General features: G+C 40.9%; 4 protein-coding genes across 6 annotated transcripts in view; 3 read left to right on the forward strand and 1 right to left on the reverse strand.

Moving 5' to 3' along the window:
• The first annotated feature begins 1919 nt into the window (after positions 1-1919).
• On the forward strand, positions 1920-13070 carry LOC140340917 (phospholipase A2 inhibitor gamma subunit B-like). Of its 2 annotated transcripts, none has more exons than XM_072426367.1 (5): positions 1920-2077; positions 8832-8951; positions 10094-10240; positions 11184-11318; positions 11883-13070. In XM_072426367.1, the coding sequence occupies exons 1-5, from the start codon at positions 2026-2028 to the stop codon at positions 12071-12073; spliced, it is 645 nt and encodes a 214-aa protein (XP_072282468.1). In that variant the 5' UTR covers positions 1920-2025; the 3' UTR covers positions 12074-13070. The 2 variants fall into 2 exon arrangements, with proteins under 2 accessions (XP_072282468.1, XP_072282466.1); XM_072426365.1 differs by having other exon boundaries at positions 1921-2077; positions 11880-13070.
• Positions 13071-17744: 4674 nt separating this feature from the next.
• XRCC1 (X-ray repair cross complementing 1) lies at positions 17745-34648 on the forward strand. 2 transcript variants are annotated; one of them, XM_072425892.1, is made up of 18 exons: positions 17745-17808; positions 19524-19688; positions 20056-20148; positions 21668-21775; positions 22488-22646; positions 23411-23485; positions 25391-25508; positions 25819-25955; positions 26729-26852; positions 26984-27212; positions 28143-28259; positions 28771-28858; positions 29273-29441; positions 30575-30632; positions 30856-30989; positions 31781-31871; positions 31982-32057; positions 32137-34648. In XM_072425892.1, the coding sequence occupies exons 2-18, from the start codon at positions 19638-19640 to the stop codon at positions 32248-32250; spliced, it is 1941 nt and encodes a 646-aa protein (XP_072281993.1). In that variant the 5' UTR covers positions 17745-17808; positions 19524-19637; the 3' UTR covers positions 32251-34648. The 2 variants fall into 2 exon arrangements, with proteins under 2 accessions (XP_072281993.1, XP_072281994.1); XM_072425893.1 differs by lacking the exon at positions 17745-17808 and adding an exon at positions 17884-17903.
• Positions 34649-36092: 1444 nt separating this feature from the next.
• On the reverse strand, positions 36093-58989 carry LOC140341442 (uncharacterized). The gene is made up of 3 exons (XM_072427220.1): positions 58921-58989; positions 51105-51203; positions 36093-50441 (listed from the first exon to the last, which is right to left on the reverse strand). Exons 2-3 carry the CDS (start codon positions 51193-51195, stop codon positions 46987-46989), a joined length of 3546 nt encoding a protein of 1181 aa, XP_072283321.1. The 5' UTR covers positions 51196-51203; positions 58921-58989; the 3' UTR covers positions 36093-46986.
• A 5420-nt stretch (positions 58990-64409) lies between these two features.
• Positions 64410-71831, forward strand: part of LOC140341232 (transmembrane protease serine 3-like) — a 21260-nt gene continuing 13838 nt past the window's right edge. Inside the window, exons 1-9 of the mRNA XM_072426794.1 lie at positions 64410-64418; positions 65783-65836; positions 66755-66869; positions 68418-68681; positions 68987-69130; positions 69243-69387; positions 70616-70738; positions 71244-71287; positions 71574-71739. Coding sequence (XP_072282895.1) covers positions 64410-64418; positions 65783-65836; positions 66755-66869; positions 68418-68681; positions 68987-69130; positions 69243-69387; positions 70616-70738; positions 71244-71287; positions 71574-71739 — 1064 coding nt within the window. The remainder of the gene's footprint in view (positions 64419-65782; positions 65837-66754; positions 66870-68417; positions 68682-68986; positions 69131-69242; positions 69388-70615; positions 70739-71243; positions 71288-71573; positions 71740-71831) is intronic.

The following is a 71831-nucleotide window of genomic DNA, read 5'->3' on the forward strand; positions in this document are numbered from 1 at the left end:
CCACAGTACCTGAAGCTACAGTAAGTGAGGGTTTGTTTTAAAAAAGGTAAAACCCCTAGATGAATGTTTTAGCTAAATCATTGGGTATTGTAATTGCCATATTTTTATTCTTAGTGTAAAAGAATTCTAGGTTGCAGCAAATTCTTTACACACACTTCCAGTCTACATCATCGATATCAGAGATTTCTCAGAAGGATGCAGCACTTAAATATAGGTCCATCTGCACTAACACTTTTATATTAAATCACATGCAAAGTTCTACAAACATCTGTTGATCCTGCCAGGGTAGTCCTCCTAAAATCTTCCTGTGGTGGGGTGGCAACAATGCTACAGTGCACCTGAATTCAGAGCAGAGTTGTCACCGCCCTGCTTGCACTACAATGGGAGACGAAAGTGTTGCATGGGATATGGATATCAGAATTTTCAGTGACAATTCTTGACAATCAGGGTTGTCAATCAACAGATAAAATTAACTTAATTAGGAGCAGAAAAACTAACTTCCTATTCAACCTTTCCCAGAAACCCCCCACCCAAACCTATCCCTAATCTATCACCTAAAGCCCATCTCTAGCCAAAAATTAACCCCCCATTCAACCCTTCCCTCTGCAACACTCCACCCCAAACTATCTCCAAATCTGCCCACATTGACCAGTTTCTTGCTTTCCTCCAGCACCAATGTCATTTCTGCAGTTTCTTCTCCTGGATCATAAAAGGACCCCTGCCACTGGACAGCCAATAGGAAATGTCATGCAGTGATGCCCAGAACAGGACCCAATCAATTGTAAAGAAAGAAAGTGAGAAGGCTCAGGACTAGAGCACCACATGACCACAACTTTTGGAAAATATAAAGGGCATTTTAATTTGTGCCAGTGATTTGTTATTCACATAATTGTTTGCAATTGATCATGCACCATTGCAGCACCATGAGATCTATAGCCAACTAAAATGCAAAAAAGCATTCATAAAGTAGTGAAATATGCACATGCCAGTGAAAGACAGGGGTGGAGCACTAAAGATCAACCAATAAAATTTAATGTGGTTGACAAGTTCCTCCCCTGACGATACTGGCCAAGGTGATACTTGGAGGTACTACAGACATAAAATAGCCAATCTGAAGTGGGTGGTAAAGGGATTCACGATCAATCACAGCCAACTTTTCCATGCAAATTGTGTAAAAAGCCTCCCAAGTCTTTACGCAATAAAAGGAACTTTTTATGGGTAGCTGTATTTTGTCACACCCAAAGCTTCCATACAACACAGGCTGTCATTGCCCAAATAAAGGACCATAATAAAGTATATGTAACCCATTACTGCCAATGGTGCCATACAATGTTGGAGGATACCATTGCCTGTTCCAAAATAGGGTACCCCTCTGTAGAGTGATGTGCAGGCCCTAGAGTCAACCCCAAACTAGACAGCCGTGCAATGGCAGCTTCCAATGGGAGACTATGCTTGTAACTGTCATCTAGACAGGTCCCTTTAAAACCACCTTGCGGCATCCTGACGCCCCCATTTCTAATTTTTTTGCAAAGAGTTAACCTGCCATTTCATCTCATTGCTCAGCAGAATCATGAGACTGCTTTTCTGTGCTAACTCCGGCACTGAAACCGTTAACTTTTTTATTGGTCATAAAATAAAGTCCTACTGACAGCCAGAAAAAGATTTATAATCTGAATGCGCATAAAAATTAGGGGCTCTATGGTGCTAAAAATGGAGGAAGCCCCCCTTTTCCTTTTTTTAATTGTCCCCAGACAAAATCCTGGGGGTCCCGGGGGGTCCTAAAGGGATCCAGGCCCAATGACTCTGCTACTAAGGCGGTTCTGCATTTTGTAAAAATGACGCACAAATCTTCCCCTGACCGAAATCTTATTGGTCTGCTCTCTGCCCCCCCTTCCCTATTCTGCCTGTACAAAATCGGTTCCATCTCCCCCCTTGCATTCTGCGTATAAAATGCCACACCCTTTAGGATGGGATGATCAAGAGCTTTGAAGCAGCATCACAGTAACCCAAAGCTCTGCAAGAACCATGGCTGCGTCTGTGACCATCCTCTGGCTCGTTGCTGCCTTTCTGGGAGGAGGTGAGGACTTACTTGCTAGCTGAGCATCTATTCATCCATAAATGCATGTTCTTCTTTATGCACCTGCATGCCACTTATATTACCTGCAGCTTGCACCTGACCAGGACATCTGCAGCTGTACCAAATCTGTACTTGTATTCATCACAGCACCCACAATTGGTTTATTCCTCCAAAAAAAAAATCAGATTATTGTACTGTATATTACATACATTGTATACATTGTTCATTATTTTAGATCAAAAGATACTAAAAGGAAAAAAAAATCTCCATAGCACTGAGCATAAATTTTCCAAATATTTCACTTTTATAACAGAACAAAAGACTATATAGAAAAAGGTTACCCTCAATATTTTAGGGATGATTTGCTGAATTTTAAATAAAAAAATGAAAGATTTTTGTATACAAACCTGTTGGTCACAGATATTTTTTGTCAGATCCTGCAACCAGGTTCTATTTCCTAAGGAAATATAAGTGTAAAGATTAAAAGAATTTATAGAAATTATAAGTAGCACCTAACACCAAAAATGAGGACAGCAAGAGGAGGTAAAGTTATTACAGAGATGGTAAAAAAAATGGTGCCATTTTTATATTATTTTTCTTGAGGCTGATTGATACCCATCAAGTATTTAAAGATCTGCACCACCCAGTGTGTTCTGCTGGGTGATGATGCATGCTGTGACTTGTAGTTCCTAAGCAGCAGGGAGCCTGCAAACTGCCCAACAACACTCAGTCAATAGGAGGAAAAGGATAACTTGGTGTTATCAACCAATCAGATTGTTCCTTACATTGTGATGTTTGTACATGAAAAATGACAGCTGGAATCTTATTGCTTATGGCATTTCATTTTTTTTTTTACAGCGACATAACAAAGCAGTTGATGGGGTGTATTATAGGATCAAGTAACCGTCTTAATGGCGCTTTCAATTAGCCTAGTTCATTAGGGTTATCATTCAGGTAGCTGTGTCCAATCCTGCTTACAAGTTTGTAAGTGCGCAGTTTTCAGTGTCTGGGTTATGTCTGGTTGTGACGCACATAGGCTTGTTGGATGTCCTTACTGCAGGGATAGGAAAAATGAGACAGATTATCACAGGGAGAGAGAAGGAGAGAGATGAGGAGAGCAAAAGAGAAAGAAAGCAAGAAAGAAAACTACAGAAATAGAGAAGGAAGAAAGATACAGAGTGGGTGATAAGAAGGGAGAGAGAAAGACAAGGTGAAAGATAAAGAGATGGAAGAGAGATATGAAGTGGGTGATAGACAAAGAGACAATAAAAAAAAAAGAGAGACAAAGACAAGGTGAAAAAGAGAGAATGAAAAGGAAAAGAGATACGGAGAGGATGATAGAGACAATAATAAAGAAAAAGAGAAAGGGGTATAAATATATTTATTAATATATATATAGAGAGAGAGAGAAGGAAGAGTGATATTGACAGGGTAAAGGAAAGGGGATACAGGGTGGATAAGATATATAGAAAAAAATAGAAATAAAGTGTCAGATAATCAGTTATATACACAGGGTGATCGAGACAGGAGAGAGATACAGACATGGAGATAGAGAGATATAAATAGGATGAGAGAGATACGCACAGGGTTATGGAAAAGGAGAAGTATATGGACAGAGTAATGCAGAAGGGAAAGAGATATGATAGAGTGATATGGACAGGGTGATGGAGAGAGGAGAACATATGGACAGAGTGATGGGGAAAATATGGACAGGGTGAAAGAGAAGGGAAAAAGATATAGAGAGGGTGACAGGTAAAGTGACAGAGACAGAGAGTGATATAGACAGGGTGATAGAGAAAGATACAGACAGGGTGATGGAGAAGGGAGAGAGATATGGACAGGGTGATGGATAGAGGAGAGAAATATGGGCAGGGTGACGGAGAAGGGAGAGCGATATGGACAGGGTGATGAAGAAGGGAGAGAGATATGGACAGGGTGATGAAGAAGGGAGAGAGATATGGACAGGGTGATGAAGAAGGGAGAGAGATATGGACAGGGTGACGGAGAAGGGAGAGACATATGGACAGGGTGATAAGGAAAAGAGAGAGAGATATGGACAGGGTGATGGAGAGAGGAGAGAATTATGGGCAGGGTAATGGAGAAGGGAGAGACATATGGACAGGGTGATGGAGAAGTGGGAGAGATATGGACAGGGTGATGGAGAAGTGGGAGAGATATGGACAGGGTGATGGAGAAGTGGGAGAGATATGGACAGGGTGATGAAGAAGGAAGAGATATGGACAGGGTGATGGAGAAGGGAGAGAGATATGGACGGGGTGAAAGAGAAGGGAAAAAGATTTAGAGAGGGTGACATAGAAAGTGACAGAGACAGGGAGTGATATAGACAGGGTGATGGATAGAGGAGAGAAATATGGAAAGGATGATGGAGAAAGGAGAGCAATATGGACAGGGTGACAGAGAAGGGAGAGCAATATGGACAGGGTGATGGGGAAGTGGGAGAGATATGGACAGGGAGATGAAGAAGGGAGAGATATGGACAGGGAGATGAAGAAGGGAGAGATATGGACAGGGAGATGAAGAAGGGAGAGATATGGACAGGGTGACAGAGAAGGGAGAGATATGGACAGGGTGACAGAGAAGGGAGAGAGATATGGACAGGGTGACGGAGAAGGGAGAGAGATATGGACAGGATGTTAGAAAAGGGAGAAGGACAAGAACACATCGTCTTTCTCATAGTGAAGGAAAAGAGATACAGACAGGGTCATAAAAAGAAAGAAAGAGACAGAGAGAATTTAATGGACAGAGCCAGATAATTAGATAAACAGAACAGTGCATTATATAATACACAGGCATTATATAATACAAAAATATGTCTCCACCATATAATACAGCAAAGGTTCTAGTCCTTGTTCAGGATGAGTACATAACGTCCAGCGACCCTCCCCAGGATCTGCAGGTAGACGATAACATCTAATTGAGATCTAATCCCCCAAAAGACATCTCGCTGACCTCACAGCCATTAGCGAGATAGCAAATGGAAAGTTATTTGGCAACAAACTGGCTGTCAGACTGATGAAATAATTGACTTTCTGAATCTATTCCAGCTGCAGACGGAGCTCCTCTTATTATTTATTGTTCTCTATTTGCTACTTAACTATTTTAGAAACCGTAATAATTATATGGGAAAAGTTTGGACATGTATAAGTGTGCTTTGCACAAAAGATAAATGCAGATTGCATGGGGCTTGTGCAATTTTATATTTTATATATATATTTTATGCGCAGCAAGTAGGTGGGTCTAACTGACTGTGCCAGTTAGTTGGAAGTATAAATAAAACTTGAAAAAAAGTGCTCATTTTTAGGAGGAACCCCAAAACTGCCACCTAATCCAGACCTGACCAAGGGGTAGGTAAAAGAAGTGGTTACCTCGGGTGTTTCAGCAGAAGGGGGGCATAAAATGGGTAGGACCTGCAAACTATGTTCCTAAAGGAGTTCAAAGACAGCCCCTGATTATCTGCTTCTGCCTGAATGTCAGCCCCCTGGGCCCGCTTCAGCATAGGTAATGTGACCACTGCATAGGCATTTGGTCATGTGATCAGCTGTTCTGCAAGATCATTAATCATTTTAGGGCATGTTTTAAAGGGCACAGGACAAAGAGGGGCAAGGGCAAAGTGTCACTATGGGTACTTGAAAATACATGTCCATGCAATATCAAAATGTATCACCCAGACCTCCTCTACAGCATGTCCCAGAAATATTTGTTTTTTCTTTCACGGTGTTCCTGTAAAAAGAAACAGCTTTTGTGTGTCATCACTGTCTTGTGAAATTCCTGCAGGGCAGCTCCTATTGATGTAGGCACACCCAGAACTACATATCCCTAGACCCCCTTCCCTACACAGTGTATGAGTGGGATCTTGCAATGCAAAGCAGGTGAACTGTTTTGCTTGGAAAGAAGTCAATGCATGCATGTGAAGAGGGGTGTAGTGTAGATAGAGTTTTGTGGTCCGGCAGGCAAGGCTGACAAAGCTACTTAGGCTCTTAGAGCAGAAATGTAAGCCTGTTGTCAGCCAAAACAGGAAATACTGAAATACAAAAATCTTCTAATTTCCTGTATAAACTGACAATTCTGCCTCGGCCGCAAGAATTGTCTTACCTTAATTCTGCCATGCTGGACTACAGAAGTGTTATGGGGATAAGAGTGAGATGTGTACTGTGGTCCAGCAGGAAGGAAATAGGAGCTGACAACATTGATTTGGGCCTTAGCAATGCAGAAGAAGAGTTGTCAGCTTAAATAGAAGATTTGGAGCTCCTAAATACAAGATTTGAATTTGAAATACAATGTTTGGAAAAAATATATTTTTAATGGAATATAGTCAGCAGCAAGAAGTGATGCCTGCTTGTAGGTGTTTCATATTACAAGCTAGTATTACACATAGTGCATGCTGCAAAGTATGCTCCTACAGCAATAATCAGAGAGCTAATGATGTATTTCTATCCACCCATAATGCATTGCTCTGATCTACATATGCCAGATGGCCAGCATTGCTATAATGTGAGATCAATACATTGCTAAAAGGAATGTTATGTCAGTTCTCCCTGTTCTTTTCCCAAATTCCCAATGGACCTGAAAGCTGCTTCATTTTACATGTTTTCTGCATTAGAGGACAGCTGCTGTTTGAAGGACGGTTTGTGCCGCACTCACCAACATTATTGCCGCATTTTATCTCCTACACATAAGTTCTAAGTTACAACCTGAAGATTACAAATGGTTTCCTTTATGTGCTAAGCATTGGGGGGTCAGGGGCTGTCATAGGGAGGTGCAACGTGTGCCACTGCGTGAGGGCCACAACACCTTCTAAGCCAACAAGGACCCCAAGTCAGTAACACAGAGGGGCTTTAAGCCATAAGCACCAACATTTGTATCATTATCCTAGAGCCCCAGACATATCTCCAACATTTTCCTGCATACTATATATGCAGCTCAATGATCATTCTCAGTATCCTGGGATGAATTATCTGCTATGTGCAAATGATTTATGTCATCCTGGACTGGCCAAATGTCTGAAATCAAGGAACGGTAAGGAAACCAGAAGATGCTGGTGTGGGAGCTTGCAGATGTTGCATCACTTAAAGTGGAATTGTACTTGTTGGTGGGTGATGAGCTTCTGTGATAACCATGATTGGCACAGGATTACCTGTATGTAGGTGACATGCAGTGATGACAGGTCCAGGATCTGGTCCATTATCAGAAGTAGCCTTCTTCTCTGTGCCTCCTTTGGCTTCACAGAGATTCTCTTCGGCTACTGGATGGCCATTGATGTGAATCCCCAACCCATCCATGGGAATTAAATTGTCCCCGGCAGCTAGCTCCGTATGTGGCACCGTGGCACGCTGAGCTGAGCTTCACACTACACTCTACAAAGCACACCCCTAAAACAAAATCAGATAGATAGATCAATAGTTAATGATATTTGAACATATAATCAAGAGCAAAATACAGTTTCCTGCCCTAATTTAACAGTAATTTGGCTAAATGAAGATAAAACCAAGATATGGATTTCCCATTGGTGCTGACTCAGTTCAGCCTGTTTTCTGTAGTAGGATCACAAGAGCGGTGTACGTCATTAGCTGTTCCTAATTCATCTTCTAAAAATAGTCACAAAATCTACTAGATAAAAAAAAATAGGACAATAAAGGTGACGTCTTCTCCCGTTACCTGGAGGATGCTATAGTGCGTGACCGAAAACAAGACTTATCAGCAAAAGTGGAAACAAGAAAGAAAGCAAACCCATCATATGTAGATTGGGAAAAGGGATTTATTGCTGTCCACTTCTTCCTGTCCCAGTGACAAATGCTTTCCTGTTTTTTGTTAAAGCGGCTCTCTGGAAAAATGAAATATGTAAATACAAGATGGGCCGGATTTATTAACTCTTTCCAGAACTGGAGAAGATAGACTATCATAGGGAACCTTGGTGATCCAGCACACCTAGAATGGATTTCTTAAAAATTATTTGGTATTAGTTAGCAAATGTGTTCAGCCCTGGTTCAGATCCATTCCAGTTTTGCTAGACCACCCACGTTCTGCCGTGATAGTCTATCTCCTTTAGTCTTTGGCAGTTTTAATAAGTCAGGCCCAATGTGTATACTTACCTACAACTTGTGATGAGTTATGTATATCTTCCAAATCTGTGCAGAAATCCAGTGATTCATTTTCCTCTGTGCAGCAATGTATTGTAGTAAATCCAATCACTGCCGTTCTTTCTCCTGGTGCACAATGGTCCTGATTTATTTAAGCTCTCCAAAGCTAGAGAGAATACACTTTCATCAGTGAAGCTGAGTGATCCAGCAAATCTGGAATAGATTTCTTAAAAGTCATTTGCTATTTGTTAGCAAATGTTTTCAATCTTGCACCTATCCTAATCCAGGTTTGCTGGATCACTCAGCTTCACTAATAAAAGTGTATCCTCTCCAGCCTTGCAGGGCTTTATTAAATTAGGCCCAAGGTATCTTGTATCCAACCCTGCAGTCCTCTTAAGGCAGCCCATAGTTGGAGGCTCCACTTAGATTAACCCACAGCTCCAGTCTTTTGTCTGGCCATGTGCAGGACATGGATGCCATCACCACTTTTACTAGTTGAATATAAAGGCACTTGGTGCACACAAAGTGAAAATTTATATACTTTGTGTCAATTATGGAATATATTTAAATATATGTTTTTATACCCAGAGTTCAACATTACCAGCCATAGAAATGTAATCCACATTGTACTAACATTTCTGTGTTTGTCTTACCAGCTTTCTCCTTGACTTGCTTTCAATGTAACACCACCACTGGGTTTAACTGTGAAGACGGTGAAAAGCCTTGTGATGAAAAGTATGATGCATGTCATACTACACTCACCGAGATTCGCCAAGGTTCGTTGTCCTGAATCCATGCATGTTATAATTTGTAACTTTCTGTGAGGGCAAAGCCAATTATAATGACTTGATTTTGCTATAATCACCAATCATGCACAATATACCCGAATATATATATATATACACACATGTATATATATACACACACATCATATGGCACACACATACCTTTAATGAAGTGCTCTTCAGGATCAGGTCACTGCCACATCCCTCAAAGCCACCGTCTTAGCCACCAAGTCTTCTAGGTCCTCTATGATTCTCACAGATAGAGTTACATTGTCTATAAAAGAAAAGTAGTTCAATCAACCAAGCAAACACAAAATTCTGGATCTCCAAAAGTCTAAAAATTGAAAGAGAGGGAGTAGGGTGATATAAATGCAGGAAAACATATATTGGTCTTCTGGAGCTGACAGACTTTGAAGCCCCAAAAATCAGGAATCCTAAACTGGTGGTTGCCCAACTTTAAGGTTATGTATTAGTTTTTAGTTTTAGTTGGTTATGTATAGACTGTGACCTTAAAATAGCAAAACAAAAAAAACAACCTACAATTATCAGTAGGTGCTGATTTACAGACCATAGAATTATTGCTTCCAGTGGTTGCATGTCAGAAGTCAAGGGTATTGGACCCATGGGGTCTGATTTATTAAATCTCCCCAAGCCTGGAGAAGATAGACTATCATAGGGATCCCTCAAACCTGGAATAGATTTCTTAAAAATCATTTGCTTCTAGTTGGTAAATAATTTCAATCCTTGATCAAATCCATTCCATTTACTGAATTACCTGGGTTCTCCCATGATAATCAATCTCAGTCTTGAAGAGACTAAATAAACCAAGCCTATAATGTCACCCCCACACTCAAAGAAAAGGGGGGACCAAGTGGGACACATGGAGGAACTCAGGAGCAACCATTCCTAGCATTGAAGTGATCAGGCTGTTTTATAGCCATGTGGTTCACTTATACTTGAAAGCCAGCAGCCAGGAGTGCATAAAGAAACTCCCAACTGGCATAGTAAAGGGTTTATCAGTGGCGTTAAAAGCATTAAACTCCCTTGATTGAACGTATACTGCAGGTAAATTTTTTCAGTTTTTGTATTGTGTTTTTGTTAATACATGTTCTGTGTTTTGATGGACAAAACAGGAGCAAAACTCAGTAAATACCTGGTGAAAACATGCGGAGAGAAGATGTTCTGCAATCAAACGTACAGCATGTCCTTCAACTCCACCAAGTTATACGCTTCAGTCACATGCTGCGAGTCAGACAAATGCAAAACCAAAATACCTGAATGTAAGTCTGAATTTATGATATTTCTTTACATAGAATGCAGTCTGGGTAAATAAAGCCTGACCCTGGGTAGCATGCTGCAGAGAATTACCGTAGTTCTCGGTGTGGAAGTGGAGATCTCTCTAAAAGGGTCTTTCTGATACAGCCCATGCCAGTACAACCCCTCTTCCAAGATGATTGGGGAGTTGCAGCTTAGGAAGACCCATTGTGTAGTCCAATGGAGCCAGAAGCAGGAGGTTGGAAGCTCACTGGATTTCAGTCGCAATAATTGGTGTTTTTCTGAGCAATATACTGAATGTTTTTAATAAGAAATTAATCCTGGAAGGCAGGCAGAGGGTTAATACCTAGTCACTGACACTAACTGCCTCCAGCTCTTCTATTTACTGACTTTCCATGCCTTGTTCTGAACTCAGGGACTCATTCTTGGTCATCGTGGTAGAGGCAGGGGTTTGCTTCCCCATATTAGAGCCTCCAGCAAGAAGAAGAATCAATATCACAGTAGGGACATCAGAAAAACTCACTCAAATCCCCTTTAGACAAACAAAACAGTCAGCAGTGCCTTAGATAAAGCAGTGAAAATATAAAGCTTTAAAGGCTGTAGGAACAGGAGTTTCTAATACCATTAGCGGTTAACCTGGAGAAAGCATAGAGAGGTCTTAAAATTCTAAAACTGTGCTCTACATGCTTGCTTTATGCCTGTCGGACTGAAGTCTGTCCCGTCCCATTTGCTTTTTTCAATGCAGAATGGGGAAATGCTTCAATTATATGGCTCTGCTTTAAAAATATCTTCAAAAACATTCCTTCCATTACTAATATTAACCAATCACTTTGTCCCCTTCATGCAATCAATACTGAAGAATAATATAATTGGTTGGCATGAGTAGCATTAAAGTTCTTGGATGGAATAAGTGGCCTTCTACTAGCATATCTTATTGATTCTTTTTAGTAAAACAACAGGACAAGGAGAAAGAGAACAAGGTAACGTGCCCTTACTGTGGCGGGGTCGCCAAGTGCAATGATGCCGACAAGGTCAGCTGCTACGGGGATGAGAAGAAATGTGTGAGCTTTATGTCCAATGAAGGTAAGTACTAAAGGAGAATTTTGTTGGGATGCCTGTGATAGTACAGGTGCACTTTAAAAATATATTGGTCCCATCACCCAGATTCTCCCATGATAGTCTATCTTCTCCAGTCTTGGAGAGCTTTAATAAATCAGGCGCTGGGTGTCCTAGTTTTCACTGGCACAATGGTTTCCATTTGTTGATTTGTTTTAAGAGAGTTAGGTGGGGATTCTCCAGCTTTTAACATTAAAATAACAGCAGAGTGTCCTAGAAAGGTAGGTGGGGTTAAGCCAGTTCATTATATTATTTATTGATTGATCATTCATTATATTAATTTATTGTGTGATCCCACTGAGAAGTAGTTTTGATGGCGGGAGTGAAACTTTTCTGCTCATAAAGCTACAGTTGGGTGTGGAGGGGACCAGTAACCATGATGCAAATACAGAGGGCACAAATGTCTGGTCCCGGGACAGGAAATGCAGATAATATGTTATATATTAAATATGACTTTCAAGGAAGAAAATATTTGCTTGATGATGAATCCAAAGTCCTTCTTCTTCAGCCTATTCTTTCTGTTTGTAGCAGCGAACCAACCCACACCCTTTACATGGAAGGGATGCGCAACAGAAAATATCTGTTCAATGAAGGCGATGTCCACTCTACCAGGAAACCAGATTTTAAATGTATCATTCCAGTGCAACCACGCTCCATCCCTGTTGCCTGGACTGTTGCTCCCCGCAGCGTTTGGCCTAGCCTTCCTCAAGCTTCTGTTGTAATAGCGATCCGAGGGGACGTCATGCGGAGACTCGATCCTTCCCTGGGCTGGACCAGCCGCGATGCATTGCAGAGATGTTCCGACCATCTTCATGCAGGGGCAATGCATGTTTCTACACTGTATATTTCCAGAGCCATGTCTATCTATATAACAGCTCCGATTAATTTATGTATGTATGTTCATTATGTGCAGAATTAATATTTACCTATATACACAGACAGAAACAGACAAATGAAAAAAAAAACACAAACCTTGTATATCTCACACACAACAAAAAAGGAAATTAGGATACATATGTGTGTATCATCAATGCATGGCGACCTTAGTAGCAAAAAATCAATAAGTGACATGATCCATTACACATGCAATGGAAGGCCGGCAGCCATCTTGGTGGACAGTATGTCCGGAACCGTGGTCATTTTATTGGCTTGCTCTATCTGTATGTAGGTCATCTCATATTTGAGACTCCTCAGAGCAAGTACAAACGTAGCCATAAAATCCAGCCATATACATGTAAATGCATTGTGCAAAGAGCCAAATGTGCAGTAACCAAGAGCAAGCAAGGAAGAGGAAACAACAAAAGATTATAGTTACCAATGGTAAGTGCTCTTTGCAAACCATTCTTTGCCTTTTTAGGTGCAGCACATGGGAATGTATTAGAATGTTGTAGAATTTCAGTAAATTGTACATATTAGGATGAGGTCCCTGGAATATTGGATAAATCAGGCCATTAAAGATGCAATGGCGTCCTTCCCGTCATGCTGGTAAGGTCTGGTTGAATCACTTCTGCTCTTCTTAATGGCTGAACATGCTTGGATTCTGGTTCTGCAACACCATGATGACCCAACGTCTCTTCTCCCTGCTTTAGACTATAATGAGCCTCATAATTTACACACTGTTATATAAAAGGCAGCATAATGACGTAATACTGAAATGTGACTGCAATTGCATTTTGCTTTCTTTTCCTTATGGAAACAATAAATTAATAATTAAATACATTTTTTAAGAACATCTACATATATCTTTCGCTGTACAACTACTGCAAAATGAGGTTTACAGGAAAATAAATGGTTTTAGGAATATAGCCTAAGCTATAGTGAAGTGATGCCGAATAAACAAAATCAGTTCTACAGTGCACTTAGCAAACGGGAACAGATAGAAGGAATCAGCTGGAGGTTGCAAGAGAAGATAAACCAGGCTGGGTATAAGCTGGGTATAAGCTGGGTATAAGCTGACATATCAATGTAGACACCCTGGATATAAAATAAGATGTGGTTTCAGTGTTCTCCCCAACCGCTTTTAGCTGGGCACGCTTTTCAGTAACCACCCAGCTGTTTTTGGGTGGTTACTGATAGGTTGGGTCACAATACAGGGGGCACCACCCGCCTACAGCTTCTTCCCACCCAACTTTAAAAATATTTCTGGGTTGAATACTGTGTACATCAGAGGATCTATACATACACGACATGAACAGATACTGCGAAATTTACCTAGCAACAACAATTCCTTGCCCCCTGTGCCACTCCCATCTCCTCTGTCCTGTGTATACCTGACCAGCCTGCTCTTTCCCCACATCCATTTTTAAAGGGTTTGGGTGAAATTTGGGGGAGCCATGCCCACTGGTCAATGGATTTAGGGAGTGGTGATGGAGCTGCTGACTGTCAGATTGAAGATACCTGAATAGGGAGGATGGAGGTCATGTGACTGAGGAGTAGATATTGGGGGTGTACAGACTTGGACAAAAGTTTGTGAAAACTTTAAAAGTCTGTGTCCTGGGTGTTGAAGGGGAAAGAAAAAGAAACATGAGAACACAACTATGGACTATGTACAGCGCTGCGTAATATGATGGCGCTATATAAATACTGTATAATAATAATAATAATAATAACACACCTAGGAGGTGGGGAGTACAAGAAAGGGGTGGAGAAAGAGAGATGGAGGTGGGGGTAATACAAAAGGGGAGAAAATTAAGGGAGTGTATTAGTAAAGGAAGGGTAGATTAGGGGTGTAATAGTAAGGAGTTGCAAACTCCCTCATCATACCTTCCAACTGTCCCTGATTTGGAGGGACTGTCCCTCTTCAAACCTCTAAATTGTCCCTTTTTTGGTCCAAGTCCATCTGTCCTCCTGAGTTGACCCCCTTCCCCAATTCCTCTTCAAGGAGATACTGCTATCCCTCCTTACCCTATTAAAAAATAAAGAACTTAAAGTTTTTGTAAACCTAAGCAATAAACTTGCTTCTGGCAACCCATTCAATTAATGAACCATATAACACACATGTGTGGTGCATGCTGTGCTACACTACTTCGCATAGTGGAGCAATGCCATGCATTGTGCTGGTGATGTGAATTTGGGATGCAATTAAAAATAAATGGCAACCCGCCATACCAATTCTTGTTTCTTGCATACTTTTCTGCATGGAAACACATGCATGGCACTGGAGAACTTTACTGGAAATCTTAGAAACAGAAAGAAAATGATATACTATATTAACAATAAATGATAACAATAGCAAAATAAAATGCAATGATGCAGATGATGCTAGATGACAATTTTTCCTATTACTATTATGATTAATAAACAGGATTTATATAGTGCCAACATATTACGCAGCGCTGTACCTTAAATAGGGGTTGCAAATGAAAAACAAATATAGACAGTGACACAGGAGGAGAGGACCCTGCCCCGAACAGCTTACAATCAAGGAGGTGGGAAAATAACACACAATAGGAACGGAGATATGTAGTGGTGGGCAGTACTGACGGTTTCAAAATTCAGAATTCAAAATTCAAAAGAAGTTGGGTAGGCAAGTTTTAAAAAATGGATTTTGAGTGCTCTTTTAAATAAGTAGAAAGTGGGAGCAAGCTGAATAGGATGAGGAAGACCGTTCCAGAGAGCCGGGGCAACTCTAGAAAAGTCTTGGAGGTTATGAGTGAGGAAGTCATTAGTAGGTCATTGGAGGAGTGAAGAGAGCGGCTAGGGGGGGATTTTTTTTATCAGGTCAGGTAAGTGGGACAAGAACTGTGAAGGGTTTTGAGGGCAAAGCACAGGAGCTTGAATTTAATTCTAAGGTGAAATGGAAGCCAATAAAGAGAACTACAGAGAGATGCAGCGGAAGAGGAGCGGAGGGAAGGATGGATGAGTCTGGCTGCAGCATTCATAATAGATTGTAGAGGAGAGAGTAGGGTTAGTGGAATACCAGAGAGAAGGATGTTACCGTAGTCCAGACGGGAGATGATAAGAGCATGTACAAGGAGTTTGGTGGTCTCAGGGGACAGGTAGGGGCGGATTTTGGAGATGTTGAAGGTGAAAGTGACAGGACCTGGAAATTTTCGGAAAATGTGGGGGGTAAATGAAATGGCAGAATCGAAGGTGACGCGAAGACAACATGCCTGAGGGGAAGGTCGAATAACAGTGTTGTTAACAGTTAGATATATGTCAGGGGAGATTTTGAATTTGAGGGGGGGATGATGATGAGTTCTGTTTTATCCAGGTTGAGTTTCAGGAATCGGTCAGACATCCATGATGAGATGGCTGACAGGCAGCATGAGACCTTATCCAAGACTGAGGGGGACAGGTCAGGGGTGGACAGATAGATTTGAATGTCATCAGTATACAGATGGTACTGTAAGCCAAAGGAGGATATGAGACTACCCAGAGAGGAGGTGTACAGAGAAAAGAGGACCGGTCCAAAGACTGACCCTTAGGGAACACCAACAGGGAGGAGAGTGGGCGAGGAGGAGTTACCATTGAAAGAAACTTGAAAGGAGCGGTCAGACAGATAGGAAGCAAACCAAGAGAGAGCATTGTCATTGATACCAATGGAGCACATGAATTGTATCAGAAGGGGGGTGATCAAAAGTGTCAAAATTAGAGGAAAAATCAAGGAGAAGAAGCAGGGAAAAGTTGCCTTGGGACTTGGCTCTCATGAGGTCATTGGCCACTTTAGTAAGGGCTGTTGCAGTGGAATGGGCAGCTCAGAAGCCAAACTGGAGAGGGTCAAGGAGAGAGGTACAATATCACGTGTGACAATTTCTTTACCAGCTATGACCTTGGACAAGAACTTCTCAGGAGGAAACTTACCATGGTAGGCACAATGAGAAAAAAAAAAATCTGAGCTGCCAACCACAATTTTGCAGGTGAAGGGCAGGGCTCCACTTTCTTCAAAATTTGTATTTACACACACTCCACTGTTGTTTCATATTGTCCATAAAAAAAGAGTATGATACTTATGTCCACTTTTCACAAAGATCCAGCTGTGTCATTAAGAACTGACAAAAAGCCAATACTTATCTTGGATTATAATAAAAACAAAGGAGGAGTAGACAACCTGGACAATCCACCTGGACTGCCACCTACCTTTGTCAGCGAATGACCAGGAGATGGCCAATTGTTGTGTTTTTAACTTCTTAGATGTGTCTGCGTACAATGTGTGTGTGTTGTGGACCCACATCCACCTGGGGTGGAACTCAACTAAAAATAAAGTGGAGTGGAGAATGTTTCTTGGGGAGTTAGGAAATTCCCTTGTCAAGCACACATTGAGCAGAGGAAATGTGTTCCCCCAGACCCAGTCGCTGCAGCATTTGTCAGACAGCCGCAGAGCTCGCCAAGCACTCTGTCCATGTCATCAACAACACAAAGAGCATCAGCGCCAGCATCCTTAGCATCAACCAGCACAGCCAATACTCCACTGAATCCACCTGAAAGAAAGATGTCTGCCCTAGCAATAAGGACAGGAAGACAAACACATTGTGATTCATCTGCAAAAATAATTATTATTTAATTAAAGTAAATTAATATTTACTTTTTTCTATACATACATCTAAACACACACAGACATGCATGTTCTTGCACAAAGAATTTCTATTGGTTTGATTTGCTTGATTGGTTGTTGTTTGTTTAACCCTGCAAATCTACATTTTGTATTATTACTTGTTCTGCTTTTCTTTTTTCGAATGAAAAAAAACTTTTTTTGCCTTTTGTTGAAGTAAATATTAAATGGGTCAAAATTGACCCGTAACACCATGAATCTTACTATAGTTTATAATATTAACATGAAAACAAATATTTAAGAGATGTGTTTTAATACCCCTCAGTAATAATCTGGTAACATAACAACCTTTTATTTACTTATATAATTCTCTTGAGTTTCATTTTACCATATTTTTTTAATAAAAACAAGAGGTATGCTATCAAAGAAAGGCCAAGGGGGTCACCCCAATAATATTAAAAACAATCTTTGCATGGATAAGGAAGCCTAACAAGGTAACCAAGAGGTAAGAAACAAATTGGATGAAAAATAATTGTTTTGAATGTATTTCGTGGCTGATTTAGGACATGGATCAAAACCGACCAGTTAACATCACGAATAGTAACAGTAAGGTACGTATATAGGAAGGTACTGCTAATAATAAATGGGTGAGAATGAATGAAAATATAAAAAATATTGAACACATTAAAATATAAAACAAAAAGTAGTTTTATGTTTATATTGTACAATACATACTTACATTAGCTCTCACAGGGTGTACCAAGATGGCGGGCACTGCTGTACTCTGTATATAAAGCCTTTTTGGGTGGACAAAGGTGGCTGCCACAAAGAAATCTTCTTTACTATCTTCCGGGTGTTCAAACATGGCGGCCGTTCACATCCTGTGCGCACTATGCTACTGGCCGGGGATCACTTCCGGGGCGGGAGGTTTGTTCGCGGCATCTTCCCGGGAAACGTGTATGGATGGTATGTTCCGGTGTGTGTGTGTGCTGTGTTCAAGGCTGAGCGCATACCGAGCAGAGGGGGTAATAAAGAGGATCCCCCTAGGCCTTACCGCCGCGGTATATGATAAGGATTCGGAAATGATTCACTTTATATATCGGGTATTGCCCAGACTTGTCTGCAGGCCACATAAACAGCACATTGGGGGAGGTATTGTGTGTTTGGGCAACACTTCCATAAAGAGGCCCTGTCATCACTAATACTCCCATTGTATTACAACACCGAGAGTATTCTCTACTTATTATACTTATCAATATCCAAAGTATTATACCCTCAGGGGTGCTCACTACCTTCATCAATCGCCCCTCGGGGTTATTCTCCAATATTACCCATCTCCATGTCCGGGGTTACTCGTTATACTCACCATTGTTACTCTTCCTACACGCCATTGGTACCTCCATGTTAATCCTCGTACTCACCATCCCCCCCTATATGTTACTCCTCATACTCACCATCCCCCCCCCCCATATGTTACTCCTCATACTCACCCCCCCCCCCTTGTGTTACTTTCTAACAGATCCCAATGGTTACTCATCATTAACGCCTCAAAGTTACTGACCATACTCCGCATTAGCTTATCCTTGTTACTCTTAATATTCACCATTGTCTTTTCCATGTTACTCTTCATGCTTGCCATTGACTCCTTCATTTTACTACTCATACTCCTCATTGGCCCCTTAATTGTTACGATCCATACTCACCATTCACTCTTCTTCATGCTCACCATTTGCGCCTCCATTGTTACTTTTCATACTCACCATTATCTCTTCCGTGTTATTCTTTATACTTGCCATTGGTACCCTCATGTTACTTTTCATATATATCTTGTCTCTTACATTGATATGATCCATACTCACCATTCACTCCTCTAAGTTACTCGTCAAACTCACCCTTAGCTCCTCTATCTTACTATTTATACTCGCCATTATCCCTTTCATTTTACTCTACATACTCACCATTAGTCATTCCATTGATAGAATCCATACTTATCATTAGCTCCTCCACATTACTCTTCATACCCTCCACTGGCCCTTTCACTGTTATTCTTCATACCCACCAATGGCTCCGCCATCATTACAGTCCATATTACTATTGCCCCCTCCTTTGTACGAGTATTACTTATTATCAGCCCTCCAGGGTTACTCACAATAAAAATCCTTGAAGTTGCCCTTCCTATATATTAGGTGTAGCTTTCTTCTCCCTATTCTGGCTCTTTGTAGTGTGTCCAATGTCAGTGTCTGCCCGCTGTTCTGTATATTAATGCTGTGCAGTATGCGGAGATCATCAGAGAGCAAGAATAGCATTCTGCAGACAACAAAACACATCAGCTTGTAAAACTTTGCTGCAATTGCATGTGAAGCTCAATTACTTCTTCCTGTATTACTGCCCCCACAATGCAATGCTGAGTGTCTGTCTTGTGCCAGTCATGGAGGTATACTGAGCCATGTGGAAGCTCCCACTAGAGGAACATAGAGCTTTCACATTGCTTCCTCACCAGATGGTATAGTATAGGAAACAAATATCAGTAGAGGGGCGACGGTTACATTTAGGTGAACCAAATTCTTTGTGAAGCTCTCTAGGTTCCTTTGACTGGAATAAAAAATGCAGCAAAAATATTATAAGGAAATGTGATGTACAAATAAAACCGGATCCTAAATTTGCTTTTATGTATGTTGCAGTGGGCATGCATTGGCACCTGTTACTGAAGCAAGGCAGTCTGGGAGGTGGAGCGCACCCTCTGTGCAGCTGAAGCAGGATTAGGTAATCTGTTGAAGAGACAATATCACTGAACAATGCCTGAGATCAAACTGAAGCACGTGGTCTCCTGCAGCAGTGCAGACACAGTGAGTATCCTTGTGAAATATAAATTGGGGTTTTAGAGTGATCCAAGAATTGCTAAGTGGGTCACCATTTGTAATCTGTGTGCTTGATACTGAATGCAGTTTCAGCAACAAGCAACTTTGGTTTGTTAAGAGTTGGGTGGTCACTGACACTTTAAAACCCTTAGAAGATTCTTGTCAAAGCTAAAATAATTTTTTTATATCTGTGTTCTCCCTAGACCCTTATAGCTGGGCCCACCACCCGCCACTTTTCAGTAACCACCCGGCTGTTTTTGGGTGACTACTGAATAATTTGGTCACAATACAGGGGCTGTCTGGGTTTTTATATATATAGTACATGCCTTCTTTTTAACTTCTTTTTGTATTTCAGACCCATACAGCAGAGAACTTGCTGAAACCTGACACATACCGCAAGTGGAAAGCCAAACATATTGGGGAAAAACAGATCTCTGTCATTCTGCAGGTGAGGAACAAAGTTTGCAACAGTTTGATATGTTAACGCAGAACTTTTTCTAAAAAGGTTTCTCTGCCCCACATGAATGTTTTTTTTTTTAAACTACCACATGCATGCCTTCATCTAGGTAATCTGTTGTCTTGTCTTCTCGTCTTTTTCATCAGGCAGAAAGTGCGCCATATAATGAATGACTACTGCGACATTTAATGCAGTATTGTGCTGTGAGCCCAGGGTGATATGGTGAAGCACACTCATTGTCTATCCATGACAGCCTGGGCTCACAGAGAATTCAGCCAGAGCCTAAAGGAAGATATACCTAAGAGTAAGAGGGGGAATTGCAACAAAAGCTGTAAAAAGAAAAAAAAAGTTTAAACAAAAAAAAGACAACACAACACTGCAATCTCAGGCTACGCACACACATCAAATTATTCTCAGGAGAGATGAACATGCTTGTCTTGGGCAGAAATATGACATGTACTGTCTGTATCTGTCTGTCATTTGCAACCCCTATTTAATGTACAGCGCTGTGTAATATGTTGGCACTATATAAATCCTGTTTAATAATAACCATATTAATAATGTACAGGGATACACTAAAGTCATTCATTGATTTGTTCTGGGGGATCAATGAACAACCGATTGGAAACAACTGTTGTGCATTGCAGCAGAGCACAGCACGGTTCTGTTCACTCGCCCTCCCTCTATAGAACAGAAAGGCACTGTGTGTACGGCGTTCATTCGTTCATCTGCCATTGTAAATGTTTAAAAAAATCATTTTTATTATCCCACATGTGGATCCCACGTTCAAACCTAAACTCAACTTATTTACTTTACATAAAAGATAGACAACCCTTATATATAAAGTAAAAATTGTATTTTTTTTTTTCTTTAGTGCAACACCCTTTTTTTAAAAAAAAAGAAAAAGGTTGCAGCATCACCCCTTTTAATATTGATTGTTGTGGTGATCAAGACTGGATGGGAGCACAGAGACTCCTGGGATATCTGCGATCTTGGGCATGCGCAAAAGGGGCATTTTTTCCACTAAGGGGAAAGAAATGCCAATCTCACACATTTGCAGTGAGATCGGCTTTTTTTTTTTATACCTCTTTCTGTCTTTCTGCTACATCACGCGATCTCACACTGCGCTGGTGCAAAATTGGGTGATGTAGCAAAAAGACTGAAGGTCGCGGCTCTGGCTTTTGTTCCACTTTAAGGACTTGTAGGTATGTTTTTATTTCTTTATATTTATTGGTGTGGCCAATTTGAATTTTTTAACCCATGTGGAAGATACTTTTTATAAGTTTGCCATTCTGTTGTAGTTTTACAACATATAAATTATCATAATCTAAAAGTGTCAGGCCAAGCATAAATGACACTCATATTGGAAATGGTGTCTGTCACCTGTCAGTAGATGGAGAACGGGCTACCTGTGTGTATTCCTGTGGTACTAATAGATATTTGTCTGTGGAAATCATACCCATGTTTTCATTATTAATATTATATGTATGCTTTTTTGTCTGTGTCATAGTTTGAAAAGGAAGAGCAGATCCACAGCGTTGACATAGGAAATGAAGGCTCAGCCTTTGTGGAAGTGTTAGTCGGTCACTCAACCTCTGTCAGTGAACAGGAGTATGAGGTTAGTGTGGAATATTTTACTGGAAATTTGCACTTTTTTATCTACACACGCTTTTTTTTTTATATTTCTATACAATGTGGATAGATTAGAACCCCTGGCATTTTGTTCTGCTTTCAGCATCTTGTTGAGGGAAGATTCACCCTCTAATTGTCACCATTGTCACTTGGACCCAAATTTTTGGGAAATCCAAAACGTTATAGTTATCACTAATACTGGAGAGTAATACAGGTAAACCAATACAGGTGGAGGGAAATCTTCCATTGAGATTTTCTCTTTCTTTTGTGTCCCCAGGTATTGAATCCAAAAAGTGAAGTCAATAATACTTTATCTTAGTATTATTGCCAAGCAAGCAGCTTTCTCCCTGTGTCTATCCAATAGGTCTTAGTCAAATGCCACATAGCACAGTACAGCAATACAACAATGTTGGGAATGATGCTGGAGCTGAGCAAGTTATTGATGTTTTAGACTTGTAATGAAAGTGTGGTTTATAATCATGCTTCGGGTCATGAGTACCCTCCAAAAGCGAGTGCAGCAGACAGCGTAGTACCAAAGGTATGGAGCAGTCAAACAATTAGATGAAATAAAAAGGTAATTTATATGAAGGTGATATGAAGCCAAGCCTATTCAGCACCCCCCACAGATAGAAAAAAAACACAACATTGATGATGTAGAATATTTACAATGTGCAGTAATATTCTACCTTTTTGAGCAGGTGATCCTGGGAATGTCCTCATTCATGTCACCAAGCGAAAGCAAAGGTGGAACCAACCTGAATCGCACAAGGATATTCGGTCCAGACAAACTGGTAAAGGCAACAGCTGAGAAAAAATGGGACAGAGTAAAGATAGTTTGCACTCAGCCATACACAAAGGTAAGCGTTATTAAAATGCTGCTGTTTTCTATTTTTTATGAATATTAAGCTGGGGCAAACTTGCAGCAAGCTTTTTTTGAATTCAGCTTACAACTTTTATTCTGCAAATTTTTATCAAGCAGTACATTTCCAGAATGAGAGCATATCTCTCTAAAGCAAGGGGGACTACCATAATTTTTTATATACTGCCACAATAAACCAACCATACCCTATCATCAAAACATTTGAAGCCCCTCTCCAGGAAAAAAAATCTGCTTGATAATGTTTGATAATTTGAGGGATCTCTGGCCCAGCACTGCAGAGAGTCTGTGTCAGCTGGTCCCTGACACTCCAATTAAGATTATGTTGCACCTCTTCATTATACTGAGAGTATCCCACTGCTGGACTGCAAATAGCAGGTGTCTATGTCACTCATATGAACCCCCAAGGTAGGACCATGTGATTCTTTATTCTGATGCATTATGTGACAGCTTTAAAAAAGTATGCCAGCTACCATTTAAAGGGCGGGGGAGTAAGGCGTCAGGGGAGGCGCTTTAGGATTATACTGAAGATTATTATTATTAAACAGGATTTATATATCAACAACATATTACGCGGTGCTGTACATTAAATACAGATACAGACAGTGACTTAGAAGGAGGAGAAGACCCTGCCTCAAAGAACTTACAATCTAGGAGATTAACTTTAATTGCAAAGTAGTAACACCTCCCTAAAAAACTCAGACCATAAAAATTTCAACATAAATTCTTTGTTTTTTCCATTAGAATCTGGCATATGGACTGTCATTTATTCGCTTTCACTCGCCGCCTGACAAAGATGAACCGACTCCTCATTCTCCGGTATGAAGTTTGATTGGTAATATGTGTGTGGCCTAAATAACGTAACCTAATTAAGCAAATGAAGGCACATTTTCAAGCTAGATGTCTAGCGATCTTCTTGTCTGGACATCCAAGCGTGAACAGGCCCTGTAATTAAATGGCCCACCAATAAAAAGTATATTCTTCAGCAATTGCCGAAAACTGTATCCCTCACAAATACACGGTAATCCTGGTCCACCTAATGCAACTCCATGTAGGTTGTGTTTTTGCTTGAACTGCGGCCTAGGTTGAGAGGTAATAAATAGACACACGTATGGAATCATCACTCTGCTCTACCCACCTGTAAGCTCATTCTTGAAGGCAAACTAATTTGTCATGACAAATGCAGGGCTCTGACTGGCTCATCATTCTGCCTGTCCCTCCTAAAATTTGAGGAGTGCCGGGGTTGGTATCAAGATTCATGTACCAGTTCTATTTTAAACTGTCATAATTTTATATCTGTGAAATGACGAGAAAAGAGGAATAACTAGCAAAGAATAACTATATTTACAGTGTAAAGACCACGTTCGTACAACCATGTTTACATTGTGCAACTCAAGCAGTAATAAGTGACAAATAACCAGTGAGAAAACAATACAAAGTATCAAGCATAATAGTAGACGCAATCAGCAAGGAGAATGTTGTCTATATTCTTGACAAGTTTCGCCTTATGGCTTCCTTACGGGAGTGCAGAAACTTTAACATATAACAACAATAAATATGTGTATAGATAAATATAATACATTTGTAAGTAATATAATTTTTTACACAATACATATAGGTTTTGCTGCCTTCTAGCTAGCTTTTCATCCCTTCTTATCTGCTTACATTCAAACATCCTTACACTTTGGGACTGTCTCATTGGTCACCCACTCACAGGTAATATATTTTCCTTTTTACTTATGGTCATTTACTTTATACATTTTCACAATTCATTTACCTAATGTGTAAAGAATATTACAAAAATTTACTTACAAGTGTATTATATTTTTCTATACACATATTTACGTTTGTTTTTCTTATTTTATGTTGGTTAAAGTCTCTGCACTTCACTGAGGAAGCCATAAGGCAAAATGCGTTGGGTATAGAGACAACATTTTCCTTGGTGATTGTGTCTACTGTCATGCTTGATACTTTGTATTGCATTCCCACTGCTTATTTGTCACTCATTTTTTGTCACTTATTACTGCTTGAGTTGAGCCACCTAAACACAGTTGTGCAAATGTGGTCTTTACACTGTAAATATAGTTATTCTTTGCCTAAAAAGTCACACTCGGGGTCGCTTAAAACAAAAAAAAACACTTAGCTTGTTCCGTTGTCACGTCTTCTTCCTTTGATTTTCTCCCGGCATATGCAGAGACGATTTCCGGGGAAATTCAAATAATTTTGTATTGGATTGAATATAAAATAGCTGTATTGAGTTCAATACAAAGAAATCTTTATATAATATATATATAAATATAATATATATATTATACATGCTACTGTACAGTTATATTACATGTTTCTGTATTTTTTTTTTTACCAGATTTTTGTGTTTTTTTTATTTAAATTTTATTATTAAATGTATTAAATATTGGACATATTTCATATGCCTAACAATTATGAGCCTACAATGTAAAATAAATTTTCATGCAAAAAAATGTAACGCTTTTTGCATGGAAATACGGACAGAACTGGAACGCTAGGGGGGTTAAGCAGGAGAATTTTTGGGTGCTCTATTAGCATTATATTTCTATATATGCTCCATTTTTTATATTGGCCTAAATTTAAAGACAAGGAACTCATTGAGATTTCTGCTTTAGCTTTGTAAAATTGCGGTAGAATGAAAGCTGGCATCGAGTTTCTGTTGGAAAAACTGTGTTCTAATGTTTATTTAATCCTTAGAAAGTCACCAAGTTGGGACAGTTTAAGGTGAAAGAAGAGGAAAGCTCTTCGTCTTCCATGCGTCCTGGGAGTCTCTTTTTCAATCGCACCAGCAAGCCAGAAAATACCCCTTCAAAAGGTAAGATCTTCATTGCGATTACAGGCAGTGGGGAAGTTATTGAACTGGATTTCATTTAAATTAGAGAGTAGTTATGGGTATTATTTTGATCAAAAATGCGTTTTAAATACCTTTTTGGCTATTTTTTTTTTATTGGCAGTCATTGACTGTTATTTCCCCTCTTCTTAGTTCTAGGGGTTAGGGCCTTTTAGGGACAATCACCAAGGCTTTTAGTACATTGTAGAAGATCATAAAATGTTGATGGTTATTATTTGTTTTTGTTTTTTTGTTTTTTTTATTGATGTTTTTTTTTTCCATTTCTGTCCCATAGCACCTCCATCCTCACAAAGCTACGCCTCAGCGGCATTAGAAGGGACCAGCTCCGCAGATGCCAGCAGTAATAAGCCAGCCACTAAAACTCCCCCCAGCAATGCCACTAAAACTCCCCCCAGCAATGCCCCAACAAAGGTAATGTTTTATATTTATGCTTATTTTCTGTAATAGTGTGTGAAATGTATATTTATAGTAAAGTTGATTAGCAGGGATGCAAAGAGAAAGCAAATGTGAGCTGGTGCATGGACAGGCATTAAAGTAAATTCCTTATTTTACACTGTATTGGCAAATAAAGGTTTATGTTCAGTTATGAGAGGATGGTTAAGTGTACAGACTAGGGAAGGTTAAAGCTCAACTGCAGCCTTCCCTTGAGTCTTGCTCAGTAAATCCGTGCAAGAATTCATTGCACACTGTGATCCTCTCATATTGTACAACAAAAGGCGCAGCAAGTCAAATAGTGCCCAAGCCTTTCATTGCATTTCAGTTTTTTTAGTCATAGAACCTCAAATTACATGAAGACATTGCAGTCTGCCTAGTAATGTCCTCATTACCAGACTGACATCCACCAATAAATGCATATTTATATTTGAATAATCAAATATGGATAAAATGCACAAAATGATGACTTGATGAGAACATATCACCAAGAAAAGCAACTCTCATCTCCCCCATCACCAGTGGGTATATAATCTGATCAAGCGACCATGTTGAAAATGTAAATGTATTTTTTTTACTATCTCTTTGTAGCTTGATTTTATTTTGAAACTCCAAGGACCTATACTTTATTGGCGGCTCATCAGCTGGCAGTCTCTTTTCCTTTTCTAATGGCCTTCCTATATTCAGAAAAGTCAGATTCTGTATTTAATTGCTCTCCTGCATGGATAACTCAATGTTATGATGTCTTACAGGAACCATCATCTGGAAAACGCAAGTTTGAGTTCAACAAGGAGTCCCCTAGCCGTCCTCTTGCCAAGGTGTCCCCATCTAGCTCCAAAGAAAACAGCTCCCAGCCGGCACCTAAAAAAATTAAAGGTATTTCTATTTTAATGGAAGCTGATAAAACTGTGGAAGTTTCATCTAATTGGACCTATTAGGAAGTAATAACTTGACATTGTGTATTGATCTGCAGCCATGACATTTACATATAAACATTGCTGTTTCAGCTGAGCCTCAAAGTCCTGCTCCTGTTAAGAAGACCCCACCCCCTGAGAAAACCACCAAGAAGAAGACCTCTTCCACCTCCCAGCCGATGGAGCTGAATCGAATTTTACAAGGAACAGTGTTTGTTTTAAGCGGCTTCCAGAATCCTTTCCGGTCAGACCTCAGGGATAAAGCACTGGAGATGGGGGCCAAGTACCGGCCAGACTGGACCCCAGACAGCACTCACCTCATGTAAGTACAGAAACCTTAACTACTTCCTTAACTGAGACATTTTTATTTCTTTGAGCCCCAGAACAACAACACTTAAAGGGTCTGGTTGCTGCTGGGATTTTGGCATTAGGGTGTTAAAGTTCTGATTGGTGCTTATGATTTGAGCAGGCTCAGAGTTGTCTCCCAGGTATAGTATACCTTTTGTCCCAGCAGCTGCATAAAAAGAGGTGAAGAGAGGGGCAATGGAACTTGGCCAGCATAGGTATTAGGACACTTCCAGAAAAAGAAGCTTTTGATGTGATATGAGGGAGAAGGCTAGAAAATGGACTCTTTCTGGCATAGTTCAATTTCACAAAGAAAATCACTGCATGTAAACACATAACAATACTTTATATTATTTTATTTTACCTGCTTTTTGTTTTGTTGGTGATAGGGTGTCTCTAAGTAATTTAGCAACATAGTTATTTATTCTTTGATTAGTAAATTCTACTTTTCTTAGTAACAATGACACTGCTATTTGTTTAGGTAGATCATTGCAGATCAAGCATTGAATGTATTTTGTTCATGTTAGGTGGATGCAGGCTAAGCAGGTGTGTAAGTGATAAGCATTGTGTACTTTGTGCAATAAAATGCAGGCCCTGCACAGTGGGCTCGTTTTGTGGCAAAAAGTGAGAATGTGAATGATTATTGGAAATGGGTAGGCTGAGAAAAAGCTTTGTCTTGTCTGATGGAAACCAATGACATTCTACTAAATGCTTTTCTTAGGAGCTCAGGGATGACTTTATAATGATGAAAGGTACATTTTAGGATACTGTTGCTGTCATTGTTGTTAGATGCAATGCATACATTTGTGCAGACAATTTGCTGATCAATCCATTTTGGTTGCAGACACAAAATGACTGTTATCTGTTACTTGTCAATGCTTTACACTTTATTATTTTCCATTCCTAGATGTGCCTTTGCAAATACTCCAAAATACAGCCAGGTTAAATCAGCTGGAGGAATCATTGTAAAAAAGGAATGGATTCTGGATTGTTACCGAACAAAGCAGCGTTTACCGTACAAAAAGTAAGTCTGACTAGATGGGGATGGATTGGAAGTAGGCATTATGACCCACACACCTAAGAACACATTACCTTGAGATAACACTTAGGCTGTGTACACACGTTAGATTTTGAACGATGTCGGAGGGCTGCTGTACACATGTCAGATTCCAGGCCCTGCTGCTCGTATCGGCTAAGAACCATCTGACGTGTATATAGCTTTAGTCCTTGATAATGTGATGTGTACCCAGTCTACTTGATAATGTCCTTACCTGAGTGGGGATAGAAATGCCCAGAATTACATTTACAAAAGATTGGACAGAGAGAGACAAGAGTAGTAATCTGGAGTTCCACTTTAAATAAACTGATACACTTTTTGGCTTTAGCATGTGTGTTGGGTGGTATTAGTACTCCACTGATTGGTTTCAGTTGAACAAGTAAAAGGAAGAGACCAAGCTATATATATACAGTAATAAACTTAAACATTTACAATAAGAGGGGTGTAAAAGAAATTTAAAGTACTGATTTCTTTTCAGGTATTTGATGGATGGAGCTGAAAGCAGCACTGAAGACGACAGTGAGGATGAGTCTCCACCCCGACCAAAAGCCCCATCACACAGACCAGTAAGGAACTCGTTCCCCTGTATTGAGCTTACTTTTCTTTGGCTGTATTTGCAGTAATATCCATGCTGTCCTTGCTGCAAACTTGCTGTCCAGTACACTTAGTCATATTTATCCTTTGCTTTTAAACCCTAGTATGAATGGCATCACCTTCAGCACCAGACAGATTAAAAGCAAAATGCCATAAAGTAGTGAAAAAAGTATCCCCAGATCAATAAGGAACTTCCCCTTTGGATTCTCCTTCACGGAACAAAAAGTTGCTACTTATTTTGTGTATTTTTCTAATCAAAGTCTTTAATGATTCTCTTTTTAATGATTTTTTAATGATTCCCTTTTATTATCAACCAAGGGAAACAGTTCTTTTTAGATGTAGGTAGATAGGACTGGTAACTCACTTTTTACCTTGTCCTACGTCAGAATTCAGACAACAGCCGGACAAATCACAAGAATCGGGGGTCCAGCCCGGCTAAGACCCAACCAGCCAAAGTGGCTGTAAAAGAGGAGGATAGTGATGAGGAGGAGGAAAAACCCAAGAGAGTAACAGAGGAGGACTTGTTTGGAGCGTCTACAGATGAGGAAGATATGGGTAAGACTTCTCATACTGTAATGTACGAATTTATCCCTTACTATGATAAATCTGTATTCCCTGGGGGCGTATTAGTCACTAGAATGGGGGGAGCAAAGATGTAATTCAATTTGCCTTTTATGTTTTTTTTTTTTATTATATAGCAAATTCTTATGTTTCATTGGAGGTACAGTGATCAGCCAAAACAATAAACCCACTGACAGATGAAGAAAATAACATTATCTAGGTACAATGTCACCTGTCAAAGGGTAGACATGTTGGGCAGCAAATCATCAGCTAGTTAGAAGCAGAAAAAATGGGCAAGCATAAGGATATGACATTAACAAGGGCTTAATTGTGATAGCTAGGTAACTGGATCAGAAAATCTCCAAAATGACAGATCTTGAGGTGTTTCCAGTATGCAAAGGTTAGCAAAAGTAGTGCAAGAGCTACTGTAGCCCGAAATGCTGGATAACCTAATGCTAACCATAGGAGAAAGGTGTCAGACAACTTCTGAATGTGTGCTACATAGCTCTAGACCAGTTTGGTTGCCCAATGCTGACCCCTGCACACCTCAGAATGCACCTACACTTGGCTTGCATGCATCAGAACTGGACCATGGAACAATAGCCATATAGAAGGCCCATATAAAACAAACAAAGGTAGCCAGGTCTAAGAAAACACATTTTGTTCTAGATCACATGGAAGGCCAGATGCATGTGTGTTGTATAGCTGAGAAGGCAGTGGGATCCACCGTAGAAGTCGGTGTGACTTGAAGGACTTGCTGCTAATGTAATGGTTACAGGTACCACGGAGCTGTTTTGAAAGCACAGGGAGAACACAATTGGTGGTTTTATTGTATTAGCTGATTTGTGTAGCAGATGATTTGGGTCCAATAGATACTTGAAGTGTTGTCAATTCTTAAAAAAATAATCTCTTTCAATCCTAGCACCTACGTTTTATTATTATTATCATTAATATTAATAAACAGGATTTATATAGAGATAACATATTACACAGTGCTGTACAACTAAATAGGGGTTGCAAATGACAAATACAGACAGACCCTGCCCAGAAAACCTAAGTATTCTTTGATGTTAGCCTTAAACATTCATGTAACTAAATTCTGTGTTGACACTTCTATTGGTTTACAGGTGGAGGACGTCCTGATGAGGAGGAATCAGGTGGTGATACAGAGGATGAACTGAGAAAGTAAGTATAACTTGTACTTCTGGATAGCACTGGTACTGTGGGAGGGAAAGCAGACGTTATCTTAGAATCAGACTTTATTATAACTTCCAACTACTTTAAAGATGCATATAAACCAAATGTGTGTGGTTATCACTGGGTATTCTATTGGATCAACGGAGGCTCAGACACTTGGAGGGAGAAGACAGTTTTATTTTGCTTACCTATGATATCTAAATACATCCAGGATGGAGGAGGAGAAGGTCAAGAGAGAAAAGAACTCCGCTCCAGAAGACACTGATCCTTATGCTGGGTCTACAGATGAAAACACAGATGTGGAGGAAGAGCCAGAAGTTGACCTGCCCATTCCCGATCTTCCAGGTTGGTACAGGTTGTAAATAGGATATGATGCTGACCTTTTAAACTAACTCTCCCCCCTTACACAGTAAAAAAAAAAGAGATAAAGAATCCTACAACCCGGGCATGTTTTCTTATGACTTATATTATTGCTGTATAGCTTTGTTTCCATTTAAATTTGAACTCCATGTAAAAAGGGGTTGAATACAAATAATTCTCTACAAAGGATTTTTATTTTTTTTCCTGGGATTTACACAGCAGGAAAATGTGAATGACTACACTTACAATCCACCTTAGCAGCAGCAGGCTGATGACAGCATGTGGTTGGTTTCCAGCCCTGCTCCTTCCTACTCTGGCCTAAGCCCTGCTAAGGGACTTTAAGTTGCTAATATCAGGTCAAAATCACGTACTTGTTGTGCTTGTGCTACATCTAATGAATACGGAACTGTAGTAAAGCTGAAAAAATGATCCTTGTAGTGACTTCCCCTTCCCATTGTAGGGGTTAACTGCTCATTTGCCTAGGGAATGATGAATAAGGTGATTTACTTGAAAAGAGTAGCAGCTGCTGCTCTTTTAATCTGTCCAATGCTCCATTTTGTGGGAAGCCCCCCTTCATCCTCCCATGGGATGTATGGGATGAGGTGAGAGAACTGCAAAGAAATGGTCTGGAAAGAGAAGACACATCAGGGTGGGGGTGTGGTTTTGTGTCTTTGCCCCGAGTTCAGCTTTAATCTTTTTACCCCACCTTTGTGTAATTTATTGGTAGGGAGGTTACCAATATAATTGTTTCAATTTCCAACTGTTTTTTAATACAGATCTATTTGCTGGTAAACGTTTTTTCCTATATGGAGAATTTCCTTCATCTGAACGGAGGACGCTCCAGCGGTACATTGTAGCTTTTAATGGGTAAGTGTTCCTTAATTATACAGCTCCAATTTGTCACTTGTATAACATTTAGGTTTCAGCCAATACGTGGCCTTCCTTCACATTCTGTTTTGGCTATAATGTCTCTACAGGGAGCTGGAGGAATACATGAGTGACAAGGTGCAGTATGTGATAACGGCTCAGGAATGGGATGACAGTTTTGAAGATGTGAGTCCTCTGTCCCGTGTGTCATTCACAATGCTCAGTATTGACTTTCATTGTCACTAACCCTCTTCTGCTTCACCAGGCTCTCAATGATAATGGCAATTTGTCCTTCGTCCGTCCACGCTGGATCTACACCTGCAATGAACGGCAGAAATGTGTCCCCCACCAGCCTTACGTTGTTGTGCCGCAGGCATAGCAGATGTGGAGTTTTTGTATAGGTTTGCTGGGCATTGGCAGCACGTGGTATTTTTGGTCTATTGTAGGTCACTGAAGCTAAGCTGTGTCCATCTGACACTTAATGGACAGTGTGCTCCTTCCTTTACATCCCCACGTGTGAGCAGCAATGAATGAGTGCAGTATGTGTGGATTACATGCCTCCAGTTGTATTTTTCCTTATTTAAGTACAGAACTATACATCAGATTCACAGCCAGGCAGATGTGTTGAAAAGAATTATTTTGTTTAGAATTGCTATGGGACCTCTGTACTCGTGCAACCCCCACAGACAGTGCAGCTTTTTTATACATTTTTGTTTCAGGCGGATTGGGAAATAGTTAAAGCTGAACCCTGGGCAAGGGTATGGCTTCCTGACAACTATTAGGTGAAACCGGCAACCTCTTGATTGATGCAGCAGAGGTCAGGCAATTGTCTGAGTTTACATTAGCCACTGCTGTGTGGGTTCCCTTGGCCATTGGAGACCTCATCAATGATACTTCTGGGTGGGCATAGGTCACACAGCAGCAGGTGTTTTGCACTTTGCTGAGTTTTGGAGCAGACATCATTCCGGGTCATACTGTGCGGTCAGTATTGTACATGAGCACCACACTGGCATTGTATTCTTCCCACTGGTACTGAAAGCCAGATATGGGGTGCTTTCTAATGGATACCACTTTTCAGGGGGCTTTTCTTGCCTTGTAGCAGCGCTAAAAATTTACATTTGGATCATGAACCCCTTTAAAGGAAATCTGTATTAGGAGATTGCATAAGCCAGAGGTGTCCATACTAAAGGGTCAGACTATTTAAAAATAAAATCCTGGCCTGTATATGGCTCTTGAGGACTAGAATTGGATTTTTCAGATTTTAGGTCATATGAAACAAGTATGAAGATCAGAAGTTCTCCATTTACTTTTACATGCTTATCAGTGAACAAATTGTGCCAGGAAACTAACGTTTTCAGAAGCAGATCAGCAGTGATGTCCTTTTAATTCTCCCAGTACAGGCTTACTGCGAGTGAAAGTCGGTCATGTATTTTGTATGTTATATAGGCGTTATTTTGGGCTTTGACCCACTGATAAAGCACCATGTAGGGCAGGTGTCTGAATATTTGTAGTGCTAAATTGAAAGAGAACTTGTCAGGACAGAGGTAGAGATGCCTTCAGTGCTCTTTTTGTGTTTTTAAAGGTACTCCAGGACTGTCATCCATATCCTTGCTTTGCTTCTTTGGCTTGTATAGAAATCCAAGCGTTTGGTTAAAGCTGCACTCCAGGTGGAAGAAACTGTATCATGTGTATAGCTCTTCCAGATCTGTGCAGTACTACAGCAGGAAAGAACTCCTACAATGTGTCTCTGCAGGAAGGAGCTTCCTGGTGTGGTGACCGGTCTCCCTTTCCTAGGTGTGGCTGGTACTGTATTTGCCCCTTTAGTTTTCTGCAGGCGGGTCCTTCTGGATTCCACCAATAGCCCTGCACGGGTTAAGTACAGCAGTAACTATTTTTTAAATAAGTAATATTCGGACTTGCAAAGACGAGATTGAAACAGGCCTATTTATTAGCACAGCTTACCTGGTGACCAGGTGTAGATAAGTGATACAAGTAGGTCACCTCCCTGTCTTCAGCCTGCGATAGTAAAGTAGCCGCAGCTGACATATGGGGTTATCTCTCTGCATTCTTCTATCAGCACATTTGCGTACATGTAGCCTGATTGGCACCAGGTACCGCCCCTTCCTTTCCCAGTGTGATGCTGCTGAATGAGGATTTACATAAGACTGAAGTAAGGTATTTGCTTTGCTTATATCCCTGAGGTTCAGCTTTATGTACTGAAGCAAGGATGAGGGCACAGGGGCTGAATCTACACTAATTCTGCCACGAAGCTGTAAAAAAAAAAAAAAATGTTTAGCAATGTCAAAGGGGGACTATTAAACACTGACAAATGATTACTGGAGCTTTGCCTCTTAGGTCTGGGACGATGGCCTCATTCACCCTGGTGAATTGTGTTAAGGTACACAAGCTGGACCTGCAACATTTTTTGTATCTCGGGTACATTAGGTGGCATTAGAATGATTGGCACCACATATGTGACATCATTCCTTTCCAATGCATCGATTAGTTGATTTGTTAGCTCAGCCTCCTGGCTGCTCCCTCCACTATGTTGGACAGTAGACTTCAGCGAATGAGATGTCACACGTCTGAATATATGATTGTATACATGGTTGTGTGTTGGAAAAAAGTGCATCAGTGTCTGGTGCTAATAACGATGGAGGTTTAATACTGTTTCCAGTTCAGTTTCTTTGTGTGTTTCATATGTAGCAAAATGATATTTTTAATCTGTAAAAAAATGAATTTGTAGACTGTAAAAAATAAATATCCTTTTGTCTGTTTATTTGTTTGAAACTCCAGATTTGTGATGAAATATTGGAACAAAAGTAGGTCACACTGACCAAAGCCAGAAACTTAGGTTTTGAATAGATTAGGGTTTGTGAGTTCTTGTGGAATATGTTTTTATGAACTCTACCTTTTGGTCTGTTACATATACCATTGAAAGCTTTTTTTTTGTATATAGTAAGGTAAAAAAACCACCTTGCCAGTCATCCACCAGCTGCATTTTAAAATATATGTGGACCTTGAGCAATGGTTCAGATATGACTAGGCTAGATAGCTAAAATGAAGTCTACTAGATCCAGTTTACTGTTTATGCTTCACATGGTTTTACAGAGGCATCTCTCTGTGGTAAGATGTTGCCAGTCATCCAGAAATCTTTGGGCACCTTCATTGATGGCCCAGAAACTAGGCAAAATTAAGTTTCCATCTTATGTTCTACAGCAGGGTTTCTCGACCTTTATAACTTGGGGGAACCTTTCAGATAGGTCTAGGCAATATACCGTTTACTAGATCGAGTTGACTGTTTGTTTATGCATCAGATGGTTTTACAGAGGCATCTCCGGGTGATAAGATGTTGCCAATCATCCAAAATCTGTAGGCACCTTCATTGATGGCCCAGAAACAAAAAAGCAAAATTAAGTCTGAATCTGATGGTCTACAGAAGTATTTCTCAACATTTTTATCGTGGGAGAACTTTTCAGATATCTTTCTAGTTCTAGAGAACTCCTACTATATTTACTATATCAACAGCTCATCATTATCAACATTAGTCTGATGTTCAATGGGAAGAATGCCTCTTACATTGCTGACCAGTGGGAAAAATGTCACCCTCACACAGATAGCCAAAAAGATCATAGGTCTCACTTCAAATGATTTTTGTTTAAGGAACCCATAGCAACCTCTGAAGGAACCCTGGTGGAAGAAATGGTCTAGAGATGTCTCCAGAAATGTATGGACTCCATCAGTGATTAATCTAGGTACACCTAGGCAAAAGTAGTGTACTAGATCCTGATGACAGTTTAGGTTTATGCATCTTATGGTCTACAGTGGTGTCCGTAGATGGTAAGATCTTGCTGGTCATCCAGAAACCTATGTGTACCATCAGCGATTTTTCTCATGCGACTAGGCAAAAAGCAAAGTGAAGTCCATTGAATCTGATGACCGTTTAGGTTTATGCATCTGATTCAGGTCTACAGCGGTGTCTCTAGGTGGTAAGAGCTTGCTGGTTATCCAGAAGTCAATGGATATCATTGGTGATGACCCAGATACGATTAGACAAAAAAAGTCCATAAAGACATGTCCAAAGTCCAGTAAATCTGATTACGGTATATGCATTTGATCGTCTACAGGTTTGGCTATGGGTGGTCAGATTTTATCTGCTCATCCAACTACAATCCATAGGCACCTTTAGTAATGGTTCAAACATGACTAGTCAAACGATAGTTTACTCAAATATTTTTTATTCTCTTTAGTTAATGCATTGTTAGTAATAACACATGGAGAATTAACCTAACAAGAGCATACTACAGAAGGCTGTTACAAAAGAGCCTAGAAGTGTTACATCAGAATACATCTGGAAGCTTGGCTGAGTGAGACAGGACATTGAAGTCTAATAGTTTTAGTCCATTGGTGGCAAGTTTCCACCCCAACTGCAATAATATGAACTTTTCCAGAGTTCAGTTCCTTGCTTACACTTATCAACTGGAAACATTCTACAGTAACAGTTGGTCATCAAAAGACATTGCAATGAGTTTCAATATTCCGTGGTTGTTGATTATCCAAGTGGAAAGTGGTGAAGAGGACTTTCTATCATGTCATTTCTTACAGCTAAGATCACCGATGTCTAGGAGAAAATCTGAAGCTTGCTGTCTGAGGAAATCATGGCCACCAGCCCTAAGAATATGAGGTCTGTGTGTGTTAGAAGAATCAGTGTCGTTTTTTGTTGAGGAAACTGCAAGCACCTTGACTGGTTAACCCTGGAATTTACATCATCAGTATTATTCCACTTTGAAGCCTATTGGATTCACCATATTGCAATTGTCCTATTCTGATAAGTCTTTCGATAGTCTGACTCTGTTGGTAGACCCATAGGTCCAACCTAAATATTCACTTTATAGGGTTTGTCAAATCCATCATTTTGTTGTGAACTGAACAAAACCTGAAGTGTGGTCAGGTGGGCTGATTTTGCAAACCAGCCTTGAGAGTATGTGAACCGAGGTAAAGTCCTGGACTGGAAAATAGGTATTCCTAACTCTACACAGTCACAATTCAGAGTCAATGGAAGACCAAGAAGTGAGGAAAGTGTAACAGTTTGTCACAAGAATTATTAGGCAAAAATGGAAAAGAAACACATATACAGTATTTTACAACAGCACAGCTTGCTAGATTTAAGGAGAATGTATACTGAAAGGGTCTTTACAAGACTAAGATCAGTTTATTGCAGAATACATACAGATACTACACGTTTCAACCTGAGGACAGAGATTTGTGTAAGGTTGTACCTCCTTCTGATGGGAGGCAGTCAATGACTGAAAGAAAAGTATGATGCCATTCAGAGAGACATGCTTGTGTTTATTTAGTAAAGCAGGCCAAGGAGCTGTAATCTTAAGTAACCAATCAGATTTTAACTCCGTAGGATCAGTATATGTGACATTTTCCAAATGGTAGCAAGTGCTAGCAAATATCTCTGCTTTAGTAAATAGGCCCAAACTTTCAATACTGTCCGTGTTTGTGGATTAGCCTTGGTATATTTACTGAAAGAGTTAAATGAAGGTCACATGAATGTTAACCCATATTTAGGAGGCAGCAGCTGATCTATGTGCCACAGGTTTGTCATTTACAGGATAATCCAACCCACATTGCTGGGGCTAGGTTGTGCTTGTGTATTACAAAGCAACAGCTGCCTCATGGAACCGGAAAGGCCCTTTTTCCCCTGTTGGAGTAATATAAAAAAGATTTTATAGGAGTTTTTTTTGCCTTCCTCTGGATCAAGTGATTTTGTCTGGATCGAGCAGGTTTATAGTATGTTCGCTTTCCTAATAGTTAAACTGGATGGGCTTTTTCAACCCAGCTATGTAACAGCTTTGCAAAGAAAGATCCGTTGTGTTATAGAGCAAGGTGGTGATCTGGAAGCTGTTCGCACACCCAATTAGCTTTAAAAAAAACATCCAACAATTCCAAGGGTTACCTTGATAAACTGTCTGCTTTATCTAACAAACTTTCACATCAATGGAGCCTACTGGTACTTTGGTCATAACCCTGCAAACATTTCTACAATAGAAATGGTCACAGGCTTTACAAAAAGATTAAAAAGGTGCATGCACAATTAATGGGGTTAAGATTTTATTTTCACAAAGTGCCTAATGTACATACCTAAAACTACTCGGGTATGGCCAGGAAGAACACCCAGGGCCAGTTAATCCAAAGGAACTGCAATGATCAATGATGAATTACTAGCTATTTCCTTCAAGGTTTAGTTGATTAGAGAACGGACGAGAACCATTGCACCTGTGTACCCAGCCTAAGACCAGTTTTTCCTAAAACACTTTTAGTAACAAGGCTTTTAGTAACAAGGCCTATCTTGTTTTCTTTAGCTTGTGCCCTTTTCACACCATAATACAAGGGAAAATACTTGGCATATAAATGAAACCAAATAATCTTGATTTCTCTTTTCCTAGCATCCAACACTGCTTGCAAGAAAAAAAATACTGCAGCCCACTGCAATCAAGCAGTGTGCTAAATTTATAGGAACTCAATGAAATAGCAGAGCAAAGTACAGTACCCAGAGCAGCCAATTAAAGTAGAATATTTACCCTACAGGTTCTGCATCAGTAACATCAGTAACTAGTTGCTATGGAATGTGTTAATTGCACTGCCTATTGATCAAAGTACCCATCTTTTAAAAACTTGACATCATGAGCCTTCCAGGCAAACACTATAGTTATACAGAACTGCAGGACCCCTTTTTTTAGAAGTTAAATTGTCTGTACTGACCAGAACAACGTGGGAGAAGTAATGGTAATACAGCCTAAAGGCTATCACTAAGTGCTACTTCATACCAGGGGCTTTGTATTCTAAGGAATGCCTTAACTGGATGTTCACTAGCTGGTTCTTCAAGTTGCTCCTAGTCGAACTGCATGTTGCTGTCATAGACTGCTGGCCAATCACAAGACATATAAGTGCTGACTATCTGGTGCACCTAAAATCAGAAATATGCTGGGTCCAACAAATTGGCTTTTTGGCTATTGTTCTAGCTTTTTTCCCATGAGTGACAAATCTGTTTGGTATCTCTGGTCGCACATGGTCATTTGGTCACATATCAACAATCTCTGGTAACATCCAAGCAGCCTGAAACAGCCTCTGGTCCCATGTCAGCAATCCCTGACATATATGATAACACAACCAAACTACTGGTAACTGTTTCTGGCACAAATGAACAACAGTCATATGTTAGGAACATCCAACCATTTTCATCATTCATGTATTTTGTGACATACAGTTGGGTCAAGTTTTCTGCTGAAAAAATAAAAACATTCTACTTTCTCCCTAATTTACCCCCTCAGTCATTCTTCTCAAGCCAAGCTCAAGCTGCGGTACAAATTTTAACAACCCAACAACTAAATAACTCCTAAATAATGAAAATATTTCAGAAGCATTTCAAAGTTCAGCAGATCAGGGTTAGGTTAACCTCACCTTTCTTTACACTTTGGTACATCCAACCCGATACATACTTTGTATCCTTTCTGATAAGGTACCTTGCCGTACATTTTAAAAAGCTCTGCGGGTTTGAAGAACCCCAATTCTTTGTGTTCAATGCATATAACATATTGTTAGGAATGATTCAATTGAGAAAATTGGATTTTCTCCCTGCAAACATTTCATTTAACCTGCAAACCATGAGCTGTGAAGAACCCTTTAATGAGCCCCTGAATTTGCTATTCTGGATGGGTTGCACAGTGGCAAAGCATCTATCCAAATTTATGGAATCTGCAAACTTTGTGATCATTTATAAAAAAGCACACAATCCCTAATGTAGTTTATGACCATCAAAGGTAAAGACTACAGAATTTGCATAATATTAAATGCACCAACTTGTACTCAAGATTTGAAGAAACCAGATACAGCCAAATCAATCTAACGGGTCAACCCTGGACCTAAATGATATCTTAAGCCCAAGGTATGTTAGTATGACCAGTAAATTGTACATAAAACAATCCAGTAATAGTTTGCTTCAGATTTTTGGGCAACTTTTTTGGGGCCTACTTTTTAGGGCCCACTTGATTTTTACTACCATATCCAAGCAGGCAATCAATATTTTACTACACCGATGTATCTTATTCACCCCTAGCTGGCAGCACATAATGGAATAAGGTGGAAGGGGTTACAGCATAATGGTGTTCACTAGTTATTAACAACCTTTCTAGGTTGCTGCTAATGGACACAGACATGAGAACCATTACGATTTAGCCATTGATTGATCATATCTACAACCCTCTTCATCAACTGTCCACCCAAATGTATCAGAAGCAGCTTCATACTTCTGCAAGACCACAAGCTCCTAATGTACAGACCTAACTTTGATTGTCATTCTTCTGTCTTACTGCTCAAGGCTACTCCAACCAACAAATGTTCTCCATTCACCATGCATCGTTCTCCCTTGCATACAATAAAAATGCTCACCATGAACAACCTTTCATTTCCTAAAACTAAAGCTACATACACACTTCCAATTATTATCGTTGGAAAACGAACGACGAACGTTCATGCACGATATATATGAACGATCGTATAGCACCGATCCTGCACATAGAGTTAACGACACGATCGTTCGTAGATATTGTACACACAATAGATACGATCGTTTGAACGATAGAGGAACTATGTGCACGACAGGAAAGTGAACGGACGTTCGTTCATCACGCATGCTCAGATCATGGACGATCAACGAACGACCGTACACACGAACGATGTTCAACGATCGTCGTCCAATCCGATCCGTCGGTCCGGTCGTTCGTTTCCAGCGACTTTCCTCGTTCGTCGGCGTCGTTGGTTACTTTTTTACGAACGATTTTTTGCCCAATCGATCGTTCGTCGTTCGATTGGAACGATAAAAATTGGAAGTGTGTACGCACCTTAAGATTGGACTCAACCATTGCATTGGCTGAAGTTAAATTAATCTCTCACAAAACCGTTAGCAAGCTCAAGCAAAACTCTGTTCTGATCTAAAGCAGATTATGGTTATTACCAATCATTTTAAACCCCCCAAATGCCCATGTGTTTAGGGTTTGCCTCTGGATACAGTCATATCATACCATGCATCATCAAATTTAATAGATTTTAGGTATTTTTTTTACTTTCAAGCATCCCTTATGTAAATATCCTGAAGTCTAGGTGTCAGCTACAAAAAGGTAGCTGGAGGCAGAACTGACCTTCTTAGTGTGGTCAAATTGCCAGGCAAATTCTGTTAGCTACAGCTCCAGCACACTCTGTCCTCTGATAAGAATCACCAAATGCCCAAATGGATGTGGACATCTCTTCAAATAACTGAGTTCAGGTATTTCTAGTGAAGGATATTGTCAATACTACAGTACTGAGTTACATTACAGGGGCTGCCACCCGCCTACAATTTCTTTTGCCCCCATCTAGCTTAAAATAAAATCTGGGTTGAACATCGAGTATGCAAAGAGATATTAGACATGCTCTTCTAAACTTTTGCTTGGGAAGGTCTTTAGCAAACTTCAAGTGCCACTTGTATACCAGCTCTGCAAACACATGGTTTAATGAGTATGATATGGAGAAACTTGGGTGGCCTAAACTAAGCCCTGTGATACCTACTGAATGCCTTTGGGATGAATTTAAGGGGCTGCAAGCCAGGTCTTCTCATTCAGCTGTTCTCACAAATGCACAAATTCCCACACAAACCCAAAACTTGGGGATGGCCTTTCCAGAAGAATGGAGGATGGTACAGCCACAAAGAGGATTCTAGTCCATAGTAAATGATATGTAAATTACCCTTTTCTATGTTACTTCCTTTGGGTCCAGTAACTATACTATTAAATACATTTTGTTATATCTGGTAGATATTGCCAGATATTTTGCCAGAAATCTTGTTAGCAAGATATCTTTCCATGTTGTCTGTATGAAAGCAGGGATAAAAAGATGAGGAGGGACAGATGTAGACAAGTCCTTGTTCTTTATATTGCATCAAAATTTAAGTAGGCAGGGCTGACAGCACCAGATTAGTATTTCAGAGCCAAAAATACACCGTGCTGCTTTATCAAAGAGAATCACACCATAATTCTGGCACAGTTCTGTACTTTTGAACATTTGAAGGTATACCATATGGGGGAAATCAGAATGAACCGCATAGCTGTACAAAAACTAATACAGCTTTGACATACACTTTACTGTTAATGACAGAATTGGATGTTCAACAAGATCATACAGATGTACTGGTCAGGCATCCATAATATTTTGGCCACATAGAGAACTAAAGCAAAAGCCACAGTTCTGTGCAAGCCCTTCGGACATTTATAATGAGAAACCAGGTATACTAAGTAAAAATACATACATTTTTTTTTAAAGAATATGTTTAAAAGCTGGCACAATACGGATTCCAACTTGAGGTACAAAGAGTGCTGCATACACATAATGGGTATTATACTATAATACTGCCTCTGACAATCGTTTCTGTGAATATACCGCCAACACAATCAATTTTAGAATAATACCGTCAGTAATTTCAAATACTTTTTTGTCATTGTTAGCTGAAATTCTGTTATAATTTTAAAGCAACTGCAACTTTGTGGGTTGTAAATCATTTGACACTAGATTAATTCACCTTTTTCTCGTCTAGTATTGCACTGATTCTTTTATCACTTGACAGGTAGACAATTCGTTCTGAAATTAAGGGGAACTAAATTTCCTGTGATCTTCAAGGTTTGTGATCAGGTAAAGTTTTATTGCAGAAAGGGATAGGTTATTCTCCTCCGCAGCAAGCATTTTTACCTGCCTGATCGCTCGCTGGAGCTGTCAAAATTGCCAAGCTGAGCATGCACAGTTCAGTATTGTTTGCCAGGATACACAGCAATCCCAGGCAATCAAGATCACAACTAGGAAGAGATGGAAGAAAAAGGCAGCACCCTGCAACAGAACAGGGACAGGTGAGTATAACAGCAGTTTCCAACATAAGACTTGAAAGCATCTGCAAAGACAGAATGAAAAAAGGGTAGGAGCAACATTGCAAACGCTAAATACATGTTGGAATTCATTGAATAGAGGTATGAAAAAAGGGGACTAAAAACAGTGAAGGCACATATTTATATTATTCATTTTCTAGGCTTTCTGAGGTTGCTAGTGGTTGCTTGAGAAGTGATCAATGTCAAATGGATTGCCCACCTAACCTGACCACCAATGTGAAAGTAAAGAATAACAATAGAGCACCAGATCAATATGTGTACAAGTTTACAGTTCACTTTGATTTTTTTAGCAGAACATAAGCACCCAGTGACACACAGTTTCAGGGGGTTCATTTGGTCCCTGAAATGTGTGAGATCTATTTATTCTGATGAAAAGTGAAGTCTGATACATATTAGTCTGGCCCTCCATCATTCTTCATTTCAAGTTATATCCGGACTATGTGTTACCTTATGTGCACCTAATAGCACAAAAGGCCTCATCCGAGCCATTACGTTTTTGAAGGATGAATGTAAAATATTATTGGAACCCTAACACCATACCTCCAGCCCATTCAGAATATTGGCATCATTCACCAACGGGGTAGGTCTACATTGTCCACTAATGTAAAGGGAAGCCAGAATATGTACTTTCTGCATAATTTACAACCTATAGATCACACTAATGTACCCTAAGTTGAAGGTATAACCATTTTTAGCAGGGGTTCCCCAAACCCCAAAAATATTAAGTGCTCTTGTGGGGTAAAGATTGAGAAGGCAGATCTAAACAATGGTTAACCAACACTACAGGTGGTTTTTATTAACCCCTTTATGAAGAGAGATATTTTGTGCCTCTGTAGATATAACAATCAACAATGTGGCCCAAATTCAATCTCAACTTTTTGTTTTGGATAGGGCAGTAAAGGAATTATGGGGAAACTTTGCCTAGTCCCAGTGACAACCCCCCATTTGCAGTGTTCCTCCCAGCCCCTTTTAGCTGGGCGCACCACCTGGCACTTTTCAGAACTCACCGGGCTGTTTTTGGGTGGTTACTGAAAAGTTGGGTAACAATACAGGGGCCACCACCCACCACCCACCTATATAAAATAGTGCTTTTATGTTTCTTGTCCTGGTCTCTTAGGGCCAGGAAGTGAGAAATATTTAAGGAGGCCACAAACAGAAATAGAAATAAAAAAGTGCTTAAAGTTTTTTTCTCAGCAGTCGCTAATTAGAAAGAAGAGCGACATTACTGAACTACTAAAAATTCCGTCTTGTGGCTCATCTACAAATCTCTACATTAATTGAAATGTCTGTGACACAGAAAGTGACCATAAATCTCCCTAAAAAACAATCCTCAATTCAAAAAATCTTGAAATGACTGGAGCTAAGCTTTATAAAGCGCTTTCAAAAAATGCACCGGCCAGAACGGCGGACCATGTCCCCCGTACAGATCACAGGCTCAGGGAAGTGGGCAGACTGTGTCTCTGGACACAACCTCAGACCTTCGATGACAGAGTGTGCAGGTTCTGGCATCAGGACGTCACTATGGGGAAAGTTTGATCCCCTTTGAATGACAAAGTTCCCCGCGCATGTCTGTGGGTCCAAAAAGATGGCGACCACTGATCTAAGCAATGTTTAACCAATACGACCAGTGAACTTTCCTCAAAACCTACATAACAAGGGATATTCTTGTTATAAAAGGGTTGACACCATGCGGAGTGCCTATGTGTTTAGGGTCAATGATTTATGGAACAGGAAGTTACAGGTCAGTAAAACAGTCTTTGAGTCTACAACTGAGATAACAGTTCAGTATATAAATAACATCCTTTCAACATGATAATCATTCCCTATTTAATGTACAGCGCTGCGTAATATGTTGGCGCTATATAAATCCTGTTTAATAATAATAATAAAAATTTTGACCTAGATGTTAGACAATGGGCCACGGCACCTGAAATTTTGGAAGATTTTTGCTTTTAGAGATCAGCTATTTCTAATTGCCCAGAGGACCATAATGGCCCAGATCAGGTGACAAGAATCTCATGTCTATAGGCACCATTAGAAACAGCTTGACTGACTAAAATATAGGCATGAATGAACACACACGTGTATGGGAGTGGTTAATTAAAAGAGAACTTTAAAAGCTGCCAAAAATATAAGCACATGTGTATGAACACATGCGTAAATGGGAGCCAGTGTTCTCTGGCCCCTTTTAGCTGGGTGCTATACCCGACACTTTTCAGTATCCACCCGGCTGTTTTTAGGTGGTTACTGACAAATTGGGTCACGATACAGGGGCTGCCATCACCTATAACTTCTTCCCACCCAACTTAAAAAAAAGTTTCTGGGTTTAACACTGGGAAGGATTAAAACAAGACAGTAACCTGACATATCATTAGGTTAAGAGGTTAATTTACTTTTTTGTGTGAATATCTGTGCTGAATATTTTTATGCATTCCCAATACATGGGAAATCTGGAACTGTTGGCCAACATTGGGTCAGAATAAAGGCAAATCAAAAGCTAGTTCACAGTGTTATCTGGGTTTTGCCTCTTTCAAGCTCAAAACTTTTTGAAGAATTCATACTCATTCATAACTGAATTTTATGTATGGCGGGATGTCCTCCTTGAAATGCAAATGTATATCTATAGTATTGGAAGGCCAAGTTGTGACCTTGGTCTATCATTAGCAGTTGTGAAGGCAACATGAAAGACAGAGCTGGCAAACCATCCCTACGAACGCTAAACAGAATGTACACAAAAGAATAAATAGTTATATGGTCATTAGCATAAACAAACACAGAGTATTATAAAAATAAATACCACTTTGAAGTCATTTTCAGTCTATAGACTCAATATAACATTGACATTAGGAGTTACAGAAACTGTTGCCAAAGATTAAAGAAATCCTCCAAGTTTGGCCAAAACTGTGCCCCTGAGCAAGGCCACACAATGCCAAGATGTCTTTGTTTCTCACAAAGGCCCAGTTTTTCCTGGATTAGAGCCTTCACTCTCGGCTTTTAGAGCCAACTGCAGATGAAGCCTCATACTATAGGCAAACCATACTGATATCCGGGACCTCTACGATCACTATGAGACATTGATAGGTGAGATTACTCACAAGGGTGATGTAAAGATGGGGATCTCCGCAGTATGAATTACAAATTCTTTCTTACTGATTTAGACACAGTAACAAAGACTATATAGCTATAATGAAGCATAAGGCAATCTTTCCTTAATCCAGACCAGAGACTACAAGAATTAATATCACTAGGTATTATTAATATTCCTTTTCTTGTTTTGCTGATCACTTTTTCTGGATTCTCAACACTGCTGGGGCAGCATACAAAATGGCTGCTAATCAAGGACAAGAGATATGTACACTTTCAATGACCATCCAAGTGCTTTAAAGTTCCATTCTGTGCAGAAATCCCTTTAGGCAAGACCCTAAAAAAACCTCCCCAAAGTGCTTTTCATTTCATAAAACCATTCTAGGAGCGGCCCCCACTGTCCCAAAATATTAAACCCACCATGGTCTGTAAAGAAAAAAAAGGGGAAGGGGGGATTAACTTTTAACACCCAGTGCCCAATTTTCTCAGCACTTAAGCTGCCTCCTTGATTGGCTGGTGTCACCGCTACACCCTAAAGCTGCTCAAGCCCTTTGGCTTCAATACACTATAATGTAACAGCCTGCACCTAATGGGAGAATATCAGGTAATCATCAGTGAAGCTGTGAAATTAGCTAAAAAATCAGATAGCAGAGGCATAACTCCACTTATTTTCTGCAATTTGAAATTTGAAAGGTCTCGCTCAGCTTATGTGCATAACCAGAGCCACAAACTAGGACTATTCATGGCAACAGACTAAAAAAAAAACTAAGGAAAAGGTGGTCCTACAGTTTTTTTTGTATTAGGCCACCTTTGTCAGGTAATTCTTACTCTTTCTACAGTAATATAGTCCATCACTATTGTTATATAACACACATATAGCATATGTTGGCTACCAGTGATGTCAACCTCATTGTTCAGTTACTACCTGAAAAAGTGCAAAGCACATTTCCTAAAGTAGCATCTCTGGAAACACAATTTTGGAAGGTCTACTACTGGTCAAGTATTGCTCTTTTGCCACATTGTTCTGCCTACAATATGCGTAGCAGAATTTTTTGTCACTGCTTTTCCTGCTGTGTGTATACAGCACTTCTTTCAGGCTCTGCACCTGGACTTCGAGCATCCATTAACTCATGGTTTGGTCTCCAGCAGAACTGTACTCCATGATGAGGAGTGCTAACCTTGGAGTGCTGCTTCTTGTGCACAGAAAGGTAACCCTGATGGAGGAAGCTGTCTCCACATTCCAAGCAGCTGTACAAAGGCTGCAGATCATGTGACTTCTGGTGAGCAACAAGATTAGACATGAGGTTATAGCGCCTGGGGCATTCTGTACACTTGTATGTACGCTTGCCGCGGGGTATGACTCCTTTTTCCCTTGCCATGTCGTTGGATTCAGATTTACGAGGACGACCTCTAGCCCTGGGCACTGCATATTCTGCAGTTTGACTAGCATCAATGGTGATCCCCTGCCCTACGTGGCTTTTCAAATGGTACAAGAGGTTTGACTGCTGTCGAAAACGCTTGCCACAACACTGGCATGCATAGGGCATTTCTCCAGTATGGGTACGCAAGTGAATCATTAGGCTGGTACGCTGACTAAACTGGCGGTTACACTCATGGCAGTGGTAGGTACGTTCTCCGGAATGGATCCTCTGATGAACTAGGAGGTTTGATTGGTGAGTAAATACTTTGTCACAAGCAGGGCAGTGGTACTCAGCTTTCCCAACCTCTTGTGATGCAGTATCATTTTTAGGACTGTCTTCCAAATGCACCCAAGGAGGTGGAGGCCCAGGAGATGCCTCCATGTTGGAGCTCATACTAGCTTCAACCACTGGCTCTAGCCTAGGAATTATTGGTGAACTTGGCAGGTTTTCTGGCGTGCAATTTAGCTGCCCTTGAACTGTGTTTGTCTTTATATGATAAAGTAGGTTAGACTGCTGCCGGAAACGTCTCCGGCACTGAAGGCAAGAATAAGGCATCTCACCTGTATGAGTTCTTAAATGTACCATCAGGCTGGTGCGCTGGCTAAAGTGTTTGCCACACTCCAGGCAACGGTAAGTCTTATCTCCTGAGTGGATGCGCTCATGGACCAAAAGGTTGGATTTGTGATTGAAAGTTTTAAAACAACTGCTGCATTTATATGTCCTTTCAGCTGATGTTGGCGAGTTACTGGTGTCTAAATTGTTAGATATACACTCTGTACTAGATGCTATATCACCTAGATGTATGGTGTGAGGAGCCTCGTAGAGCTGACCATTGTGATGTATGGGGCTTCCATCAAAAGGAAGGAAACCCAAACGAGGCTGAGCTGTGCTTGAGGAGTGAAGCAATCCCAAACCCGAACCATTCTTTCCATTTAGATGTTCTTTATGTAAAATTTTTCTTGGCCGAGGTATAAGGTCGTCTCCAAGAACATCTTCATGATTCTTAAGGTGCTGGATCAGATTAGACTGCTGCCTAAATCTCTTCTCGCAGAGCCAACACTGAAAAGGTTTCTCCCCAGTATGGATACGCAAGTGGACAATTAAATTTGACTTGTTGTTAAAATAACGAGGGCACTTCCAACACTTATGTACTGCTTTCCCTCCAAATAATGCTCCCATCTGGCCATGACCCTGTCCTAGCAAAGTCACTTTCCTTGGTCTTCCTCTTCCTAGAACATGGTAAGGCCCTTTAACAGATGTTCCCTCAGAACTGTGACTTACAACTCTCTGGAAACCAGAGCTATGTCCTGGTTGAGGAATAAGGTTGGATTCTAGACTGTTCAGTGTTCCCACAGCACTGGTGCCTTCTGTTCGAGGTGAAAGCTTGAAAGGTTGTGGTGGATAGCCATCATGCTCTTGACGAGGTAACAGCAAGTTTTCAGTGTATGTATGTGGAAGGCCTCTATTAATGGGACACGGGACCTGTATTTCTCTACGATGCATGACAGTACTGGGTTGCTCCACATGCAGTTTTTGGTGCAGCAGAAGGCTGTGTGAACTTGGAAACCATTTTGCACATTGGGTACACTGAAATGCTCTCACTTGGCTTTCTTCAATTCTCCCACCACCACTATTTAATAATTGTAAATTCTCTCGCTCTACATACTGTCCAGATGGCCCTATTAGCTGCCCAGAGAGCTTCCCAGACTGTTCATGCTCCGCAGAGCTGTCTACTTTGGGCTCAACTGGCATCACATGACTTTTCATATGGTAGAGAAGGTTGGACTGTTGGCGAAAACTCTTTCCACACTGTACACACGAATAAGGCATCTCTCCTGTGTGGCCACGGAGATGGACCATCAAGCTTGTCCTTCTAGTGAAATGTTTGCCGCATTCTTGGCAGCGGTAAGATCGGTCCCCTGTGTGAATGCGTTGGTGGACCAAGAGGTTTGACTGATGCGTAAATCGTTTGAAACAATGCCCACATACATAGGGTCTTTTACAGGAGCCATGATCTTCTCCCTTATCACCCTTAATAAAGGGAATTTTGCTGCCCCATACTTCACTGTTACTCTCATCTGCTTCAGATATTAGATACATGAATGGAATACTGGGAGCAGTGTTTTCTTCACTCCACTCAGCTCCATCACCATCTTCAGTTCTCTGATGACTTTTCATGTGGTGAGTGAGATTAGACTGCTGTCGAAAGCTTCTGTTACATTTGCTACAGGGAAATGGCGCCTCCCCCGTGTGGGTGCGTAAGTGGACAGTGAGGCTTGTACGTTGATTAAATTTTCTCCTACATACATGACAAGAAAAGGGTTTCTCACCAGTATGTATACGTAAGTGTGTAACCAGTGAGGACTGTTTGCAGAAAGTCTTATCGCACACTATGCATCGGTATCTCCTCCACTCCAACATAGGTTGTTGCTGTTGAGAGTCAGGACGGGACACTTCATTTCCAATGCCCTGAAACTTCTCCTGATTATGGGTTTCTTGATGTTGCAGAAGTTCTGAAAGATCCTGAAAAACAAAATTGCAAAAGGAGCATTGAAAGAGACCCCAAAACCTCTGGTTTGGCTGTTCTGCTGGTTCATCATCTTTTCTTCTACTTGTCTCTAGGGTCTTGCTTTGATGACCAACGTTGGACCATCCATGAGGCCTTGACGCTTCCACGTCTCCCTTTTCAGGTTTACCAAAATTGCTTGGCATCGAGGAAACACCATGAAGTACCAGTGGTGCACTAGCATCCTCCCCTGTTCCAGTAATCTGTGCACCTTGCACTGCTTGCTCTACAATGTCCTCTTCTCTGCTTCTCGTCTTCTCCAAAACAGGCAGTGATGTTGGTGAGCTTTGTTCAGCTGGGAAACTATATTCAACTGAACTGCTGTCCGTCTGGCACACTGGCTCATTGTTAATCATTGGATGGACTGCTTTCTCCCTCCAATGGTTGTCTTGGTGTTCAATCTCATTTACAATAAGTGTGGATTGTGAGTTTTGTGAAGTGGATTGCTCTTTGGGTATCTTTCCCACAAGTGGTGCAAATGATCTTGGCTCTTCTGTTCTTCCGGTTGGCCAACATTCTGAAACTAAAAACAAGGAGTTTAATAATTAAAAATTGCTTGCTAGTTACAAAAAAGCAGACACTATCATATCAAGGTTTAAATAAAAAGTTTTTTGCACTCTCAACAAGAAATAGTGAATCTCTACAATCGTGCATAAGCTAAGCAGCTCACCCTGTCCCATTGTTCCTTTTTTACAAATATAAATAACTTGGAGCATCACCATTCATACCGATTCTCCAACTTCCAAGTTGCTCGTTTTTGCCCTCCACAGAGGTCAGAAACAGCTCAAACATCACAAAGCTCAACTTGTACGTCCACTTTAAAAATTTGGCACCAGGCAGGCATATATTGCAGAAAGAGACAGGCGATCTGCCTTCTGCAATAAGTAATGTTACTGGCCTGATCGCTGCCCACCTGTCATAATTCACTGCGCATGCCTAGCAATCCCAGGTTTCCCTGTAGGTGCTGGAATTGTCAACACAACCCAGTCAATCAAGATGGCACAAGATTGGAATGCGGAAGAAGGCAAAAGATAGCACAGGGAATAGGGACAGGTGAGTATCTCCAGGGTTTAGTTACATTTTAAGGAAGATGACACAGAAACCTCCTTAATACCATTATAGGCTTACAAACAGAATCATTCATTAGCAAAGGAAACAAATATTTTCCCAAGAAAAAAATCCTTACTTTCTACACGACTTGCTCTGGCTTGATTGTTTTCCTGACCGAATGGCTCGTCTACATTTTCCATTATCGACAAAACATCCGGTTTAGACATCTGGAAACCTGACGGATAAATAACACGTTAGACAAGGTCAGAATAAATTCTCACTGTAGCATTTGACGACAATTTTCTCTTCTATCCTGCGTGAGCTCTGTACATACAGAACCGTTCTGCTCTATAGAGAGTGGAGGGGGAGAATGACGGCGCGGCACCCCGCTAGGCTCCTCCCCTTCACTTTCATTACGAACGTTCGTTGTCCATAGTTTCTGGATCCGCCAGGTCGAATTCATGAACAATAAGCGATGTACACACCAGATTCTCGTCTGATATCAGCCCTGAAGTGATTATCGGACGAGAATAATCTGACGTGTGTATATAGCGTTACTTTTGCCATAAATAAATGACAATGGTACATTAGGACTGTATTATTAGCAAAGCATAGCCAAGTATCCAGACACCTTAAACTCAAAAGTTTTCATTCATACTGGATAATTAAAGGTCTAAACTCCAAGTGCAATTAGATTTGTTAAAGTCAAAGAAAATTCTGCTTTTACAATGCTTGAATATTGAGTGTTGGCACGGGAGCCAAGAAAGAGGTAAGAAATTGTAGGCGGGTGGCAGTCCCCGTATTGTGACCCAACTCTTTAGTAACCACCCAAAAAAAGCCGGGTGGTTACTGAAAAGTGCAGGGTGGTGCACCCAGACAAAAGGGGCCGGGTAGAACACTGTTGCTAAACCTTATATGAGATATTATCGCTTTATATTAGCGTTTAACGCTACTTTTATACTGTGGGCTGAATCGTTCAATGCCACTCATTTTTCCAAACTGATTGCATTGTAACATTTCCCCCTGCTAATAGCAGAATCAAAAAGTTCTAAAAGATATAAAGACAATTTGCCAACATGTACTGAAAAATGAAATATTTATTTCACACAGAAAGGTGAGACTGCGAAATATGGACCAGCAATGGGGGTTTTATGTATATGGTTATTTCCAGTCTTGACTATTCTTTTCATACTGAACTTATTCAAAAGAAACAAAAAGCCAAAAAAAAAAAAAAAAAGCAGTCTCTATAATATTCAAAGCAGACGTCGTTTTGAATTAAAGCCATATTCATGTAATATTATCTAAGCGCTGAAACATATGCTTGCAATTAGTTTCCTTTTGTAAAATAACCTTCTGCCTTGCCGATTCCTAAAAGCCCAAATTTGAAACGGGTTTGTATTTAAGTTCTCAGGTTTCCATCCTTTTAATTTTTGGTTTCACTTTGATTTGTGCCGGAGATGATTATTTCTACACTATTGTGTGCCTAATGGGGACGGGGTCCTTCTTAGGTATAGAGGGGAATGTATGGCAGATTGGGTACAAACAAAATCTAACAATGTCAATGTATCAATATTGTATTCTTGTCAATTGTCACCCTTCAAGAGTGGAGCTTTCTTACACCTCGAGCAAATAAAAACTCAACTAAAAAAACTAGTTTTTAAAATGATGCTTATTAGATTTTAAAATATATAAGCTTTGCTTTACATATAGACAAAATGTTGATTATCCGACAATGGATATCCTGGACACTATAGAACAGAAAAAACTTTTATCTGCAAAGTGAATTAAGGATGGAGACACAGCAAGGGGGAATGTAAAAAGACTGTGCGCCGACTCCTCCTGTGTGCATTTCTTATACAACCACAAAGCCTAGTAGACATTAATACTAGAGATATCTTTTCCACTTAAAATTTGGATCCTCAGCATAAACCTAACAATGTACCTTGCATGGCAGAAAACGCTGGTACAGAACCAGTCAGTCTGTGGCTTACTGAAGCCTTGGTCAACACACAGCTGCTGCTCCCTAACTTGCATTAATCGCTAGTGTGTAGCACATCAAATGTTCTCCATATTGTAACTAAAGGTGGGCATGGTATAGAAGAATGCTACAGATATCCAAAGGCCACCTGGATCTAAGCTAGCGTTTTTGCTGCACACGTTACTTTGTTAGCATTCATGTATACAGAGTTCAATTCTTTAAGGTCAAACTGAACTCTGGAAGCTGTGCTCACAATAAAGGCAGAAAGAATAGAGGACTAGTCAACAGTATTACCTATGTGCCGATGTGCGGAGGTTGCCATGTTGGAGGAAAAGCTTTGCTTCATGTCAGTGGCTCCAGCAAAGAGAACAGTGAGCGGCACAATCCTGACATCACCAAATCTCACTCCAAATCCTCCCTGTAACATGGCACATCTACACTCTACACTTAACTTTCAGTCCACCCTAAGGCTACGTTCACACAGGTGGTAAAGTTGCGGTGTGTTTACCGCTTCCTCATGCCAGGGAACAGCTGCCTGTAGGGAGACACTATTGGTAGCACCTCCACAGAGGCAGCAGTGAGTGGTTTAGCATCATTCACTGCTTCCCGGTGTCAAATGTGCAATTGCACTGCAAAGTGAGTGGTCCAGGTAGCTAGCAGCTGGCTTGCGGGAAGCAGTGTAGGATCATTCCATCCCCATGCAGATCTGAACCTGAGGGACCTCCCTACAGAGGCTTTTGTTCATTTCAGACCTGCTACTCTCCTGCAAAGCTACAAAACCCCAAGTAACATTGCACATATGTGTATGTATATGTACATTGCTTTAGTAACACCTGCCTTTTATCTTGCTTCATATAAATACAAACCTGGTCATTCTGCCAATTTCTTATTGGATTGGAACCACACCAGGAACAAAAGCAAATCTATGCTGCTGTGGTCCGTTTCTGCGTTTCTGCCCCAGAGGATTTACTTGGAGATAGTGGATGCTTTGCAGATGCATGCCTGTATCTCCTGTAGTCAGCTTTGTGTGGCTGACAGCGGCTAAAACATATAAAGCCAGTATGGGAATACAGGCTTGTTGACAAACCCCGATACCCAGTACTGCACCGTCTAAATGATGGCGGCTCGGATATACAACGCTGGCAAAAGCTGATAATGGGTACAAGAATCATCAACCCTACCCCTCGGAGCCCAGGAACGTGTCACTATCATAAGGCCTTTCGTAAATGTAGGTTTTTTAAGCTAGGTTTTTCTAAACTCTGGGCAGGGGGCAGCTTTAACAAAACTTTATATTTTTCCAATGATGATGTAATATACAGGAATGACCATTTCAGGGGACAAAAGGTTTTGACCTTTTTTACTTGGGGGACCTACGAAATAACTTTCAGGTTCTGGTAAACCCCTGCTATATTTGATATCCACATCTCCCTGTACAGTAGCACGGTGGTCAAGAATTCCTCTTACATTGCTGGCTACTGGGAAGAATGTCACCCTTACAGATAGCCAAAAAGAATTTTGGAGTCACTAAATTTGACCTGAGAGTCACAAATTGCTCAAGAAACTCCTAGAAACTTCTGGTGGAATCCTAGTTAGGAAACACTGGTCTAGAGTTTAAATTTAGGTTTGAGGTTTACTCAAGAACCCAAAGCACATTCTGCCTTCACTTTCCTGTGCGCATCATGGTGATGGAATCCTGGGGTTGAGGCACAGACACAGTGGCACAGCCACCAAACTATTCTAGCTTTCTGAATTACCAAATCACTAATTTTCATATTGACAATATTTTCCAGTTGGAGCAAATTGTACCATTTTTTGCCTTCCTCTGGATTAACTATATCCATAGGGTTTATCTGGGATATGTTTATTTCCCTAGGGGTTGAACTTGATCAACTTTTTTCAACCTAATTATGTAACAATGATGCCCGATTAGAAAAAATTGGTGATAAATTCAAGAAATCAAATGATCTTCTGTAAAAAAAAATAACTATAGAACTGTTTTTCCTCTTCCTTTTCATCCTTTTTTACTATTTTACTGGATGAATCATTAGTAAAAGGGCAAAGTTTTCTTTTTTTGCAAAGCAAAAAACTTTCCCTGGTTTTATGTTTTTGGAAAGAATGCCCTTTGTGTTGTGTATTGCGGCCTAAAGAACAAACAACCACCACACCAGGCATGCAGGAGGGAAAAAAAAAATCTAAATAAAACATAAGCTTAAATAAAATGGTATTAGCGCTGCAAAAAATAAGTAAGCGGCGGCGGCGGCAGTTTGTCCCACGTCTGAGGCTCGGAGAGGGATATTTACGGCCTCAATATAAAAATAACACTTCCACACCATAACACATTGCACATCCCACAGCCTTTAACCACTTCACTCCCAAATTTCCTCTGTCAGCCCACTTTAATCAATGACAGAGCCAGACCCCAGGCTGTAGCTCTTCCTGTCTCTGTTCGGTTTGCAGTCCGGGTTTGATGGAAAAATAAATTAAAGTTTTATTTGTAGAGGAAAGGTTGAAATATTAAGGGTCCAGCAGGTCAAAATGGATTCCCTCCCAGAGCCCAGGCCTGGGGTTGCTGCAGCAACACGAGTCACGTGAACATAAGAAAACAATGGTTTTAATGCTAGCAAAACAAATAAAAAAAAGCAAAGCAGGAAGTTTGCAAAGTAGATACTGAGGCTGGTATGGAGAGAAACCGCCTGAAAATGTGTTATGGAAGAACAATACGTGTTTTGTGTAGATTGTGGTTAAAATAGGAACATAAAACAAGAAAAAATGCTTAAAGTGAATCTGATGCTAAGAAGAGGAAAAAATAATAAAAAATACTCACCGGTCCCACGGGCCTGACTTTGCTCTTTTGCAGAACTGAAAGGGCCTGTGGAGGTTTCAGCATCCCATGCTTCTGGGTGTGTCGGATTCCTGCGTTACACGCCGCCTCCTGCATCACAATTGTGTATCCGCAGGGACGCGCTAAGGGGCCCCGTATAAAAGGGCGAATTCGCCATATTTCCCCAGCAATAGGAAGTTATTGTTAAATATAAAGTTGCAACAATTAACCCCATTTTTTTCAAAAAATTGCCCCATTTATGAAAAAAAGGCAAAAAAATGTACAAAATGAAGGATCAAGCAGGTAAGGAGTTAGCGATATTCTTTCTGCAATAACCCAAATTACCTGCCTGATCCCTCCGGGGAAACGTGAAAAGGCTGAGCTGCGCATGCGCAGTGTTGGCTTTGAGTGCTGGGTAACCCTTCCCTTGCGCTTGCTGGGTATGAATGAACTGCATAGGAGTTACATCATCCCTGCCACGGCCAATCAACATAGCCAATGATCGTCTCTGGGAAAAAGAAGAAAGAAAGATGGCGGTGCCCTGTGATGGAATGCGGATAGGTGAGCTGCACAGGTTTAGTTCCACTTTAAAGTCATTTTTGCTTTAACGTATTCCAACGCCAAAGTGGCAAAAATAGACATCAGGCTTTAGAAGAATTGCGATCACCATCTATCATCATTAAAAGAGCTAGTTCTAAAGCAGTAAATCTGACATTCACTCCCTGGTAAAGAATCTTCCAAGTTCATGTGTTTTCCTAATGACAATAATTGATTCCCCACTTAGTGAATGTCAGATTCACTGCTTTATAAACAGACCCCTAATCAAACTTCTAAAAAGTTCGTTTTTTTCACCTGATCACCACTTAATGAGGAAAAAAGAACAATGCAGTTGTTTGTGTATTATTTTTTTAATGATGCCCAACCTATTCACCCTGGATCCCAAAGTTTTTGGTAAGCCAGGCAAAAATGATCACCAACGGGAAACTGTTTCCTCATTGGTTCATTAAAGCTCATTAAAGATCTCCAAGACTAGAGAAGCTTTACTATCATAGGAGAACCTGGGTGATCCAGCAAACCTGAAATGGGTCTCTTAAAAATAATTTGCATAATGTCTTGATCAGATCCCTTCCAGGCTTGCTGAATCACCCAGGTGCTCCTATGACAGTATATCTTCTTTAGATCCAGGAAGCTCAAACAAATCCGACACGATATGAGGAGATCCCACAATTGTGCACAGGACCCATCAATACTTTTATTTACAGTTTAGGGGGTCTGTTTGTAAAGCAATTAATCTGACATTCACTGAAACATTCCCTGGTGGAGAATCCTCCAGGTCTATGTGTTTCAATTGTAGTAATTGATTCGCCAAGAGACTGTTTCAGTGAAAATCAGATTCACTGCTTTATAAATAGACTCCTAGGTGTATTGCGTCACTAACTATAGGCACTTGCTTTGCCTACTTATGCCACAGATCTATTTATAAATGTTTTCATGCAGCTTTCACCCAGGATTGGGATTTGTTCTGGTTGGATGCTATTAGAAAAATCTAATACAGTTGGATGACATCTTTTATAGAAAAATAGTCCCTTGAGTTAATCAATGTAGATAGCTACATGCAGATCCTGCAAAGGGCGACAGGTAAGGGCCCCGAGGTAATAGGGGGTGACAGAAGAAGGTGCAGAGGGAGCCAGGTTCATGCAGATGGGGACCGAGGTGTCACAGGTGCACTTTAGGCTTCATTCACAGTTGCATTCATTGTACTCGTCCCTCTCCTGCCCTCCATTGCATTGAATGCGGATGACAGTCTGGGTGTGTGGTTACTGCTTGCAGAAATCTGTTCTTTGCATCTTTTTTATGACCTATGGATTACCGAGCCGCCTTCTAACCTCATATGTGTGACATGAATGGTACCAAGCCAACTGCCACATTGCAGCTGGGGGCAGATAAATGCAGAGGGTAACTGCACATGTGAAGGAATTGGGGAAACAAATGGCAGAGGGTGCATGGATGGGTAACAAAAGGTGCATGTGTGCGTGGATGAAAAGGGGTGCTGGGGTGGGTGAGGGACTTGGGTTGCAGGAGTTCTGGTGTAGGTGACAAGGGTTCTGGTAGAGGTGGGAACAGGGATTGTAGGGGTTGTGGAGTGAATGAAACTTAGGGTGTAGGGGTGGGTAGGTGATAGGGTATAATTGGGGGTGTCGATGACAGAAAGTGTAGGGGTTCTGGAGGTGACACAAATGACAGAGGGTCCTGAAGTAAGAAAGAATGAATTCTGAGTTGGGTGACAGTGATGGAGGGGTCAGAAATGGGTGAAAGGAAATGTCAGGGTTCTCGGGTGGAAGACATGAGGTGCGGGGGTTCTCGGGTGGAAGACATGAGGTGCGGGGGTTCTCGGGTGGAAGACATGAGGTGCGGGGGTTCTGGGGTGGAAGACATGAGGTGCAGGGGTTCTGGGGTAAGCAGATGAAATGGGGTGCAGGGGTTCAGAGGCACATGGGGTGCAGGGGTGAACAGATGAAATGGGATGCAGGGGTTCTGGGGCACATGGGGTGCAGGGGTTCTGGGGCGAGCGGATGACATGGGGTGCAGGGGTTCAGGGGCACATGGGGTGCAGGGGTTCTGGGGTAAGCAGATGAAACGGGGTGCAGGGGTTCTAGAGCACATGAGGTGCAAGCATTTTGGGGCGTGTGACAGAATGATGGCGATGGTACAGATGAAGTAGTTGCAGGATGTTGGGGTTCAGGGATAACAATGGGGGAGGGGTAGTATGGGTGCAGGAAATTCTAGGTTGCCGGGTGGGTGTTTCGGGTAATGGGGTGCTCTGTGTACAAGGTGGGGTGCAGAAATAGGTTTTGGGGTGCATGCAGAGGTTACAGGGGTGCATGCATGTTGGTCTGCAGGGTGTCAGGGTGCAGGCAGTGGTGATATAAGTACTTGGAGGGGGTGACTGAGAAGGAGGGGTGCATGCCCGGGGCGCAGTCAGGTCGGGGGGTGTCAGGGGGTAGGAGGGGTGCAGGCACAGGGTGATAATAATCACAACAGTGGGCAGCATGACGTCACTTGCATTTGGCCTCTTAACCCTTCCCCTTCCAGAACGGCCGCGCAGCCCCATCCGGCATGCAGAGGGTTAATTAGGGCCCGGCGGGGACTCACCTGGCTGCGGGCTGACCGGACATCAGAGGGGGCAGAAGACACGGGGGAGGGGCCAGCGCTTCGCTGCTCGGGGAGGCGGGAGGGGGGAGACGGAACAGCCCAATGCTGACTACGGCGTGCCAGGTGGGACAAACTTCATAAGAAGGCGAAGCTGAGAGTAGCGTGCACCGTGCCAGGCGATCTCACTGCCAGATTAATAAATCGAATTTTACAGTTTATAATACAATCCCATCGTCCTCCTTTCTTATTGCATGTGATCTACAGAGAATGTAAAATTTAGGTTTATCTCAATACAGCAAATAAATGGACAATAAATCTATGCGATACGCATGCACCGCACTATACATGAGCAAATCCATTGTCAGTTTTGCGTATGATCAGCAATGGCTCGATCAAATGTCCAAAAACACAGCACACCCATGTACAATAATTCTGCCCTTGTCGACCACAGGGCGGGGTGATCCATGCGAAATATAAAAGCTTACAATCGGAATCGCCCAATTGTTTTGCATACACGCCATGACTTGTGTACTTTCATTTGATTTCTACCAACATGTCTAACCTATCCACATCCAATCAAAACATTTCAATTGATCACCAAATGCAGACGATTCGACTGCAAGGGAGTGAAGATCGGAATTATCACCTCTGGATATTATCGATCTTGTTTTGCAGGGAATTTTTGGTTCACATTTACAAAGTCGCTTGCACGGTGCATTTACGTTTTTGCAGTATAAAAACGTAAAAGAAAAAATGGTTAAGCGCCAACCTACAAAAAAGAAGGTGCAAGCATGCCCTGTAACACAGGTTCCAATTTGAATGAGTGTTAGTGCCGCAAAGTGTGCATTACTGCGCATTTATAACTCCACATTGTGAGTTTGGCCTAAAGAAAACCTTAAAGCAGAACTAAATTTAAAACAATGCAAGCGGCAGGTTACTTTTTGCAGAAGGGACAGCCCACACCTTAATAAAACAAACTTACCTGTCTGTTTGCAATTTTCTCCACCACAATGAACACTAAACTGCACATGTACAATCTGCCCATGCTCGGCTACCTGGAATGAATAATCTCCTGTGCACATGCGTTCTGGCCAATCAAAATGCCTGAAAATCCCAAACCTGGAAGAAGACTGGGCGAAGGTGCTAGGGAAGAAGAGAAGGGATAGGAGTTTAGTTCCTGTGAACAAACAGGGAAGTTTTTTTTTATTGTAGAAGAGGCATCACCTGTCTCTTTATACCTCTACAGAATTTTAGTTCTGATTTAGGACATCATTATGATTAGGGCTGTGCACTGCATTGTAAAAAAAAAAAATGCAATTTTGCTGCTTTCCATGGTAAGCATTGCATTAGGGTAGCCAATTCAATTGCAAAGCAGCACATCAGACACATGTAGTGCACGTTGCATATTTTAAAGCGTAGTGCCCAGCAGCGTGTTGCAGTGTAGTCAGTAAGTTGTGTTTAGAGGGCCATTAACAATGAATGGCAATCCAATGCACCAACACGTGCTGTACAGTGTTGCACAATGCGTTATCACTCACATTTGGGCAGCGTAATAAGTGCAGTAATGCAACATTAGCCTGTAGAGCCCATTCTGATTAGGATACGTACACACTTGCAATAATTGTTGTTAGAAAACGAACGAGAAACGACAGATCAACGATTATTTGTAACAATCGTATAGTGCACAATTCTCATGCTGTAACAATACGATCACTTAAAGACTTAAATGTACACAAACTAAGATCATATATAAATAAGTAAATATATATATATATATATATATATATATATATATACACACACAGTTTCTGGGTTGTTGTGTGTTGCAATGAAAGTTCGTTCGCCGCACATGCACAGAACCATCCAGGATCACTGCACGAGTGTACACAGTATTTATAGCGAACAAGCGTTGCCCAAACAGATCTGCCAGGACAGTCGTTAGTTTTCATTGACATTCCTCATTTATCGGTGCCGTTGGCCTGTGGTTATGCACTTTTTTTTTTTTAACGATTATCGATCAACCGGTCATTAATCATTCGTTTCCAATGACAATTATGGCACATGTGTACGTTGCCTTAGTGCATGTGCACTAACACAACATTTTTTTTTTGGACAATGCACCTTATGGCTGTGTTAAGACTGGCGGTAAGGTTCCTGCTTCCTCATGTCAGGGAACCGCTGCCTTAGTGGAGACTCTACACAGAATCTACTTATGGCAGACCAATAGCAAATGAATGGGGGCTGCAGTGAGCAGGTCAGTACTGCAGTGTGAGTGAGGGTGACCAGAGCCGCATGGGCTGGCTTGATCCCACTGCAATTTTAAATCTAAGAAAACACGCTGGACCTTTTTTAATGCACCTCATAACCTGCAAGGGCATCGTTCTCTATTGTAATAAAGTGTTGCGGTAATTTTCATACGTGTTAAAATAAATTAAGATTAAATACGCTTGAAATGGTCACAGTTTGCCCATTACTATCCATTGCAGCAAAATGCACATTTTACTGCATGTTACTGCAGCACAAAAAATATCCAGGTTAGGAGAGCGGACTTTATTTGATGAATGCTCCTTTTACTTATGTCGGCACTATATGAATACTGTGTAATATAAATAATAATAATAATTGCAAGGAAGCCTGTGGATCAGTCTGAGGATGGAAATGAAAGCTGTATATTGCTCTCAGTACAGTAATGCAGCAAGACTGTAATAATGAGGATAATCCCAGTCTGCGTGTCATCTGAAGCCGCTGTTTATAAATAAGTGAATGCCATTTGAGACGCAGTGTTGGAGTACTCGCCTCCTTTGTTCAGAGATAGCAGGGTCTCCTGTGCAGCCGCTGGATCTATAGGATGTTATGGATCGCCATTGTATGCCTGGCGGTGCCTTTCCATTACTAAAACAAAGAACTCATGGAGCTCCCAAACCTGTATGGCGACATTTTTTAAGGAACACAAGCAGACCTAATGTATTGGGATTATTATTTTTTCTTCACCCTGCCAAGTGTCAACATGTTATGGTATTCTTGTGGTACGCATGGAATGCATGTTAAGTGTACCTGTCATCAGCAGGAAAGTTTAGCAACACACCAAAAAGAGCAATAAAGACGTGCAACAGGCATAAAATTGGCCGTCAGGTGAAATCTGATTGGTTGATTTGGAATAATGCACTGAGCATGTTACCATTGCCCTTTGATAAATAAAATCTGGCTGGTTGTTATGGGTTACCAAGCTGTGTCTTTTTACTATCACTATTTGTGCTCACTTTGTACACACTTTTGTGCTATGTGACTTTGTCGCTGGAATCGCAAAAGATTGTTTCCACTACTACCACTTCTACTACCATTGATCATTTCTCTAGCTAATATGGCAGCTAAAAGCTGCCTGGTTGCTATGGGTTACTGGCCTGTGTTGTTTACATTCATTTTTGCGCTGGCATACTGTTTGTGCTAGCAAATATGACAGATGTAAACTGAAAGCTGAGTGATTACTTTTGTTTACTATGCTGTGAACATTACTACTTCACTTTGCGCCATCTTGTATGGTGTTTTCAAGTTTTTGCAAAAATATTCTTTTTTTTTTTTTTTAAATAAGTATTCATTAATAAAAAAAAACCTTTAAGTTAATTTTTATTTTCAGTAAAGGCTCATCAACCCCATTATTGCTGCCTACTTACCTCAGGAGCACAACTGAGGCCTACTAATAATAATGTGTACATCCTCAGGCCTCATGGGTGCTCCCACCTGACTGGAATTTTTCTGTCCAGGTCAGTTAAATGGGTCATGTTTCAATGAGACATATAAAACCCTCTCCTAGGACTACAGATGGTCATCCGACTGTATAAAAGTCTGTCAGGCCTCACTGCGCATATGCGGATTGCTTGCAAATTACAGGATGTAAACAAAGCCTGTATTCGGGCAAGCCTTAGCTGTCCTCTTGAGGTAAGAACCTGAAGGAATGGCAGGGTGGTGTTGAATACATAAAGCTTTATATCTTCAACCCCAATGTCATGGTAATATTACATCATATCTAAACACTATATTGGTGACCCCTACAAAATAAAATGGCTTCCTAGACTACTTTAGCCCGTGACGGTATGTGAAAATGAAGCACATTATAAAAGTACAAAAAACTTTACCTTAATAAAAAGTAAAAAAGAAACTGTATAAAAGGCCAACTCGTTTCGGGGGCCTAAGCCTCTAACTTCATCAGTGAGCTAGAAGTAGGTGGAAAATATAAAAATAGTCTTGATAGTGGGTAGTAAGTGCTTTCCAGTCAGCTTTAGGTAAGTTTGGAGTAGACAGTTTAAATGGTTAGGGAGGGGTATTCTTTTATTCTTGCCTGTTAAAGTGAACCTGTGGTGACACAAATATAAGAACTGCTATTGCAGAAGGGTTATTTTTAAAGATATGATATGACAATACAAAACACTGGTGGGGCAGCCATATTTATGTATTAAATACTCAGGTTTCGCTTGTTTCATTGTTGTGCTTTCCAGTAACTATGAACTTTACTCCTCTTTTTTAGAATGCAAGTCTATGAGTCCGTGTATTGGAATACATGCTGAGTTCTTTAATGGGACCCCAAAAGAAGTACAAAGCCAATCTTTGGCAACCATTCCAGGAAAAGCTTCCTACATGGGAATTACCTATACTTTACTTGAGGAATAACTAAGAAAATTCCCTACTCCCGGAGGTCCAGGACCTACCACCTTTCTTCTTCCTCAATTTTAATCAGACTTCAATGAAAAGCATGGGTGCCACCATTGATAACCTTCTTCTCTAATGTTAGATGTCTGGCTTCAATATTTTAAAGCAATGACCTGGAACATGCCTGCTGTACATGACACTTGTTGCAGGTAGGTCACTCAAAAAACATTGAATACTATACTAAGAAGGTAGCAATGGTGGCCTCCACACATCTCTCATGACCAAATCCCTTTAATGATGTCAACAGAAAGTGTTAGTGCAAGGTGCGGGGAACCCAGGATTATGTCAGGTCCATTTCTCAGCAACCTTCTAACATGATCAGCAGGAGAAGTAGGTTGCTAGAAATTCATTTGATGATCATAGATTTTAGCTTCTTGTTTATCATAAAAAGTCACCCAACATTGCTAATGACTTTTCCCTGTTCTTTTTTTCAGTACCTGCCTCCTCCTGCCACAAAAGAGTATCAGTGTGTCACACAGACAACTGTATATCATGGCTATTTCAGTAACTGTATCTGTGCAGGGGACACCTGATCCCACCAACACCTCCTCTTCTCTCAGGATGTCACCAGGATACAGGGACGTGCGCTCCTCTATCCAGTGGCTGTCATTTGGGGTAACAAAGGAGTTTTCTACCTGTGGTCTCCTCGGTCGGCAGATGAAGAGCTACAATTAAATTATCATGTCTCTGGTGGGAGCTGGAGGTTTGTCTGCTGTAGGTGGTATAGAGGACTGACAATCAGGGGCCAGACCAGCTAGCAGGCTGCTGTGGTATGGCCACTCAAGATGACAAAGGTAAGTCCCCATGCCATGTAAATTAAAGGGCAAAGGGAAGGCTGCCATTGCAAATGTTAGTGGCTTTTATACTTCTGAGTCATTGACCTGCAGCAAACATTGGGGAATATTCACATTTGTATACCCGTTTGTAACATCAGTGGCTCAGAAGGTGTTGCAGCCAGGAAAGTAGCATTTTTAAAAGAAGAGTGTAAGTATTTTCAGCTTGCACATGTCTTGATCGGTTTCGATTAAGGCTATGTTCAGCCAGATGGTTGGTTTGCTGTGTGCTTACTACTCCTAGGAGCACAAATTCAACCATTAGGCACCGGGTAGCAGCTACAAGCAGTATATAAGCAGGCTTTATCAAACACCTAAAAACCAATATGTTTGTTAGTTGGTATATTTGTCTTGCACAGATACTGGAGGGATATATTATTGTGTAAACATATTAATATGTTTATGGAAACATGGTTTGTCCTGTCAAATGTTTCCTTTTCAACCAAAAAAAAGAAGAAAGCCATTCAAGCCTGAGACACTATAATAAGGAACCTCTATACGGTGACCAAACTGTAACCGCACCACTGGTGAATAGTTTTATTTTGCTAGATTTGTTTTAATATTAATCAGGGGTCATGACAGTGCTTTTGGTATTGGTGTGTTGAAATTGGTAATCAATCGATCAAACAAGCAAAAGTTGCAAATCACTGCGCACTGTGTGAGTTATTGTCCTACTGATCACTTTCTCCAAATGGAAAGTGGTTGGAATTCAGAATAGATGTTCTCAATGGTCAATATACAGTATTTACGAACACATCTGTTTTTCCATAACTCCAAAATTTGTTCTTTAATATTTCACTGTCCAACTCCTTGAAAATTCACTAAGAGTCCAATCAGACATGAAAAGCTGCCCATATGTATCAGCCCTTTGTGGTTCTCAGTCTAGGTCTGCATGTAAACAAAGCAATGTTTACACTGGCTTAGACAATGATGGAAACCTATACGTGCAACACTGTTGGGTATTCATGAATAAATGATTGGGGCTAAAGTGGTCTGAAAGTGTAGCTTTCCTTTAAAGACCTAGACACAAAAATGTTTTATGTTAATTATACATAAATAAGATGTAATACTCTAATACTAGATCATGGTACCATCATGACAATGCCCTCATCTGCTTTTTTTCTTGGTGCCATCTTTGATTAGGTATTACTCAAGGTCAGTATCATCTTCTTGGATGGCTCAGAGATGATGCCTTGTTGCCTGCTCTGATCTTAGCAATGTATATTTCTGTATTTATCATTTATTGCCGTATGTATATTTTTTAGGCCTTTTGATCGGTAAGCATTGTATTTTATATCTGCTGTATATTTGTGTTATTTTTATAGACATCAAAACGAATCTCTGTATTTGACATTTTCCCAGAAGGCAACAAAGATCAGGTGAGTTACATGCCCTGATGGTACACAACAGTCATTCTCAACCAGGGTTCCTCCGGAGGTTGCCAGGGGTTTCTTGAGTTTCGGCTGACTGACTTCCTATGAAAGGTGACCAATGCCACTTGGCAGAGTCAGTAGCATGGCATCAAAGCTCATTTTAGATATCCTTATGAGGGACATTCTTACCACAGCAGGGTTCCTCAAGACCTGAAGACCTGAATTTTTTTTCAAGTGTTCCCTAGGAGTGAAAAAGTTGAGAAAGGCTTGTATAGAAGTAAAAGTTGTCAACATACAAAATTATTTTTGCAGCAACAAATTCTCTACCAGCCATGTCAAGGACTTGCTGTAACTGCTGTATGCAGCTTGGAAAAATGGTTACACTATGGGCCCAGGTTATTAAAGCTCTCCAAGAATGGAGAAGGGAGAAAATAATGGAAGAACCTGGGTAATCCAGCAACCTAGAATCCATTTCTTGAAAATAATTTGCTATTTGTTGGCAAGTATTTTCAGTCCTGGACCAGATCCATTTTAGGTTTGCTTGATCACCCAGACACTCCCATGATATTCTATCTTCTCCAGTCCTAAAGAGCTTTAATAAATCAGGCCCTTTGTCCTTGGGTTTTTGTCTTTTGTGCCACGAGACTATAGCAGGGCAAGTTGACAGTGTCTCTGTAGGGCTTGGGTCACATGGAGCCATACAGCTGTAGTTGTCAGGCAGTGGGCCCAACCGATAACCCTAGGTAGCCCAATGGCATGTGCTTGCTTAACCCAAGCTAACCTCAAGGGGTAAGGGCTTTCCTCAAAAGAATGAGAGTTTCGGTAAGTAAACCCATAGCACATGGTAACTAAGTGATCCATCTCTAGACTGAGAAAATTTATCATTCTCATTTTTAACAAAACCTAATTTTGTTGATTTTCCAGAATTGGAATAATCCAAGCAGAAGCGGAGAGGCAAGCACAGCAGAGGGCTGCACAACTCTACCAGTGGACGAAGCTGGGGTGATCATTTCAATTGCTGCCGAGCACCAGAATCAGAGTGAGGAGACTATAGGGGTAACATAGGGAGGGGTTTAAAGTCTCATTAATGTGTATCTGATATTTATGGACCTCCAAAGCTTAACAAAGCATTTTTATCATATTTTAGCTGAAGTTCTTTAAAGCAGGATTTCCTTTATAAATACCTCTCAGTATGCGTCTTATTAGCACATGGACTTCTTTATTTATGTCTCACATGTCCCCCTCTGAGACACTGCAGTTTACAGTAGGAGGGGTTCACCAACAGAGGCAGTTCTATCAATTCAGAAAGAAGTGGATGGGTCTAAGTGTAAGCAGATACTAAATAAAAGGCTGATAGCCACTCCCTCTGTAGTGCAAACAGGCCCAACTTACATGAGGGTGGCAATGCGGCTCTGAATTTAGAAGAAGAGCAACATTGTTACCACTCCGTTCCAAGAAGCTGCATTAGTTGGACTTCACTGGCAGGCTCATAGAGTATTTGAGGGACTTTTGAGAACACAGTAAGCTTTGTTAGGGCTGGTCCACATAGACGATTAAAGGCAATGGTTACAAGGTGGTCGACCACCTACCAACGCTCGTCGGTCCAAATTCCACTTCATCTATCATTGAACTGAATGAAAATCATTCTCATGTTCAATTTTCAACAGTGGACAGGAACTTGTCAACCACCAAGGTAGATCCTGAAATCCTAAACACCACTGGTGGTCCACTGTTGGTGAGACCCACTGCTGTCAACTGTTAAAAGCTAAAAGTTGTAGTCATCTGCCCCCCACAAAAAAAGATGAAAGTCCCACCTTTATTATACCAAGGTGATGTCATGAAACAAGAAGCCAAAATTGTCTGGCTTTGCAGGGTCCCCGTCTTTAAGGCACACTTGACTTCTTAAGAGAGGGGACCCTATGTGACCCTCAGATGTCATCTGTTCCATAACAAGGGTCATCTGTAGTTATTCTATCAGACTCAAAGTCCTGGTGACTTGGAATGTTTTAATTGGTGATGTACATGGCACCATCAATGCTAGTCATTTTAAACAGCCATTGTATAAACTGGCTCCCCATGAGCAACTTTTGCTTCTTAGGAGTCCATTCTACTATGTTTCAGGTCCAACTGAACATCTTCAGGTAGCTTTGCATTGAGCTGATCTGTTTTCTCTCTCGATTCTGAGCAAACATTTCCATATTGATCAGCGATTCAAAAGACATAAACTGTGAATTTCCAAAATTAGCAAACTGCAAACAAGATTTTCAGAATTTAATTGTCAAAGTTAAAGGAAAACTTTGCTAAGCTCTGCCTAAAAAGTGTCACAATGCCTCAAATGCTGACAGGTGACAATACCTCCAATTGTCTGAAGATTGTTTTTCTGTGTTGTCTGAGAAGACAGTTGGCTGTTTCATTTTGCAGGCCTAGTTGTCAGCTTACCATTAGGCCTGTGGGCCACCCTAAATAATTAATCTTATGGGTTAATCAGCTAAAAGAGATCATAGAGCAGACTGACAACACTGCTGCTATTTGAAAGGGAGCAGGTTAGCGTTGTCAGCTTTTCTATCCTGTATATGGTACATTGTAGTATATTACCCATCCTGGATATATTACTTTATTCTGCATTATACTATTATAATCCATGACATCTGTTGGTGTTTTATGCTGGTCTCAGTAAAACCTTCATTACATGTTTATTTCTTAATTCTTTCAGATGTTTCCACCTGTCAGGATGCTTGCCGATCAGAGGAGAGGTTTTCCATGTGCTCCATACATCACATGTCCAGAATCTTCATTACCATCTCTATCCTCCTCTCCATCGTAGCCATATCCCTGTCTGTCCTTCTCATCTGTAAGTCACATCATATTATCTGCTGCAATTCTTTCCACTGTACAGTCTGATCTCAACAAGCTTTATTAATAAGCATGCAACTGCAAAAAAAAAAAAAAAAAAAATGGCAAATACAACACCGTCTGTCAGCAGTGTTAACATAGCAATTTTTGTTTTACCAAGTCACCCTGATCCTGACATAAGATCTTTTGATACTTCCCATAATAGGGTGTTTATACAATGCAAAAGGAACAATGGATAGCACGCCTCTGCTGTCATTACCCATTGCGACCCTGTGATAGTTAATATACCTCTGTTGTCCTCAGTGCAGTACTTCTACCAGCCTGTGGTGCAGCGAGCCTGTCCAGACTACTTAGAGACCTGCGCCCCCTCTGTAAACTGTTCTCTGACCGATGGTGCCAACCCCTGCCCACCCATCAGGCAGCCAAACAACCGCACCCTGGCCAGCGGTGAGGATAATTATGATGATATTAAATTGTATTGCAGAGATGTGTTGTGTGCGTATTTTAAAATATTGCAATGACATGCAATAAATATGGTGGTCTCCATTTGTGTTGTCAGAATACAGAAATCCGGTGCTGCTGCTGACCGGACGCTCCCTGCTACAGTTGTACAGCGCTCACGCTGGGCGCTATTACACCGTGTGTCACCAAGGCTGGAAGACCTCCCATGGCTGGATGGTGTGCAGAGAGCTGGGCTTCAATAGGTATTGGGTCTTAAAAATTAGATTTGTCACAAGAGGGGGTTATTCTTTTGTAAAATTGCCCGGGAATAATTTGGTGTTGCCCTAGGTGGTGGCCCCTCCTATAAAGCAATTTTGCTATTCTCATATTTATTGATCAATAGATGATCGCTAATCATTTCAAGGGACATTACTTACCTGCTGACCTCCACCTGGCCATATAGGAGCCATAGGGCATAGTGGGGGGCACAGTCATCCAGCACTCCCAGATAGGTCTGATGGAGGCTGCAGCACATTAAAGGAGGAGAATGGAGGGCATGGGGAGGTTTGAGTCACAAGGATCAATGGGAATTATCATTTATTCCAGCACCAATTTGACTCTTACCAAAAAATTCATTTTCTCTTGAAAAGCTATGAGTGCCACCCGTCTGATTTTTGTGGGTGTAACGGATTCCTGTCGGGTGCCAGTAGTGACGTAGGGGCTGGCATTGGGTTAGCAATATATAAGTTGTGGTGCCCCCTGCTAAAAAGGTAAATAATAAAAATCACTAGTGAATGTAGCCATTAGTGGGCCCTTGTGCAGAGCTGACTTGGGGCCTCTATGCCCCTTGAGGGTGAGAGGGGTTCGGGCCTCTCATGCAGTGTTTCACTTTGCTCCTCCCTATGTCTGTCCTTGCTAAATATCACAGGCTGATTTAAAAAACAACAGAAGCAGCAAAGTTTGAAGCAAAAGGGGCAGATTGTCTAAAAAAACTCCCATCCAGAGCATGCAGCTAATGACTACTATGCTGTGTGTCAGTGCAAAGTCTCTGCACGGCGGTCAGAGACACACCCCCTGCCTTGTTATAACTGCAGCTGCCCAATCAGCAATAGGACTTTACCATGGGGCAGCCATCATCTTTCTGCTCATCTTCTACTCACCTCTGGTTTTGGAGAATGTTATTGCAGAAACCTAAATGTTGAATGTAACTAGAACAGGAGCCGAGCAGAAATCTCCCACTTGTTTTGGTGACAGTAAGAAAGACGAAATCTCCCTTCTTGATTTTATCTCATTTCCTGTTGTCTTTCAGAGACAGGAAGAAAATATAATTATCTGCAATTATCTGTGTCACAGATAGCAAAAAACTAAAAAAATGAAAGGGTTTTAGGCTTTGGTGGTGTTTTTTTCATTTTTATCCTCTGTTTTCCCCTGTGCTGTACATATGGCAGAGATAATTCTATTCTGACTGTCTCTTTTTTTTCCCTGTAACAGCAATGCAGTATTGTCGTCCCCCGTGTCACTAAACACGACGGATCCCAAATGTCTGCAGTCGTTTGCTGTGGTGAACAAAACTGCTGGATCTCCCAGTAACCTGGAGGCATCCCTGAGCCCGGTGTAAGTGCCAATTCATAACCAGTCACAAGAGACTGTTTCCACTAGACAATCATCTTGTCAATTTTCTAATGGGGACACCTGTTTGGGTGACAACTGTCCAAGAGGGACTATCCTTCAGTTTGGAGAGAACTCATCTCACTTCCTGATGTGTTTTATCACAGAGTCTCTGTCCTTTTCTATGTAATGCAATGTTAGCTGTATTTAAAGGATCAATTCAGATAAAAGTTTTTAAAGCTTTAAATACAATGGGGAACATATGGAACATCTGTTTGCTTGCCTATATAGCCCATCAGGGAGATTTTTCCTCACTTCCTGTCTCAGAGACATAACAGGAAGTAAAAGAAAATCTGCCCAAAGTGAGTAAAAATTCTGCAATGACAGTTTTTACTAAAACAGGTGGCGCCATTAGAAAATTGCTGCCTCTGCACCTGTTCTAGTTACAACTGCAACATTTTGGATTTCCTGTTACTGTCTTGAGATCTTGTGTCTTCATGTTTTTTTACAGAGAGTCATGTCCAGCTCAGGAGGGAGTGTCACTGCAGTGCACAGGTAAGACAGTGATCACTGCCACAGACAACTGAAAGCAAACAGGGGAAGCTCTAATGGCTGCAATATTATTTATGACCAGAAGATGGTGCTGGAGAGTTTGCATACTCTCTACCATGGCAAAGGTGAAGAAAGCAGCACATGGAGTTGAACTTCAGATACTTAAGAAAAAGACAATTTAGTGCAGTTGTGCAATCCTTTTTTAAAATAATAAAATTGATTTTTCATACAACTAGCATAATTGCTGTTTTGTAAAGTAATTTATTCTGCCTTTATTGCTTTTTTGCAGATTGTGGGAGGTCAGCTTCAGAGAGTCAGCGTATCGTTGGAGGGTCTCCATCCGCCTGGGGGCGCTGGCCCTGGGTTGCCAGCCTGCGTTGGGATGGACGCCATGTTTGTGGAGGATCCATCATTTCATCCCAGTGGGTGATGAGTGCAGCCCACTGCTTTGTCTTGTGAGTCTCTTACTAGAAGTTTATTGATATGTCATATAACTGTATACAGAAATAAAGTTGTACTTGCCCTGTTAAGTTCTCTGAATACAGCT

The sequence above is a fragment of the Pyxicephalus adspersus genome, chromosome 11, assembly GCF_032062135.1.
Source record: "Pyxicephalus adspersus chromosome 11, UCB_Pads_2.0, whole genome shotgun sequence".
Lineage (NCBI taxonomy): Eukaryota > Metazoa > Chordata > Amphibia > Anura > Pyxicephalidae > Pyxicephalus > Pyxicephalus adspersus.

Bases quoted from the DNA above. Each gene is read 5' to 3' on its own strand.
- XRCC1 (XM_072425892.1), top strand. From the start codon at position 19,638: ATGCCTGAGATCAAACTGAAGCACGTGGTCTCCTGCAGCAGTGCAGAC. The intron at 23,486-25,390 runs GTATGAAGTTTG...TTTAATCCTTAG, and splicing joins AACCGACTCCTCATTCTCCG to AAAGTCACCAAGTTGGGACA. The intron at 31,872-31,981 runs GTAAGTGTTCCT...ATGTCTCTACAG, and splicing joins TACATTGTAGCTTTTAATGG to GGAGCTGGAGGAATACATGA.
- LOC140341442 (XM_072427220.1), bottom strand. From the start codon at position 51,195: ATGTCTAAACCGGATGTTTTGTCGATAATGGAAAATGTAGACGAGCCA. The intron at 50,442-51,104 runs GTAAGGATTTTT...CCTTGTTTTTAG, and splicing joins CAGAGCAAGTCGTGTAGAAA to TTTCAGAATGTTGGCCAACC.
- LOC140340917 (XM_072426365.1), top strand. From the start codon at position 2,026: ATGGCTGCGTCTGTGACCATCCTCTGGCTCGTTGCTGCCTTTCTGGGA. The intron at 2,078-8,831 runs GTGAGGACTTAC...TTGTCTTACCAG, and splicing joins TGCTGCCTTTCTGGGAGGAG to CTTTCTCCTTGACTTGCTTT. The intron at 8,952-10,093 runs GTTCGTTGTCCT...TGGACAAAACAG, and splicing joins ACTCACCGAGATTCGCCAAG to GAGCAAAACTCAGTAAATAC.